The sequence below is a fragment of the Anomaloglossus baeobatrachus genome, chromosome 3 (assembly GCF_048569485.1).
Source record: "Anomaloglossus baeobatrachus isolate aAnoBae1 chromosome 3, aAnoBae1.hap1, whole genome shotgun sequence".
Classification (NCBI taxonomy): Eukaryota; Metazoa; Chordata; class Amphibia; order Anura; family Aromobatidae; genus Anomaloglossus; species Anomaloglossus baeobatrachus.
The window spans coordinates 513,273,275-513,345,363 of NC_134355.1; positions in this window are offsets into that span (position 1 = coordinate 513,273,275).

A 72,089-nucleotide genomic window follows, 5' to 3' on the forward strand; every position below is an offset into this window, starting at 1 on the left:
ATGGAACTTGTGAGACCATGTTCACACTGGCCATGAGACAAAGAGAAACCAAGGAAAAAAAATGTGAAAACATACCCTGCTGTAACTAAATAAAAGCATAGTGCATATAAACATAGGGTACTTCGTAAACACTGTTTTTGATCAAAAAAAGCATAAAGCTATCCCACCAAACGTCAAGGTGTACCCAGTTGGGATAGTACCTACACTCTCTAATATTAAAACCTTACCATGGGTCCAAAATAGGCCTCAATGTGGCTAAGGGCTGAGAGCGACCGGGTCCCAACAGGACACACACAGTCAGGGGGATTCACAGAATGAAATGTCCAGCTCGCTAAGAAGGGGGCCACTCCCTGTTTGTACTGAATACAAAAAAACTACATAAAAACAAAAAAGTGAGCCGGAGTATGAGATGGTACACATGGAACTTGTGAGACCATGTTCACACTGGCCATGAGACAAAGAGAAACCAAGGAAAAAAATGTGAAAACATACCCTGCTGTAACTAAATAAAAGCATAGTGCATATAAACATAGGGTACTTCGTAAACACTGTTTTTGATCAAAAAAAGCATAAAGCTATCCCACCAAACGTCAAGGTGTACCCAGTTGGGATAGTACCTACACTCTCTAATATTAAAACCTTACCATGGGTTCAAAATAGGCCTCAATGTGGCTAAGGGCTGAGAGCGACCGGGTCCCAACAGGACACACACAGTCAGGGGGATTCACAGAATGAAATGTCCAGCTCGCTAAGAAGGGGGCCACTCCCTGTTTGTACTGAATACAAAAAAACTACATAAAAACAAAAAAGTGAGCCGGAGTATGAGATGGTACACATGGAACTTGTGAGACCATGTTCACACTGGCTATGAGACAAAGAGAAACCAAGGAAAAAAAATGTGAAAACATACCCTGCTGTAACTAAATAAAAGCATAGTGCATATAAACATAGGGTACTTCGTAAACACTGTTTTTGATCAAAAAAAGCATAAAGCTATCCCACCAAACGTCAAGGTGTACCCAGTTGGGATAGTACCTACACTCTCTAATATTAAAACCTTACCATGGGTCCAAAATAGGCCTCAATGTGGCTAAGGGCTGAGAGCGACCGGGTCCCAACAGGACACACACAGTCAGGGGGATTCACAGAATGAAATGTCCAGCTCGCTAAGAAGGGGGCCACTCCCTGTTTGTACTGAATACAAAAAAACTACATAAAAACAAAAAAGTGAGCCGGAGTATGAGATGGTACACATGGAACTTGTGAGACCATGTTCACACTGGCCATGAGACAAAGAGAAACCAAGGAAAAAAATGTGAAAACATACCCTGCTGTAACTAAATAAAAGCATAGTGCATATAAACATAGGGTACTTCGTAAACACTGTTTTTGATCAAAAAAAGCATAAAGCTATCCCACCAAACGTCAAGGTGTACCCAGTTGGGATAGTACCTACACTCTCTAATATTAAAACCTTACCATGGGTCCAAAATAGGCCTCAATGTGGCTAAGGGCTGAGAGCGACCGGGTCCCAACAGGACACACACAGTCAGGGGGATTCACAGAATGAAATGTCCAGCTCGCTAAGAAGGGGGCCACTCCCTGTTTGTACTGAATACAAAAAAACTACATAAAAACAAAAAAGTGAGCCGGAGTATGAGATGGTAAACATGGAACTTGTGAGACCATGTTCACACTGGCCATGAGACAAAGAGAAACCAAGGAAAAAAATGTGAAAACATACCCTGCTGTAACTAAATAAAAGCATAGTGCATATAAACATAGGGTACTTCGTAAACACTGTTTTTGATCAAAAAAAGCATAAAGCTATCCCACCAAACGTCAAGGTGTACCCAGTTGGGATAGTACCTACACTCTCTAATATTAAAACCTTACCATGGGTCCAAAATAGGCCTCAATGTGGCTAAGGGCTGAGAGCGACCGGGTCCCAACAGGACACACACAGTCAGGGGGATTCACAGAATGAAATGTCCAGCTCGCTAAGAAGGGGGCCACTCCCTGTTTGTACTGAATACAAAAAAACTACATAAAAACAAAAAAGTGAGCCGGAGTATGAGATGGTACACATGGAACTTGTGAGACCATGTTCACACTGGCCATGAGACAAAGAGAAACCAAGGAAAAAAATGTGAAAACATACCCTGCTGTAACTAAATAAAAGCATAGTGCATATAAACATAGGGTACTTCGTAAACACTGTTTTTGATCAAAAAAAGCATAAAGCTATCCCACCAAACGTCAAGGTGTACCCAGTTGGGATAGTACCTACACTCTCTAATATTAAAACCTTACCATGGGTCCAAAATAGGCCTCAATGTGGCTAAGGGCTGAGAGCGACCGGGTCCCAACAGGACACACACAGTCAGGGGGATTCACAGAATGAAATGTCCAGCTCGCTAAGAAGGGGGCCACTCCCTGTTTGTACTGAATACAAAAAAACTACATAAAAACAAAAAAGTGAGCCGGAGTATGAGATGGTACACATGGAACTTGTGAGACCATGTTCACACTGGCCATGAGACAAAGAGAAACCAAGGAAAAAAAATGTGAAAACATACCCTGCTGTAACTAAATAAAAGCATAGTGCATATAAACATAGGGTACTTCGTAAACACTGTTTTTGATCAAAAAAAGCATAAAGCTATCCCACCAAACGTCAAGGTGTACCCAGTTGGGATAGTACCTACACTCTCTAATATTAAAACCTTACCATGGGTCCAAAATAGGCCTCAATGTGGCTAAGGGCTGAGAGCGACCGGGTCCCAACAGGACACACACAGTCAGGGGGATTCACAGAATGAAATGTCCAGCTCGCTAAGAAGGGGGCCACTCCCTGTTTGTACTGAATACAAAAAAACTACATAAAAACAAAAAAGTGAGCCGGAGTATGAGATGGTACACATGGAACTTGTGAGACCATGTTCACACTGGCCATGAGACAAAGAGAAACCAAGGAAAAAAATGTGAAAACATACCCTGCTGTAACTAAATAAAAGCATAGTGCATATAAACATAGGGTACTTCGTAAACACTGTTTTTGATCAAAAAAAGCATAAAGCTATCCCACCAAACGTCAAGGTGTACCCAGTTGGGATAGTACCTACACTCTCTAATATTAAAACCTTACCATGGGTTCAAAATAGGCCTCAATGTGGCTAAGGGCTGAGAGCGACCGGGTCCCAACAGGACACACACAGTCAGGGGGATTCACAGAATGAAATGTCCAGCTCGCTAAGAAGGGGGCCACTCCCTGTTTGTACTGAATACAAAAAAACTACATAAAAACAAAAAAGTGAGCCGGAGTATGAGATGGTACACATGGAACTTGTGGGACCATGTTCACACTGGCCATGAGACAAAGAGAAACCAAGGAAAAAAATGTGAAAACATACCCTGCTGTAACTAAATAAAAGCATAGTGCATATAAACATAGGGTACTTCGTAAACACTGTTTTTGATCAAAAAAAGCATAAAGCTATCCCACCAAACGTCAAGGTGTACCCAGTTGGGATAGTACCTACACTCTCTAATATTAAAACCTTACCATGGGTCCAAAATAGGCCTCAATGTGGCTAAGGGCTGAGAGCGACCGGGTCCCAACAGGACACACACAGTCAGGGGGATTCACAGAATGAAATGTCCAGCTCGCTAAGAAGGGGGCCACTCCCTGTTTGTACTGAATACAAAAAAACTACATAAAAACAAAAAAGTGAGCCGGAGTATGAGATGGTACACATGGAACTTGTGAGACCATGTTCACACTGGCCATGAGACAAAGAGAAACCAAGGAAAAAAATGTGAAAACATACCCTGCTGTAACTAAATAAAAGCATAGTGCATATAAACATAGGGTACTTCGTAAACACTGTTTTTGATCAAAAAAAGCATAAAGCTATCCCACCAAACGTCAAGGTGTACCCAGTTGGGATAGTACCTACACTCTCTAATATTAAAACCTTACCATGGGTCCAAAATAGGCCTCAATGTGGCTAAGGGCTGAGAGCGACCGGGTCCCAACAGGACACACACAGTCAGGGGGATTCACAGAATGAAATGTCCAGCTCGCTAAGAAGGGGGCCACTCCCTGTTTGTACTGAATACAAAAAAACTACATAAAAACAAAAAAGTGAGCCGGAGTATGAGATGGTACACATGGAACTTGTGAGACCATGTTCACACTGGCCATGAGACAAAGAGAAACCAAGGAAAAAAATGTGAAAACATACCCTGCTGTAACTAAATAAAAGCATAGTGCATATAAACATAGGGTACTTCGTAAACACTGTTTTTGATCAAAAAAAGCATAAAGCTATCCCACCAAACGTCAAGGTGTACCCAGTTGGGATAGTACCTACACTCTCTAATATTAAAACCTTACCATGGGTCCAAAATAGGCCTCAATGTGGCTAAGGGCTGAGAGCGACCGGGTCCCAACAGGACACACACAGTCAGGGGGATTCACAGAATGAAATGTCCAGCTCGCTAAGAAGGGGGCCACTCCCTGTTTGTACTGAATACAAAAAAACTACATAAAAACAAAAAAGTGAGCCGGAGTATGAGATGGTAAACATGGAACTTGTGAGACCATGTTCACACTGGCCATGAGACAAAGAGAAACCAAGGAAAAAAATGTGAAAACATACCCTGCTGTAACTAAATAAAAGCATAGTGCATATAAACATAGTGTACTTCGTAAACACTGTTTTTGATCAAAAAAAGCATAAAGCTATCCCACCAAACGTCAAGGTGTACCCAGTTGGGATAGTACCTACACTCTCTAATATTAAAACCTTACCATGGCTCCAAAATAGGCCTCAATGTGGCTAAGGGCTGAGAGCGACCGGGTCCCAACAGGACACACACAGTCAGGGGGATTCACAGAATGAAATGTCCAGCTCGCTAAGAAGGGGGCCACTCCCTGTTTGTACTGAATACAAAAAAACTACATAAAAACAAAAAAGTGAGCCGGAGTATGAGATGGTACACATGGAACTTGTGAGACCATGTTCACACTGGCCATGAGACAAAGAGAAACCAAGGAAAAAAATGTGAAAACATACCCTGCTGTAACTAAATAAAAGCATAGTGCATATAAACATAGGGTACTTCGTAAACACTGTTTTTGATCAAAAAAAGCATAAAGCTATCCCACCAAACGTCAAGGTGTACCCAGTTGGGATAGTACCTACACTCTCTAATATTAAAACCTTACCATGGGTCCAAAATAGGCCTCAATGTGGCTAAGGGCTGAGAGCGACCGGGTCCCAACAGGACACACACAGTCAGGGGGATTCACAGAATGAAATGTCCAGCTCGCTAAGAAGGGGGCCACTCCCTGTTTGTACTGAATACAAAAAAACTACATAAAAACAAAAAAGTGAGCCGGAGTATGAGATGGTACACATGGAACTTGTGGGACCATGTTCACACTGGCCATGAGACAAAGAGAAACCAAGGAAAAAAATGTGAAAACATACCCTGCTGTAACTAAATAAAAGCATAGTGCATATAAACATAGGGTACTTCGTAAACACTGTTTTTGATCAAAAAAAGCATAAAGCTATCCCACCAAACGTCAAGGTGTACCCAGTTGGGATAGTACCTACACTCTCTAATATTAAAACCTTACCATGGGTCCAAAATAGGCCTCAATGTGGCTAAGGGCTGAGAGCGACCGGGTCCCAACAGGACACACACAGTCAGGGGGATTCACAGAATGAAATGTCCAGCTCGCTAAGAAGGGGGCCACTCCCTGTTTGTACTGAATACAAAAAAACTACATAAAAACAAAAAAGTGAGCCGGAGTATGAGATGGTACACATGGAACTTGTGAGACCATGTTCACACTGGCCATGAGACAAAGAGAAACCAAGGAAAAAAATGTGAAAACATACCCTGCTGTAACTAAATAAAAGCATAGTGCATATAAACATAGGGTACTTCGTAAACACTGTTTTTGATCAAAAAAAGCATAAAGCTATCCCACCAAACGTCAAGGTGTACCCAGTTGGGATAGTACCTACACTCTCTAATATTAAAACCTTACCATGGGTCCAAAATAGGCCTCAATGTGGCTAAGGGCTGAGAGCGACCGGGTCCCAACAGGACACACACAGTCAGGGGGATTCACAGAATGAAATGTCCAGCTCGCTAAGAAGGGGGCCACTCCCTGTTTGTACTGAATACAAAAAAACTACATAAAAACAAAAAAGTGAGCCGGAGTATGAGATGGTACACATGGAACTTGTGAGACCATGTTCACACTGGCCATGAGACAAAGAGAAACCAAGGAAAAAAATGTGAAAACATACCCTGCTGTAACTAAATAAAAGCATAGTGCATATAAACATAGGGTACTTCGTAAACACTGTTTTTGATCAAAAAAAGCATAAAGCTATCCCACCAAACGTCAAGGTGTACCCAGTTGGGATAGTACCTACACTCTCTAATATTAAAACCTTACCATGGGTCCAAAATAGGCCTCAATGTGGCTAAGGGCTGAGAGCGACCGGGTCCCAACAGGACACACACAGTCAGGGGGATTCACAGAATGAAATGTCCAGCTCGCTAAGAAGGGGGCCACTCCCTGTTTGTACTGAATACAAAAAAACTACATAAAAACAAAAAAGTGAGCCGGAGTATGAGATGGTACACATGGAACTTGTGAGACCATGTTCACACTGGCCGTGAGACAAAGAGAAACCAAGGAAAAAAATGTGAAAACATACCCTGCTGTAACTAAATAAAAGCATAGTGCATATAAACATAGGGTACTTCGTAAACACTGTTTTTGATCAAAAAAAGCATAAAGCTATCCCACCAAACGTCAAGGTGTACCCAGTTGGGATAGTACCTACACTCTCTAATATTAAAACCTTACCATGGGTTCAAAATAGGCCTCAATGTGGCTAAGGGCTGAGAGCGACCGGGTCCCAACAGGACACACACAGTCAGGGGGATTCACAGAATGAAATGTCCAGCTCGCTAAGAAGGGGGCCACTCCCTGTTTGTACTGAATACAAAAAAACTACATAAAAACAAAAAAGTGAGCCGGAGTATGAGATGGTACACATGGAACTTGTGAGACCATGTTCACACTGGCTATGAGACAAAGAGAAACCAAGGAAAAAAAATGTGAAAACATACCCTGCTGTAACTAAATAAAAGCATAGTGCATATAAACATAGGGTACTTCGTAAACACTGTTTTTGATCAAAAAAAGCATAAAGCTATCCCACCAAACGTCAAGGTGTACCCAGTTGGGATAGTACCTACACTCTCTAATATTAAAACCTTACCATGGGTCCAAAATAGGCCTCAATGTGGCTAAGGGCTGAGAGCGACCGGGTCCCAACAGGACACACACAGTCAGGGGGATTCACAGAATGAAATGTCCAGCTCGCTAAGAAGGGGGCCACTCCCTGTTTGTACTGAATACAAAAAAACTACATAAAAACAAAAAAGTGAGCCGGAGTATGAGATGGTACACATGGAACTTGTGAGACCATGTTCACACTGGCCATGAGACAAAGAGAAACCAAGGGAAAAAAAAATGTGAAAACATACCCTGCTGTAACTAAATAAAAGCATAGTGCATATAAACATAGGGTACTTCGTAAACACTGTTTTTGATCAAAAAAAGCATAAAGCTATCCCACCAAACGTCAAGGTGTACCCAGTTGGGATAGTACCTACACTCTCTAATATTAAAACCTTACCATGGGTCCAAAATAGGCCTCAATGTGGCTAAGGGCTGAGAGCGACCGGGTCCCAACAGGACACACACAGTCAGGGGGATTCACAGAATGAAATGTCCAGCTCGCTAAGAAGGGGGCCACTCCCTGTTTGTACTGAATACAAAAAAACTACATAAAAACAAAAAAGTGAGCCGGAGTATGAGATGGTACACATGGAACTTGTGAGACCATGTTCACACTGGCCATGAGACAAAGAGAAACCAAGGAAAAAAATGTGAAAACATACCCTGCTGTAACTAAATAAAAGCATAGTGCATATAAACATAGGGTACTTCGTAAACACTGTTTTTGATCAAAAAAAGCATAAAGCTATCCCACCAAACGTCAAGGTGTACCCAGTTGGGATAGTACCTACACTCTCTAATATTAAAACCTTACCATGGGTCCAAAATAGGCCTCAATGTGGCTAAGGGCTGAGAGCGACCGGGTCCCAACAGGACACACACAGTCAGGGGGATTCACAGAATGAAATGTCCAGCTCGCTAAGAAGGGGGCCACTCCCTGTTTGTACTGAATACAAAAAAACTACATAAAAACAAAAAAGTGAGCCGGAGTATGAGATGGTACACATGGAACTTGTGAGACCATGTTCACACTGGCCATGAGACAAAGAGAAACCAAGGAAAAAAATGTGAAAACATACCCTGCTGTAACTAAATAAAAGCATAGTGCATATAAACATAGGGTACTTCGTAAACACTGTTTTTGATCAAAAAAAGCATAAAGCTATCCCACCAAACGTCAAGGTGTACCCAGTTGGGATAGTACCTACACTCTCTAATATTAAAACCTTACCATGGGTCCAAAATAGGCCTCAATGTGGCTAAGGGCTGAGAGCGACCGGGTCCCAACAGTGAAATCCATTGTGTGTGAATCCAATTAACTTGCATTTTCAAATTCATTATAAAACAAATACCATTAACATGACAGGACATAAGAAAACATGAAATACAATGTCATCATAATGAATAATGCCTGGAAAAAGCAGTGATCCTTAGCATTACTTGGGATTACTACACAGTGGGGCATATTTATGAACAAAAGTACACCTGTTTTTTGGTGCAAAATTCTCCAAAAAACAGGACATTTCCAATTATATGTATTTATAAAGTATTTGTATAAAGTCCAGATAAATCACATCAGTTGCCTTACCAATATCCAAATTTGCACTTACCTCCTCATAGAAACTCAACATGTTGGTTATACACAACCTATATTTCATGAATCAATGCTGGTTATTATATTACTAGAACGTGTCCCAATTCTAACATATCGTGTAGTCTAGAATGTGTATGTAGGTTAGCAGATTGAATAATAACATAATGAATGGACTGGATGGGTTAGGTTTAATTTAGTATTCCTATAATTGTTTATTTGTTTTATAATGACAAACAACAGAAGGAACAGGTTTAATAGCTGAGTCCAGGGGCGTAACTACCGCGGTCGCAGCGGTCGCAATTGCGACTGGGCCCGGGAGGTAAGGGGCCCGCGTCCGCCCAGCAGATCAGCAGCCAGCTCCTTTCTGTGAGAGGAGCTGCGCTGTTCTGCCGCAGACCGCGCGGCGGCTGCTATATGACCCGGTCGCTGCCGCTGACACCGGGCCCCCCTGTCTGGTGTCAGCGGTGGCGTCACCCCGCTCCCGTCACTCACCGTGCTCCCGTCACCATGCTCCCGTCACTCACCGCGCTCCCGTAACTGCGCTCCCATAACTCACCGCGCTCCCGTCACCGCGCACTGCTTTGATATTGCATAGAGTGCCCGGCGCCATTCTATGCATCATCAGTCTTCCCCTGTGCCTGCGCAGTGAAGTCACTCCTGTGCGACTGCTGTGTGTGATGAGAGCACAGGAGGATGCCGACCGGAGCCACGGGGGAACGAGGACATAAGTGAGGGCGGGCAAGTAGAGGTGAGGACAGAACTGCGGTGGAAGGAGGAGAGGTGAGTGAGTACTTGTTTTTTTTTGTTTTGTTTTTTTTATAAATCAGTGAGTACACGGGGAGGCTGGCTGCAGGACACATGGAGTCCTTGGGGGGGCCCTCGCTGCAGGACACATGGAGTCCTTGGGGGGACCCTGGGTGCAAGACACATGGAGTCCTTAGGGGGGCCTGGCTGCAGGACACTTGGAGTCCTTAGGGGGGCCCTGGCTGCAGGACACATGGAGTCCTTGGGGGGAGCCTGCAGCCCAAGGACTCCATGTGTCCTGCAGCCAGCCCTCCCCCCCAGGGCCTCCATGTGTCCTGAAGCCAGGGCCCTCCCAAGAACTCCATGTGTCCTGCAGCCAGGGCCCATGGAGTCCTTGGGGGGGGAGGCTGGCTGTATGACTCATGGAGTCCTGGGAAGGGGCTGGCTGCATGACACATAGAGACCCTGGGGGGCTTGCTGCATGACACATGGAAGTCCTGGGGGGGCTGGCTGCATGACACATGGAGGCCCTGGGGGGGCTGGCTGCATGAAACATGGAGGTCTATGGGGCTGCATAATAAACATGAAGGACACCTTATACATGGACTATATGGGTGCATTATACATGGAGGAGTATGGGGCTGCATAATACAATATGAAGGTTTATGGGGCTGCATTGTAATACATATAGGACTATGGGGGCTACATTATAATATATGGAGGACAATGGAGGCTACTTTATACATGGAGGACTATGGGGGTGCGTTATAAAATATGGAGGACTGTGGTACAGGGTATAATATGGAGTACTATGATTGAATTATAATACATGGAGGACTAGGGGAAATGCATTATAATACATGGAGGACTATGGAGGTGCGTCTAATATATGAAGGGTTATGTGGGACCCTTTATACCATATGGAAGGCTATGTGGGGGCCATTACAGTATTTGGAGAACTATATACAAGGGGGGACAAAGATACAAGCATGGGATGGGAATGTTTTGTGCTGAGGGAAAAAGGCTCTTTCCCTCAGCACCCAGCTTTCCCATGCTCTGATATGGGAAAGCTGGGTGCAGAGGGAATGATGTATAGTAGAGCATGGGAAAGCTGGGTGCCAAGGACAAGATGAATATCAGAACATGGGAAAGCTGTGTTCTGATAGAGGGATTTCAGATCATTGGAAATCTGGGTGCTGAGGGTAAGAGCCAAATGTCAGCATCATTATCCTGCACCCCGAGTGTCAGTGTCATTATCCCGTACCCTAAGTGTCGTTGTACGTGGAGGGGGGGCCCCGGTCCAAATTTTGCACCAGGGCCCATCAAACTCTAGTTACACCACTGGCTGAGTCTAATGTTTAATGTTTAATGATGTTCATGGCTTGTAATGAATTATCAGCCAGTTTCTCTCAAGAGAAACAACACTGGCTGATAATTAATTATTATTATAATTTTTATATTTTTAATTATTACCCTCCAGTGTTGTTTTATATTGACTTTTTTACATTTTAGGTGTTTTATAAGTTTTTATGTTATATGTGTTTGTATATATTAATTGATCAGGTTGAAATACGCGAATTTCTATTTTAACAAAATAACCCCTATTTTATGCCCCTATATATATATTTTTTATACATTTTTTATACATTTTGTTACACATTTTAGTATAAAATTATTCATATATCCATATGTGAATTTTAATTTTATAAGATAATCCCTATTCTATGCCCTACATTTTTACATATAAGTTATTAAGTTTTACATATAATATAACACCATTTTATATGTATTCTCTATAATACACGGATTATGGACATGCGCACGGGTTTTTTTCCCACGCCTCTGAACTCTTCTCACCCCTTCAATTGTTTCTTGTGACACTCGCTACATATCTAAGTTTGGAGCGTGCGCGGTAGGGTTTTTTCCCACGCTCTTGACCTAAGTTAAACCCTCATGGTAGGGAGATGCCTTTCTGTTTTCTTTGCACCCAATTGCACACTTATATTTTTCTTGCACTTCTGTCACGACATTTATGCATTAAATCGAGCTATTAGGCTAAGAGTCTGTTTTCTCATCGGCAGGGTTCATAGATGAGTCCTTTTAATTCCCGTGTATTTGGCTTGAGTTTATTTTGTCAGGCTCATGGTTTTTTCCTCATGAAAGAGGGCTTTTGTGTATTTTTTTCCCTCCCAAATGTTTTCCTTGGATTTTTCTTTCCAGGGCTTCTTGTATATGGTTTCACTATTGGTCATAATTTTTTAGCCGATCCTTTTTTCATTTTCTATAATAGCTCCCCTGTGGCTCTGATTTTAGCCAGGGAGTATATTCCTGCAACCTTGTCTTAGGTATCATATAATGATGTGGTGTTCGAGACTGTGTTTGGGGTGTTTAGCAGATTTTCACCTCTATGCACTTAGACTTCCCTTTTTGTGTTTGCACCAATAATCACAATTTATCAGTCTACTTTTTTCCTTCACGACCAATAACAGCTTCTCTGTGGCTCCGACTATAGCAAGGGAGTACACTTCCACAACCCTGTCCTAGGTAGCACATAATAATATGGTGTTCTAGGCTTTGTTGGGTGATTTCACAGATATTCACTCTACACATATAGTTTTTTTACATACATTTATATGACAGAGATAAAAAAAGAGTCTTCACACGCACATTGCTTTTTTTCATATTATCACAAGTTTTTATTATCTTTTATGTTTATTTGGGCTTCCATTGTTCCTAAAAAGGGAAGAAATGGTTTTAAGTGATTTATTTATGAAATTGTGTATAGTGAAGTTGCCACGTCATTGTATTTGTAAATGCGTTGATTCCCGCCGATTTTTTCTGAAAGTGGGTGGATCATGACGTCATCAGTGGGGTATATAGTGCTGTAAGGACTTTCTGGACAGCAGATTTGATGTTTTTCTTGCTATCTGGTCCTGAAGAAGGAAGGGGTGCCTTCCGAAACGCGTAGACCTGTAATTGGAATAAAGGAACATTAATCTAATGGCTTAACTTGATCGTCATTGGCGCGGCTTGGAAACCCTCAATCTATTACTCTCTGTTACTCACCGATCACCGGCACAGAGCAGCACAGCTGTCACACTGCTCTGGCAGCTTCTCCTGCTTTTGAAAATGCCGGCCGTTCATTTCAATCTCGTATTCCCTGCTTCCCCCGCCCACCAGTGCCTATGATTGGTTGCAATCAGACACTCCCCCACGCTGAGTGACAGCTGTCTCACTGCAACCAATCACATCCGCCAGAGGGTGGGTCTATATCATGCGGTACAATAAATAAATAATTAAATAAAAAAAAACCACGGTCCCCCCCAATTTTGATACCAGCCAAGATAAAGCCTCATGGCTGAAGGCTGGTATTGTCAAGATGGGGAGCGCCACATTATGTGGAGCCTACCACCTTAACAATATCAGCCAACAGCTGCCCGGAAATGCTGCATCCATTAGATGTGACAGTCCCGGGACTCTACCTGGATCATCCTGAATTGCCCTGGTGCGGTGGCAAGCGGGGAAATAAGGAGTTAAATGGCAGCTTATAGCTGCCACTAAGTCCTAGGTTAATCATGGCAGGCGTCTCCCCGAGATACCTTCCATGACTAACCTAAACTCAGGTAGTGCTTGATGATGAGTGCTGTAGTGCCGGGCTGTGTGCGGGGATGATGATGGGTGCAGTAGTGCTGGGGTGTGTGCGGGGATGATAATGGGTTGAGCCGGGGTGTGTGTGGGGATGGTGATGGGAGTGGTAGTGCCTGCGTGTGTGAGGGGATGATGATGGAAGCGGTAGTGCCTGCGTGTGTGCGGGGATGATGATGGGTGCAGTAGTGCCGGGGTGTGTGCGGGGATGATGGGTGCAGTAGTGCCGGGGTGTGTGCAGTGATGATGATAGGAGCGGTAGTGCCTGCGTGTGTGCAGGGATGATGGGAGCGGTAGTGCCTGCGTGTGTGCGGGGATGATGGGAGCGGTAGTGCCTGCTTGTGTGCGGGGATGATGGGAGCGGTAGTGCCGGTGTGTGTGCAGTGATGATGATGGGAGTGGTAGTGCCTGCGTGTGTGCGGGGATGATGGGTGAAGTAGTGCCGGGGTGTGTGTTCATTGTATACGGGCGGAGGGCGGAGTGCGGGGGGGGTGGAGCCAAGCGGGGTCATGGCGCTGAGGACGTCAGTGCTGGGGACTGCATGGCTGGTGTCAGGTGACTATTCGTGTGTGTGTGTCCGTGTGTTCAGTGTATACATGCATGCATACATGCTGTTCACTTAGCTGAGCCGTTGGTCACAGGCTCTTTAGCGCACGCGCTGTTGTCACTGTAATGACTTCATTTTGGAGCATGACAAACAACAGACAGACAGAATAAAACAATTATATATATATATATAGAATCTTTTAATATACGTAATAAGTAAGAACTGGAGGACAAGGAGTACAGTGCAAGGATATTTATTGTGGAGGAACTGGCACATAAGAATCAGCGGCAAATCAGGCCGGTATTGTATAAAAAATACAAATACACATATAAAATTAGTATAAAGCACAATTAAAGAGACTGACAGGCTTGGTCAGGAATCACAGCATAAGAATAAGCACGGGCACCCTATATACATACAGCATGATAGGATTTTGACAATTGTTACACATGGATGAGTCATAAAAACCAGCACTAATTGTTACACATGGATAAATCACTACGTAAAGTGAAAAAAGTGTGTATACTCTAAAATAACAGAGAGTCTAGTAAACATTACTTTTACAGAAGTGCTGGTAAAATAGACTTTACAATGGTAGATTAACATGAAACAAACAGGATCAATGCTATGTTAAAGAGATTTAACCCAAATAATAATGGGTGGATGCCAGTGAGCAGTTAAAGTGGATAAAAGGACACCACTACAGGGCAATAGCCCAGCCAGTTAGGTAAACATACCCATAAAGTGCAAATACAAGCCTGAAAAAGCAGCAGAGAGGACCCCCCTCGAGAGAGAGCCCCAATGTATACGTTTCACGATCGTTAGTGTAGGATCATTTCATCAGGGGGAGGTGGGGTTCCTCACCCAGCCTGTCAGTCTCTTTAATTGTGCTTTATACTAATTTTATATGTGTATTTGTATTTTTTATACAATACCGGCCTGATTTGCCGCTGATTCTTATGTGCCAGTTGCTCCACAGTACATATCCTTGCACTGTACTCCTTGTCCTCCAGTTCTTACTCTATGCTCTGAGTGTGCTTTCACAGGTGCCATGTTTTGGTTTTCCTGTGCTCTTTTTACAATTTGGTCATCTTGTGTAATCTTTTAATATATGGTTGCATGTCATGCACAGCAGTGGAGCGTTCCGAAGTGGCAGCAATGAGACCAGATCTAAATCCCATTGAACACCTGTGGAGAGATCTTAAAATTGCTGTTGAGAGAAGACGGCTTCAAATGTGAGAGACCTGGAGCAGTGTGCAAAAGAAGAGTGGCCTAAAATTCCAGATGAGAGATGTAAGAAGTTAAAAGAAACAAGTGACTGCAGTTATTTATTTTAAAGGATGTGCAATGAAATATTAAGTTTTATCTGACCCATTTTAAGGGTGTTGTGTGAAAGTATGTCATGTCCAAATTTCATTATTTTCCTTACTTTTTTTTGTTTTATTCCAATGTGTTTTTTGTGTTATTCCAATCCATACAAAGGAAGTAAGCATGTAATTACAATAGTGTTCTAGAGAAACACTACATTTTCTGAAACGATTTCCAATACTTTCAGCCATGACTTTTTATCCGAACCCCTTTCACACTATATGGAATGGCTGTTAAAACCATTTTTGAAATACATCCCTGCATACCTAAAGGATACTGGCGATTTTATAGATGTGATTGATGACTTACAATAACAGGAGACTTTCAGCTTAGCCTCTCTCGATGCTGAGAGTTTATACACGAGGATTCCTCAACACCTAGGTGTTAAAATGATTGAGAAGGCCTTAAAAAATGTAATCAAGATGCAGCCTTAATTACATTTATAGCAGAATCCTTGGAATTTATTTTACAACATAACGCATTTAAATTTGGAGAGGATTGGTTTCTACAATGCAGGGGTACCGCGATGGGTACCCCTGTAGCTTGTAGTTTCGCAAACCTATTTCTGGCCATGATGGAAGATGAACAAATTTTTGACATATCTAACCCATATATTAAATACATCAAAAATACGTTAGATATGTGGAGGATGTATTCATAGTGTGGGATGGGAAGCAGACAGTTTTTGATGACTTTGTACACTATTTAAATGAAAAAAACTGTTTTAATATGTTTTTTACATGCAATTTTGAAAGAAGAGAGTTAAGGGGGCTTTACACGGTAGCGATATCGGTAATGATATCGCTGTCGTGCGTACCCGCCCCCATCGTTTGTGCGACACGGGCATATCGCTGCCCGTCGCGCACAAAATCGCGCTCCCCCGTCACACGGCTTACCTGCCCTGCGACGCCGCTATGGCCCTATCTAAGGGGGCGGGTCGTGCGGTGTCACAGCGACGTCACACGGCAGCCGTCCAATAGAAGCAGAGGGGCGGAGATAAGCGGGACGTAACATCCCACCCACCTCCTTCCTTCCGCATTGCCTCGCTCCTGCGGTGTCAGACATAGCGATGTGTGCTGCCGCAGGAACGAGGAACAACATTGCTAATGAGAGGTGACCGATTTTTGGTTTTAGGACGACCTCTCCAAGGCAAACGATTTTTGCCACTTTTGCGATTGTTTTAGGTCGCACAAAAGTGTCACACGCTGCGATAACGTTAATAACGCCGGATGTGCGTCACTAACAACGTGACCCCGACGATAAAACATTAACGATATCGTAGCGTGTAAAGCCCCCTTTAGAGTTTCTAGATGTGAAACTGACAGTGCAAGAGGCTAAAATAACAAGAGAAATCTACAGAAAGTCGACTTCATTGAATGCACTGTTACATTTTAATAGTGCACACCCCTCCTACACAAAAAACGCACTCCCATATGGCCAATTCTTACGTTTGCGTAAAATTACCAATGATACAGATAAACTCCAACATCATATGCAAGATTTAAAAACTTGGCTGAGCGATAGGGGGTATCCTGCACTTGTGATTGAACAAGCATACAAAAAAGCATCAGCACATGCTATAGTTAAGAAAAAACGTATTGACTCCACGGACCAAAAGGGTATGCAGAGATGTACTTTCAACTTTAAATATACTCCCATGTTTCATCAGATAAAATCAAGTATTAGAAAAAATTGGCACCTCATCAAAAAAGATATTCGATGGATATGGCTTCAAACAGCCCTTTAGTCTCTTATAGAAGGAGCGTTAATGTAGGAGATTTATTAGTAAATAAAACATTTTGAGAACTAAAAAGATAGATTTATTTTTGAGGAAAAAAATAGATTGCTGGGAAATTTTAAATGTGGCAATTGTCCTTTTTGTAAATATCATCCTACAGGAGAATGTGTAAAAATCGGAGAAAATATATTCAGGGTTAATGATTTCATGTCATGTAAAAGTAAATCTGTAGTTTACTTGATTTTTTGTCCCTGTTCAAAATTCTATATTGGGAAAACTATCCGCCCATTATATGTGAGATTTCGAGAGCACTACAAATCAATAACTTCGGGTATTGGTTCTCGACGGCTAATAAAACATATAAAAGACTACCATAGTAGTAATCCAGATTGTTTAAGTTTTGCAGGAATTATGAATAGGGATGAGCGAATGTATTCACCACTATTCAGTATCCGGCGGATAATGGGGTATTGGAGGTATTCGGTATCCGACTGCTAATATGGTATTCGCTCCGATACTTTCATTTTCATTTCTGGACTTCCTGGCGCCTTTTTCCAGCCAATGAACACATCTGACGTTGCTTGCCCTCACAGTAACGCCGCAGCCATCTTTGTTGTGATATTACTGTGATTGGCTTGGCCGCTCAGCGTCATAGGGGCTATATAAGGCTGCCGCCATTTTGTGTGCACGCATTCATTCCTGAGCTGTCGGTGTAGTGAGATTGTACTGTGTGCGGTACAGCGTTTTTCCAGCCAACTAATACTAGTCCTTATAAGGGCTGAAGATATTTAGCATTAGCTGCTAGTGACTGTGTAAATCATAGAAACAGGTATAGGGACAGTGCAGTTCGTTCTATGAGATAGTGTTCCAGCTGCAGAATCCAAAATAGTCCTTATAAGGGCTGAAGATAGTGTCCACTGTGTGCTAGCAGCTGTGTAAATCATAGAACAAGGTATAGGGCTATAGGGACAGTGTTACTGCATTGCTTATTCAGGTGACAGCCGTTCCTGTTTTATAGCTGCAAAAAAAAAAAAATCCTCTTATTAGTGGTGCATATGGTCTGTTCCTGCAGTGTGTGATATAGGGACAGCTTATTCACAGACAGGGAGAGATTTAAAGCTGTCCTGACATCTGCTACTAATAATCAACAATCTCAGCACTGCTACATCCCTTGTGTCTGTTATACTAGCAATAGGTATTACAACTTGCAAAAAAAGGTCCCAAAATTGTAAAAATAACGGGTTCAGGTGTAGTGTAGTGCCTGTCAGCCACCATCTCAATTCACAGTCTGAGTATTACCCAATTTTTATTAATACTAGGTGTCAGGGGCACTACTTATGCCTCAAGGCTAGTACCTTCCTATCAGCAACCTAGCATACTTTGGGGGGCTTCATATCTTACAGAACCTAGATAGTGGCTTGCTGGAACTAACACAGTCTTAGGGGCACTTTGCACACTACGACATCGCAGGTGCGATGTCGGTGGGGTCATGTCGAAAGTGACGCACTTACGGCATCGCTCTCGACATTGTAGTGGGTAAATCCTAGAGCATATGATTAACGAGCGCAAAATCGCCGTAATCGTATCATCGGTGTAGTGTCTCGGAATTCCATAATGCCGCTGCTGCGACGGTACGATGTTGTTCCTCGCTCCTGCGGCAGCACACATCGCTGTGTGTGAAGTCGCAGGAGCGAGGAACATCTCTTACCTGCGTCACCGCGGCTCCCGTCGGCTATGCGGAAGGAAGGAAGTGGGCGGGATGTTTAAGTCCCGCACTGCTCAGCCCCTCCACTGCTATTTGCCGCCTGCTGTGTGACCTCGCAGTGACGCCGCACGACCCGCCCCCTTGATAAGGAGACGGTTCGCCGGCCAGAGCGACGTCGCAGGGCAGGTGAGTGCATGTGAAGCTGCCGTAGCGATAATGTTTCCTACGGCAGCTATCACTAGATATCGCAGCTGCGACGGGGGCGGGGACTATCGCACTAGGCATCGCAAGCATCGGCTTGCAATGTCGTTGTGTGCAAAGTGCCCCTTAGTGTTACCCCATTTTTATTAATACTTGGTGTCAGGGTCACTACTTGTGTCTCAAGGCCAGTAACTTCCTAGCAACAAACTTGCATAGTTTTGGGGACTTCATATCTTACAGAACCTAGATAGTGGCTTGCTGCAACTAACACACAGGCTTAGTGTTACCCAATTTGTATTAATACTTGGCGTCAGGGGCACTACTTGTGCCTCAAGGCAAGTACCTTCCTATCAGCCACCTAGTGTAATTTTGGGTCCTTCATATTTTACAGAACCCACCTAGTGGTGAGCTCTTACTAAAACACAGTCTGAGTGCCAAAAACCAATACTAAAATAAAAGTGTTGCCAAACCCTGTTTTCTTTTGGGGCTGAAAGACATTCACAACATCTTTGTCGACTCCTCCAAGTGGTAGTTTGTCCAATAAAGGTACCTTTTGGTTTTTACACTTACAGAAACAGCTATCGTGAGAAACTATTAACACAAGTTTAACAACCCGGCATAAGTGTTGTTCCACTGCCTGTAGAAAAGGTCACTTTAAAGTATTCACCTTGAATAATCAAACAAAAAAATGGGAAAAAGAGGGGGTAAGGGCCGTGGATGAGGTGGTAGTGACAGTGGTGGTCACCCAAGCAGTGTAATCAAGCCAAAGAAAAAGGTTCCTGCTTTATCTACCTCTGCCTTCCTATCCAAATTTTCTTGTCCACATGGGAAAGCACTCCTGCGCCCTGAACAGTGCAAACACGTAACGAGTTGGCTAGCAGAAAATGCCTCCAGTTACATGTCGAGTAGCAAATCCCAAGGGTCCACACAGACAGACTTGAGTAGCCCAGAGGCTGGCCCATCGAATCCTCAGCCTGGTCATCCTTCCTCACAACATCAGTATTCTAAGGAAACATATGACACCAAAGCAGGTTACTCTGAGGAACTGTTTACAGGACCCTTTGACCTTTCTTGCCTCTCACCGCACAACACCACCAACGCAGGTGAGGCCGTGGTGTGCAGTGATGCACAGATCTTTGAGCACCCAAGGTCAGAGAAAGCCATGTTGTTGGCTGTGACATGCTGGGCAATCAGGTGGAAGTCTTGGAGGATGATGAGACACAGTTGCCCTCAGGTCAGCCTGAAACCTCCATTACCGAAGATATTGACCTTCAGGAATTTGAAGACGACCTGTTCAATGATGAGGTGACTAATCTGGCATTGACGGGTGGCATGGATTGCGAGAGCAGCAATGCAGAGGAGCATGTGCCCATAGTCCGCAAAAAGGCTGTAAGACATAGGGTTTCGACCACTGTCATAAGTCATTCAACTGTGCACATGACACCACCACCTGTGGCATCTCAGAGTCCAAGGGTCCATGCACTACCTGTGCCATCTCAGAGTCCAAGGGTCCATGCACCACCACAGCCAACAAGCTCAGGCCACCTTTGCTCAGCATCATGAGAATGAGGATGAGGAGGATGATGAAGAAAAGGAATGCTTTGAGGTTCGTAACCAAGGGATTGACAACCCAAGCTTCAGGGATGTCCAGTATGGATGGCTTGAGGAGGAGCAGGAGAAAGAGAGAGAGACTGAGGAGGAGAGGAGGTTTAGGGAGACAGAATGTATTCTTAGCAGTGACACACAAAGGTTTCCAGTTCACAGTCTGGGACACATGGCACAGTTCATGTCACACTGCCTTTCTCATGACTGTCAGCTAGTCCACATTTTGGCAGACAACAAATACTGGTTATGTACCTTCCTTGACCCACGCTACAAAGACAAATTTGCTTCTCTACTTGTGGAGGAAAATAAGGATTGTACTACGGAAACTTTCAAAAGGGCTGTAGTGGAGCAGTTAATGAAACGATTACCCTCAGATCATGCTGGTATCAGAGGAAGTGTGTCATCTCACGCAATAGGATAACAAGAGAGGGCTACACATAGTAGGAGCAACACAGGCGGGGGACTAATGTGCCAAAACTGTTCCATTTTCCACAAACCGTCAACTGCGAATCAAATGCCGGTTGGGGGAACGATGATAAGGAGGGAACAGATAAGTAAGATGGTGAGTGGACTATGTAGGTGACCGTATTAGTGTGCTTTCAGAGTCTACTGTTCCCTTTAACTATTGGGTTTCCAAGCTCAACACTTGGCCAGACCTTGCGTTATACGCTTTGGAAGTGCCAGCTTGCCCTGCTGCGAGTGTGTTGTCTGAGCGTGTTTTCAGCTCAGCGGGGTCAATAATAACAGATAGTCACACGCGACTATACACGGAAAGTGCAGTTTGACGATGATCAAAATGAACCATAGATGGATTGCCCCAGAGTATCTCAGGCCGCCTGGTAACAAGACCCAATAATAAGCGTAGCCCCAAAATTTGGATTTCTTAAGTTCAAATAAGTTCCATTGTTTCTCATTCAAGACTATTTTGTCTTCTATCATCTAATGACACCGGATAACTAATGTAACTTGTTATGCTGCTGCCATGTAATTGTTTGGCCCAATCACCCAGGGCAATATTTTTCAAGACTTTGTACATTATGCACTGGCACAAGCACTGTCGAGGCTACACTTTCTATAACAATTGGTCAGGCAGTCTCTATTTGTGTTGTTCATTGATGCTGTGCCCCACGGTGTGTTACACATGGCCCTCTGCCAAATCAGAATTTTTAGCTCCTTGGCATGTTATGCTCTGTTGCTTATGCTACAAATTTTTTTAATAAAATGCTGTTGGGAATACCTACTGATGCAGTGCTCCATACTGTTTGAACCATTATCCCCTGGGGAAACTGAATGTATAAAACTCCTTGGCATGTTATGCCCTGTTGCTTATCCTACCACATTTTTAAAAATAAGCTGTTGGGAGCTGTTGGGAGTACCTTGTGATGCTTAGCTATATGGTGTCTGAACCACTACACCCTAGGGGAACTGAATGTATTAAACTCCTTGGTATGTTATGTCCTCTTGCTTATGCTACCATTTTTTAATAAAAAGCTGCTGGGAGTACCTACTGATGCAGTGTTCCATAGTGTCTGAACCATTATCCCTTGGGGAAACTGAATGTATTAAACTCCTTGGCATGGTATGCCCTGTTGCTTATCCTACCATTTTTTAAAAAATAAGCTGTTAGGAGTACCTTGTGATGCTTAGCTACATGGTGTCTGAACCACTACACCTGAATGTATTAAACCTCTTGGCATGTTATGCCCTGTTGCTTATCCTACCAATTTTTTTTAAAATAAGCTGTTGGGAGCTGTTGGGAGTAGAGTTGAGCGCGGTTCGCGGTTCGTGGTTCTCCAGTTCTAGGCTCGAGTGATTTTGGGGGTTGTTCGAGATCGAACTAGAACTCGAGCTTTTTGCAAAAGCTCGATAGTTCTAGATACGTTCGAGAACGGTTCTAGCAGCAAAAAGCAGGGCTTTTTACAGCTACAGTGTGCAGGAGCCATCGCTGGCAGCCTGCCAGAAGCTGGTAACCAAGATAAACATCGGGTATCCAAGCAAAGCGCTTTGGTTAGTAACCCGATGTTTATCCTAGTTACGTGCAGGAAGCCCACACTTCCCCGCTCAGCTCACTCCGCCCCCTCCTGCCCGCGGCATGTACACACGTACACACACACACTCACATACACACACACACACACACACACATGGTCCCGCTCGGCTTACCTGCGGTGATGAAGTCCCGCCATCCCGACCTCAGCGCTGTCACTGTCCTCCATGGCCGCCGCTTGTCACATCACCTCTCGCTTCCGACCCGAGACTGACTAGCGGTGACGTCACGGGCCTCTCGCGATACTTGGTGTGAAGACGCCGGTCATTGAACTCAGTGACAGGGGCTGTCAGTGTGCTGGAGATCAGCGCAGGTAATGTACCTCGCTGACAGCAGCACTTGTCATGCCCTGCAGTGACCTGGGCTGACCCATTGATTTTAGCTCAGGTCACTGCATTGCTCTCCCAGCCAATGGGGAACATCCTGCTCTTCATTGACTGGGACAGTGTGGATCGTCATGGCAACCCCTTGGATTACACCAGACCTGGATTTGTTTTTCATTCTAATAAATTGGTTAAAGAGGGAATGTTTTGGGGAGTGTTTTTTCAAATAAAAATGTGTTTGTCGTCTATTTTTTTTATTACTGACTGGGTTGGTGATGTCGGGTATCTGATAGACGCCTGACCTCACCAACCCCAGGGCTTGATGCCAGGTGACATTACACATCTGGTATTAACCCCATATGTTACCCCGTTTGCCACCGCACCAGGGCGCGGGATGAGCTTGGGCGAAGCACCAGGATTGGCGCATCTAATGGATGCGCCACTTCTGGGGCGGCTGCGGCCTATTTTTAGGCTGGGGAGAGTCCAATAACCATGGACCTCCCTAGTCTGAGAATATCAGGCCCCAGCTGTCTGCTTTACCTTGGCTGGTGATCCAATTTTGGGGGACCCCTACGTGTTTTTTTTTTTTTAATTATTTATTTAATTTAAAATAACAGCGTGGGGTGCCCTCAGTTTTGGATTACCAGCCAAGGTGAGGTTGCCAGCTGTGGTCTGCAGGCTGCAGCCGTCTGCTTTACCCTAGCTGGCTACAAAACTAGGGGGAACCCTACATCATTTTTTTTTTCATTTTTTTGGCTAAATACAAAGCTAAGCACCCCTTAGTGCCACATGAAAGGCACCAAAGGGTGCTCCACTTTTTCTCCACTTTTTCTCCACTTTTTCTCCACTTTTTCTCCATTTTTTTCTCCACTTTTTCTCCACTTTTTCTACATTTTTTTCTCCATTTTTTCTACATTTTTTCTCCATTTTTTCTCCACTTTTTCTTCACTTTTTCTCCACTTTTTCTACATTTTTTTCTACATTTTTTCTACATTTTTTCTCCACTTTTTCTCCACTTTTTCTCCACTTTTTCTCCATTTTTTCTCCATTTTTTCTCCACTTTTTCTCCACTTTTTCTCCACTTTTTCTCCACTTTTTCTACATTTTTTCTCCACTTTTTCTCCACTTTTTCTCCACTTTTTCTCCATTTTTTTCTCCACTTTTTCTCCACTTTTTCTCCACTTTTTCTACATTTTTTTCTCCATTTTTTCTTCACTTTTTCTCCATTTTTTCTCCACTTTTTCTTCACTTTTTCTCCACTTTTTCTCCATTTTTTCTCCACTTTTTCTCCACTTTTTCTTCATTTTTTCTCCACTTTTTCTCCACTTTTTCTCCACTTTTTCTCCACTTTTTCTCCATTTTTTTCTCCACTTTTTCTCCACTTTTTCTCCACTTTTTCTCCACTTTTTCTCCATTTTTTTCTCCACTTTTTCTCCACTTTTTCTCCACTTTTTCTCCATTTTTACTCCACTTTTTCTCCACTTTTTCTCCATTTTTTTCTCCACTTTTTCTCCACTTTTTCTCCACTTTTTCTCCACTTTTTTCTCCACTTTTTCTCCACTTTTTCTCCACTTTTTCTCCATCTTTTCTCCACTTTTTCTCCACTTTTTCTCCACTTTTTCTCCATTTTTACTCTACTTTTTCTCCACTTTTTCTCCACTTTTTCTCCATTTTTTTCTCCACTTTTTCTCCACTTTTTCTCCACTTTTTCTCCGTTCTTTTTCTATGGTCAGTCTACCCATTAGCTCTGCCATGCATACTGTAGCTCTACACCTACTGCAGATGTTACTTTATGATTGACATCTCTTTCGTACCAGAGCTGTCTAAGCCTACTCTGACCCCATATTTGTCATTACTATATTGTCCTTGTACTGTATTATGACATTTGTATCATGTGTTTCATTTCTTGCTGTGTTGCAATTTTTTTGCTGCATCCCAATTGTACCTCTACATTGTTCGAGTTTATGTTATTGTTCTCTCACTCTTATGTGATACTGATTATTGTCATTTTTCATAAATACAAGCAGATAAGTCCAATCTGACGAAGGCTCAGGCCGAAACGTCATTTGTAACTTGTTTTGGACAAAAACATATATGCTTATGAAAACATTTTTTTCTTAATACGGACCAATAAAGAGTGATTTTGCATTACTATCCGTTGTGACTTACTGACTTAGTCTGGGAGATTTAGAGTGCCGAGGTTACTCACTAATTTTATCTATTATTACCTCTGAGCACCTATATACCAGTGAGCAGAGCTTCCTCTACAGTAGTTCTCCTGATTAGGCATGCCCTTACCTCATGAGCAGGGCATTGCAGCTTTGGTAGCAACCATTACGACATGGACTCTGCTGCTGTGGACCCGGGGAGAGTGAGTGCAGATTCATTGCACCCACACTCCTCACATGAAGGGTCCGCACTCCTAGAAAATGGGGGATACGTTCCCTGAGTGTCTCCCCCCCATATTCTAGACGGTCCAGAGTCGTCGTGGGACCCCTTTATTTTTTTTCTTACAATAAATTGGTGAAAGAGGAAATGTTTTGGGGACTGTTTTTTCAAATAAATTTCTTTTGTCGATTTTTTTTTTTTTTTGTTAGTACTGACAGTTTATGATGTTGGGTATCTAATAGACGCCATGACATCACAAACTGCTGGGCTTGATCTCAGGTGACTTTACAGCTAGTATCAACCCGATTTATTACCCCGTTTGCCACTGCACCAGGGCACAGGATGAGCTGGGGTGAAGCGCCAGGATTGGCGCATCTAGTGGATGCGCCACGTCTGGGGTGCCTGCGGCCTGCTATTTTTAGGCTGTGAAGGCCCAATAACTATGGACCTTCCCACCCTGAGAATACCAGACCACAGCTGTCCGCTTTACCTTGGCTGGTGATCCAATTTGGGGGGGACCCTACTTTTATTGTGTAATTATTAATATTTATAAAATAATTATAAAAAAGAGCCTGAGGGGACCTCCACATTGGATCCCCAACCACGGTAAAGCTGCCAACTGTGGTTTTCAGGCTACAGCCGTCTGCTTTACCCTAGCTGGCTATCAAAAATGGGGGGACCCAACGTCATTTTTTTTTTAACTATTTTTTAAATAGAAAAAATTAATGGGCTTCCCTGTATTTTGATTGCCAACCAAGGTAACGACAGGCAGATGGGGGTGGCAACCCATAGCTGTCTGCTTTATCTGCTGAGAATCAAAAATACCGCGGAGCGCTACGTCATTTTTTTAAAGATTTATTTTTACAGCACTGTGATGTCCAGCAATCAAAATACAGGGAAGCCCATTTTTTTTTTAGTTATTTAAATAAATAATTAAAAAAAATATATATGGGCTCCCACTGCATTTTTTGTATTGCTAGCTAAGGGTAATCCAAGCAGCTACTGGCTGCTAACCCCCACTGCTTGGTGTTACCTTCACTGGCAATGGAAAATCCAGGGAAGCATTTTTTATTTTTTTTGCCAAAAAACTACAAAAAAAGAACGTGAGCTTCGCCATATTTTTGTATGCTAGCCAGGTACAGCAGGCAGGTGCTGGAAGAGTTGGATACAGCGCCAGAAGATGGCGCTTCTATAAAAGTGCCATTTTCTGAGGTGGCTGCAGACTGCAATTCGCAGCAGTGGGGCCCAGAAAGCTCAGGCCAACCTGTGCTGCGGATTCCAATCCCCAGCTGCCTAGTTGTACCTGGCTGGACACAAAAATGGGGCGAAGCCTACGTCATTTGTTTTCTAATTATTTCATGAAATTCATGAAATAATAAAAAAAGGGCTTCCCTTTATTTTTGGTTCCCAGCCGGGTACAAATAGGCAACTGGGGGTTGGGGGAAGCCGTACCTGCCTGCTGTACCTGGCTAGCATACAAAAATATGGCGAAGCCCACATAATTTTTTCAGGGGGCAAAAAACTTCTGCATACAGTCCTGGATGGAGTATGCTGAGCCTTGTAGTTCTGCAGCTGCTGTCTGTCTGTATGGAGAAGAGCAGACGGCAGCTGCAGAACTACAAGGCTCAGCATACTCCATCCAGGACTGTATGCAGAAGTTTTTTGCCCACCAAAAAAATGACGTGGGCTTCGCCATATTTTTGTATGCTAGCCAGGTACAGCAGGCAGCCACGGGCTGCCTCCAACCCCCAGTTGCCTATTTGTACCCGGCTGGGAACCAAAAATATAGGGAAGCCCATTTTTTTTTAATTATTTCACTTATTTCATGAAATAATTAAAAAACAAATGACGTGGGCTTCGCCCCATTTTTGTGTCCAGCCGGGTACAACTAGGCAGCTGGGGATTGGAATCCGCAGCACAGGTTAGCCCGAGGTTTCTGGGCGCCTCTGCTGCGGATTTCAGTCCGCAGCCGTCCCAGAAAATGGCGCTCTCATAGAAGCGCCATCATCTGGCGCTGTATCCAACTCTTCCAACAGCCCTGGAGCCGGGTGGCTTGTTGGGTAATCATGAGTTAATACTGGCTTTGTTTTACTAGCCAGTATTAAGCCAGAGATTCTTAATGTCAGGCACGTTTGACCCGGCCATTAAGAATCTCCAATTAAGGGTTAAAAAAAAGACACCACACAGAGAAAAAATATTTTAATAGAAATAAATACACAGACACATTAGAGACTCCATCTTTATTACCCCCTGTCAGCCCTCCACGATCCTGCTCTTCTGTCTTCTTTCTTTCTAGTGTAGTAGTAGTGACGATTGTAGTGAGGATGAGGTTCACCAGCTCATCACTTGGGGCTGGGGAACCTCATCCTCAGTACAATCCTCACTAGTGTAGTAGTAGTGACGATTGTAGTGAGGATGAGGTTCACCAGCCCATCACTTGGGGCTGGGGAACCTCATCCTCAGTACAATCCTCACTACAATCGGAAGCAGCGTGCAGCCTTCACTCCGTGAGTGATCAGTGCTGGCTGTCAGCGGTAACAGCGGTAACGCTGACAGACGCGTTACCATAGCAACGGTGCTCTCGGAGCTGCGGTTAGCGGTGACGTCACCGCTAACTGCGTTGCTATGGCAATGGTGATCTCCGTTAATGACCGGCTGTGTCAGCCGGTCCCTAACGGAACGGGGAGTCGACCGTGTGCTAGAGCATGTCGCCGGTACACGGCGATACACATATGTGCACCGTGTACCGGAGAGATGCACTCGCAGGTCCTACATGACGCGTCATAGTCATGTGACCAGTCTGTAGCCAATGAGATAATAGCCACGTGACTGGTCACATGGCTATTTTGACGTCACGACAGGTCCTGCATCTCTGCTGGCAGTGCCGGTCACGGGAGGATTCAGCGATCATCGGATGGAATAGCGGCAGGAGACAGAGTGCAGAAGGGATCGCGAGGACCGGTAAGTGTTATGGCAATGTTTATTAACTGTTTGTGTACATTTATCATGCATTTTTATGTGTTTGTGATTGCCTCCCATTATAGCCTATTGGTTCGAGTTCGGTTCGTCGAACGTTCGACAAACCGAACTCGAACGGGACCCCCGTTCGGCGAGCCGACCTCGAGCCGAACCGCGACCGGTTCGCTCATCTCTAGTTGGGAGTACCTTGTGATACTTAGCTACATGATGTCTGAACCACTACACCCTAGGAGAACTGAATGTATTAAACTCCTTGGCATGTTATGCCTTGCTGCTTATGCTACCATTTTTTAATAAAAAGCTGTTGGGAGTACCTACTGATGCAGTGCTCCATAGTGTCTGAACCATTATCCCCTGGGGAAACTGAATGTATTAAACGCCTTGCCATGTTATGCCCTGTTGCTTATGCTACCAATTTTTTAAAAATAAGCTGTTGGGAGCTGTTGGTAGTACCTTGTGATGCTTAGCTACATGGTGTCTGAACCACTACACCCTAGGGGAACTGAATGTATTAAAACTTTTGGCATGTTATGCCCTGTTGCTTATCATACCCTTTTTTTAAAAAAATAAGCTGTTGGGAGCTGTTGGGAGTAACTTCTGATGCTGTGCTACATGGTCTTTGAACCATTCCCCCCTGGGGAAACGGAATTTTTTTAAATCCTCGGTGTTAGCTAGTGGAATAAAGCCTGAGTTCCAGAGTGAAACAGCTGCCACTTCCACGGTTCTGCATGCTTCACATACTGCGGTCTAGGAAGCAGGCGATGATGCCTCCTGCTCCCAACCTGCTTTTGGTCAGATGCAATCATCATCAATGACATCAGCTTCGATGTCCCAGTGTGGCGTTCATTTGTCTATAAAACATACATTTCTGAATCATTTGAATAGAATTTGAATAGAGGGCCACTGGAGCTGGTGGTGTTGGTGGAGGAGGAGGAGGAGGAGGACGAGGAAGAGGAAGAGGGCAAGGCCAACATCCAAATGGCCACATTGGCAATAGCATTGTAAAGTGTTATGGAGTACGTATTCCAACTTTCACACTAATGATATAGGGGAAGCAGAAAACTACAAATGACTGCCATCCCTCCCCAATGTATGTTACAGGGCCCACCTGAGAGCCCTAAAGGGTGCTTTACACGCTGCGAAATCGCTAACGATATATCGTCGGGGTCACGTCGTTAGTGACGCACATCCGACGCCATTAGCGACATCGCAGCATGTGACACCAAGGTGCAACGATCAACGAGCGCAAAAACGTGAAAAATCGTTGTTCGTTGAAACGTCACTCCTTTCCTTAATATCATTGCTGCTGCAGGTACGATGTTGTTTGTCGTTCCTGTGGCACCACACATCGCTACGTGTGACACCGCAGGAACGACGAACATCTCCTACCTGCGTCCACCGGAAAAGAAGGAAGGAAGGAAGTGGGTGGGATCTTCCGCCCGCTCATCTCCGCCCCTCCGCTTCTATTGTACGGCTGCCGTGTGACGTCGTTGTGACACCGCACAAACTGCCCCCTTAGAAAGGAGGCGGTTCACCGGCCAGAGCGACGTCGCAGGGAAGGCAAGTCCGTGTGACGGGTGTAATCGATGTTGTGCGCCACGGGTAACGATTTGCCCGTGTCGCACAACCTACGGGGGTGGGTATGCTCGCTAGCGATATCGGTACCGATATCGCAGCGTGTAAAGTACCCTTAAGAAGTCTGAGATTTGAGAACAACCAGTGGCCCTTAGAGGGCCACTGGAGCCGGTGGTCCTGGTGGAGGAGGAGGAGGGCAAGGTCTACATCCCAATGGGCGCATTGCAGATGACCTTTTAAAGTGCTGTCAAATATGTCCCAAAAGAGGAAGTGTGAGACAGACACCAATATAATGTATAAGTTCCAGCCCTTTCTAATTGAAAAAGGAAAAATGTAAAAAACGAAACGTGTAAACATATGCTAAAGTGTTTTTTGGGAGGTTGGGGCTTGATTTTACGTTTTATTACAGTTATTAGGCACTAGAAACTGTTTCTTAGCAATTTCCCCTCTTTTACTTTGGTTTGAGAGCTGTTCTGGCGACTACGTAAATGCTGCGTGCTGCTCTGAGCACGTTATTCAAAGACACCAGAAATGCAGTGAGGCACCTTCTACAGGCTGTACCCATACTGTTTCATCCTTTTCCCATCCATTTCAGCCTTTTTCTCAGTCACCACAGGTCACCAATAGGTCCGACGTAAATTTATTCTGGTTTCCCATAGACTTATATTGGGGTGGAATATTCGCGATTCGCGAATAATCGAGTAGCGGCGAGGTATTCGCCGGATATCCGTCGAAGTGACTAATAGGGTATTCGATCATCCCTATTTTTCTGTCCTCCTCTTAATTCACTATATCCTGACAGTTATCATGTGGTACTCACAAATAATTACTAGAGGGCCATTAGACAGCCCTAACTTCTAATTTTTAGAGAGCCAGGAGGTTGCCCTCACTCATAATTTTTAGAGAGCCATCAGACGTTCCTCACTCAATTTTTAGAGGACTATCAGGCTGCTCTCACTCACAGTTTTTAAAGGGATATCAAGCTGCCGTCACACACCTTTTTAGAGGGTCATGAGTTGCAGTCGGGTAGCCAGAGGGAAAAGGCAGGCAACTGTTCACCAGAGCACCCATACGTGGAAAGATCCAAAGCCAAAGGTTCGGTGTTCCCCAGTCTGGTGCTTTTTAAAGAAAATGTGGATGGTAAGAGATGGTAAAGAATGGTAATTTGCAACCTGTGCCATACCAAGATTAGCAGGGGCCTGACCAGCCCAGCATGCTCAGGCACATGTCATGAAAGCACCTGACTAGGTGGGCCAAACATCTGGGTCCACAATCAGAGTCTTTGGATTATACCAATACTTCTTGTCATGTGCAACGTGCTTGCCAATCCCCTGTCCAGGATGCAGGAGCGGATAACCCCCCACCCTGTACCTGTTGTTGCACAATCGCAAGCAACATCACCAACGTTCTCCAATTCTTTTTCCCTTTTTTTAAACACATCCAATTAGGGAAATTATTATTCCAAGATCTTTGATTTTAATGAACTGTGTGGGACAACGGCTTTAAGAATTGCGGTTACTCTCATATTTTCATTGGTTGGGATAATTTGCCTTATTTTTATTCACAGGCAGAGGTAGTTATTGTATATTTTATCCGGGCTTCCCATCTACTGTATATACATATTATTATTATTATTATTATTATTATTATTATTATTTTATGAGATGTTTTTCTCAACATTAATAATACCAGCAATGGCCATTTGTGTGGTGTTCAGGAAAGATAAGGCTATGTTCGCACGTTGCGTCGGTGTACCTGCAGTTTATTCTGCACGTTTTCCTTCCCTTGGTTTTTGACCAAATGGCTTTTGACAATTTTTTAGCGCTAAAAACGCATGCGTTTTTACCGCGTTTTTAGTGCGTTTTTAGCGCTTTTTACCTGCGTTTTCACCTGCGTTTCTGCAGATGCGTTTTTGAGATCAAGACACTGAGAAATAAAGTTGAAATAGTCAAAAAGATTGAAAAAAGAGAAAAAAATTATAAAATTAACTTTTAATAAAATTAAATGGGAAATTATCAATTTAAATGTAATAATAGTGGTTATGCACATTTTTACAGAAAAATAGCTAAAGTTTATTATTTTTTTACATTTAAATTTTCGGTTATTGTGTGTGTGTAAAGGAACATTAGAACCCATTAATTTTTGTCCAGAAAAGCATGCGTTTTTGGAGCCAAAAACGCAGTTGAAAAGCAGGTAAAAAGCATGAAAAACGCAGGAATTGTGATTTTGGTTGCGTTTTGCCATTTCTCATTGACTCCAATGTTAAGGAAACGCTGCAGAAATGGCAAAAACAACTGACATGCTGCTTCTTTTTCAGCATGGTTTTTGACCACAAATATGCAAATTAAACGCTGCTGAACAAAAAGCAAAGTGCAGACAGGATTTCTGCTTTTCCCATAGACTTTGCTGGAAATCAAAAACGCATGCGTTTTAGCGCAAAAACGCTGCAGCCAAAAACGCTGCAGAAACGCGGAAAAAAACGCAACGTGCGAACATAGCCTCATTATTACTATCTCATTTAGGTAAACCACCCTATTAGTGCTATGCTTGGTATGTTGGAGACATGCTTACCACCTGGTCCTTAGGCTGTTAATTAATTTTAAGTGCTTTTAATGTGTTTTGAATGTGTAATGCGGTCTATAATTTGTGCATTAATAAAGCCAGATGAAACTGTATATATGTAATTGATTCCATAATTTTCCCCCCTGTTTGTCTTGAAAAGTAACCGTTACTGGCTAGCACATTATGTTTTCATGATTTTTTTTTAGTGTTTCTTAAAGCCAGAAAGTTGACATTTGAAATTACTTTAGTTTTGTGCCATGTTTGTGATCTGCTTTTTTTAAACAAAAGTAAACAACTGAATGAACATCCTCAGAGCCAGGTGATTCCATAATTTTTGCCAGGGGTTGTAGGACAGAGCAGGACCAAGACCTGACTGTTTTGCATTCATCCATGGAAAACAATATAGACCAGATGCACAGCCCAAAAAGGGGGAGTCACACCTGGTCTATAAATATTTCCACAGATGGGTGAAAATAGTCAGACCTGGGTCTTGCTCTGCCTCTTGTATGTTGAGGGCTGCAAAAACATATCAAGGTGACCTACAAAATGTAGGGTCCATCCTGATTGGATACACTTTGTCGTGGTGTAATGGCTTTAACGCTCTTTTGATTAAAATAGTGTCTTCCAAGTAACTTGTGTTATTTTCACATAAATGAATTTACTTACTCACTGCCAGGTATTTGCTCATCTGTTTTTATCCTACATTTTGTCTGTTAAATGGACCTACACATATGTGTACCTACAAGTAGTCTTCAACCCCCTGCAGATTTAGCAGGTTTGATAAGATGCAAATAAGTTAGAGCCTGCAAACTTCAAACAAGAGCAGGATTTATTAACAGATGCATAAATCTTACAAACCAACAAGTTATGTTGCTCAGTTAAATTTTAATAAATTTTCAACATAAAAGTGTGGGTCAATTATTATTCAACCCCTAGGTTTTATATTTTGTGGAATAACCCTTGTTTGCAATTACAGCTAATAATCGTCTTTTATAAGACCTGATCAGGCCGGCACAGGTCTCTGGAGTTATCTTGGCCCACTCCTCCATGCAGATCTTCTCCAAGTTATCTAGGTTCTTTGGGTGTCTCATGTGGACTTTAATCTTGAGCTCCTTCCACAAGTTTTCAATTGGGTTAAGGTCAGGAGACTGACTAGGCCACTGCAACACCTTGATTTTTTCCCTCTTGAACCAGGCCTTGGTTTTCTTGGCTGTGTGCTTTGGGTCGTTGTCTTGTTGGAAGATGAAATGACGACCCATCTTAAGATCCTTGATGGAGGAGCGGAGGTTCTTGGCCAAAATCTCCAGGTAGGCCGTGCTATCCATCTTCCCATGGATGCGGACCAGATGGTCAGGCCCCTTGGCTGAGAAACAGCCCCACAGCATGATGCTGCCACCACCATGCTTGACTGTAGGGATGGTATTCTTGGGGTCGTATGCAGTGCCATCCAGTCTCCAAATGTCACGTGTGTGGTTGGCACCAAAGATCTCGATCTTGGTCTCATCAGACCAGAGAACCTTGAACCAGTCTGTCTCAGAGTCCTCCAAGTGATCATGAGCAAACTGTAGACGAGCCTTGACATGACGCTTTGAAAGTAAAGGTACCTTAAGGGCTCGTCTGGAACGGAGACCATTGCGGTGGAGTACGTTACTTATGGTATTGACTGAAACCAATGTCCCCACTGCCATGAGATCTTCCCAGAGCTCCTTCCTTGTTGTCCTTGGGTTAGCCTTGACTCTTTGGACAAGCCTGACCTCGGCACGGGTGGAAACTTTCAAAGGCTGTCCAGGCCGTGGAAGGCTAACAGTAGTTCCATAAGCCTTCCACTTCCGGATGATGCTCCCAACAGTGGAGACAGGTAGGCCCAACTCCTTGGAAAGGGTTTTGTACCCCTTGCCAGCCTTGTGACCCTCCACGATCTTGTCTCTGATGGCCTTTCAATGCTCCTTTGTCTTTCCCATGTTAACCAAGTATGAGTGCTGTTCACAAGTTTGGGGAGGGTCTTAATTAGTCAGAAAAGGCTGGAAAAAGAGATAATTAATCCAATCATGTGAAACTCATTGTTCTTTGTGCCTGAAATACTTCTTAATACTTTAGGGGAACCAAACAGAATTCTGGTGGTTTGAGGGGTTGAATAATAAATGACCCTCTGAATAAACTTTTCACAATTTTAAAAAAGAAAAAAAAAGAAAGAAATAACATTCTTTTTTGCTGCAGTGCATTTCACACTTCCAGGCTGATCTACAGTCCAAATGTCACAATGCCAAGTTAATTCCGAATGTGTAAACTTGCTAAATCTGCAGGCACTGTACACATAGCACTTATATCAACATGTGTTCTGGTTTCTGTGGTTTTGCTTTAAGGCCCCGTCACACTAAGCAACATCGCTAGCAACATCGCTGCTAACGAACAACTTTTGTGACGTTGCTACTTGCTAGCGATGTTGCTGTGTGTGACATCCAGCAACAACCTGGCCCCTGCTGTGAGGTCGTTGGTTGTTGCTGAATGTCATGGGCCATTTTTTAGTTGTTGCTGTCCCGCTGTGAAGCACAGATCGCTGTGTGTGACAGCGAGACAGCAACAACTAAATGTGCAGGCAGCAGGAGCCGGCTTCTGCGGAGGCTGGTAACCAATGTCAACATCGGGTAACCAAGAAGCCCTGTCCTTGGTTACCCAATATTTACCTTTGTTACCAGCCTCCGCCGCTCTCACAGTCAGTGCCGGCTCCTGCTCTGTGCACATTTAGCTGCAGCACACATCGGGTAATTAACCCGATGTGTGCTGTAACTAGGAGAGCAAGGAGCCAGCGCTAAGCATTGTGGGCTGCTCCCTGCTCTGTGCACATTTAGCTGCAGCACACATCGGGTAATTAACCCGATGTGTGCTGTAACTAGGAGAGCAGGGAGCCAGCGCTCAGTGTGCGCTGCTCCCTGCTCTCTGCACGTGCGGTGGTAACCAAAGTAAATATCGGGTTGGTTACCCGAAACTTACCTTAGTTACCAAGCGCAGCATCTTCCACGCGGCGCTGGGGGCTTGTCACTGGTTGCTGGTGAGCTCACCAGCAACTTGTGTAGCGACGCTCCAGCGATCCCTGCCAGGTCAGGTTGCTGGTGCGATCGCTGGAGCGTCGCAGTGTGACATCTCACCAGCAACCTCCTAGCAACTTACCAGCGATCCCTATCGTTGTTGGGATCGCTGGTAAGTTGCTTAGTGTGACTGGACCTTTAGTGTTTTTGTCCTTTGTATATACAGGGTTCAGGGGTGTGATTTCCCATTTTATGTTATGCATCTGATCTATAAAGTTTTCCGGGTACAAAACAGTCAGGTCTGGGTCCTATTCTGCCCTGTCTATTTTGAGGTCTGCAGACATAAAGTGAGGCGAACTACAAGAGTTAGGGTCTATCTTGATTGGGTACATCTTGTCATGGTTGGATGGCTTTGACCCCTTAACATTCGTTGATATTCCTTTTAATGGCAGTCGTCGAGATACTTATTCCTCAGCGCCGCTTTTTAATGGCGTTGAGGAATAAGTAAATACCGCTGCCCCGAGCGTTGAAATCCTCCAGGTTCTCAGTTGAAAATGCAATCTCTTTATTTTACACATATGTTAGGAAAACAACACAAAACAGCGACTTAACTGTGACGTTTTGACCTTTTGCAGTCTTATTTGTACAGACTCTCTGTTAAGTGTGTGTGTAGGGTATCGAGAGTGCCGCTAAAGGATGCACCACCTCTATGAGTGAAAAAAGCTTAAATGAGGTATAGCCACCTATGCTTGCCAGAGCGCAGGGGCGCTTTAGCACAGATACAGAATCAGTTACTATTCATCCACCAACGGGACCTCACCTTAGATGGCTGTTCCTCATTTTAAGCTTTTTTCGCTCATTGAGGCGGTGCATCCTCTAGCAGCACTCTCGATACCCTACACACACACTTAACAGAGCGTCTGTACGAATAAGACCGCAAAAGGCAAAGCATCACAGTTAAGTCGCTGTTTTGTGTTGCTGCCCTTAGTATTTATGTGTGTAAAATAAAGAGATTGCATTTTCAACTGAGAATGTGCAGCGTTATACAATAAATACTGCTGTCAATCACGACAGTGGTATCTAACTGGTTACACAGGGGTTAAAAGCCCCCCTTACTCGGGATCACCTCCTCGCGATTGTAATTGCAGGTGCCGATCATTGCCATGTTATTTATAGTGGGGTCATCTGATGACCCCACGATAGGTAGCCTGTAAGATCAATACCATACTATGAAGAAAAAGACATGGATCGCACATCCCAAAAATACAATGATCTAAAGCCGCTAGGCAAAAAATTAAATAGAACATGAGGTTCTTTTGTTACCATTCTGATCAGATTGTATTAAGCCCACTGCCACGTCACGGCAAACCTCTTGAGTGGGTCCCTAACCTGACCTTTTTGTGTGGCACCGTGCACTGACCACCGCCGCAGCGACAAAGCGCCAGCAGGGCGGGCGACCTGGTGCCTCACAGCACCCATGCTGCAAGGCAAAGCCCCCAAGGCTCCAGGCCGCGCCGCCCCACCGACCCCACGATAGGTAGCCTGTAAGATCAAGCTATAAGCTGGGTCTTACCAGCAGCCAGTGAGTCACTGACCCTGATCTCATGTGCTGCTGAGAAAAAATCCACAACAGGATAAGTGAAGTTTTTTAAAAAAAAGTTATATAAAATGTGTAAAAATAAAAAATAAGCACAAAACACCGCACACAAATAACGAAAAACACGTTTCGCCATGAAAAACTCAGCTTTTGTGTTCAAATAATAAGAAACAAAGACATGTATATGTGACGCCCTGTTCTATCAGGTCGTCACAGGGTATTGTGCAATCTGCTCTTCTGTACAATATCCACCTCCTCCTTGGTTACGGGTCCCTGACCTTTGTTGTTGCCAAGAACAAGCTAATCAAAACCCTAGGAAAACTCTGCACCACACCCACCAGACACACCAGTGGCTAACCTGAAGGGAATAGGGTCGCCCACTTGGGGGGTTGCTTATGTGGAGGTCAGGAGTGTCAGGAAACAGTGAGTTGAGTGGTGACTCTCGAAAGGAGAGGTCAGGAGCTGGGCTCCTTGAGACTACTAGGTGGCAGACGTTGGTCTGGGCCTGGTAGGAGCTGGATCCCGGTTGCAGGGGATCATGACAAGGGGCATGGACTGTCGAGGAGCACAGCCGGCGGCCTTGTGCCATCACCGGGCAGGGGCCAGGGCACGACGGGGTACAGGGACCCTAGGTCAGGAAGGAGCTTCAGGCGTCCTGACTATTTACCCAACGAGGACAGAGCCTTCAAGATCCGTTCTGCACCCGCTCCCAAATCGGGGTACTAGCGCAACGAGGGGAATAGGACTTTCCCACTACACAGTCCAGAAAATCCCAAGCGTGAACCCTGAGAGCAAGCTCATCCAGTTAGCCATACTGGTGAGTGGGACCCGATTAGTTTCAGGCTAAAGGGACAAAACAGAAGACTAGGTGCCAAGGCAAAGGTCACAGACTAACAGGCAACACCAATGGGCACGGGATTCAGGCGTGCTCCCTCCAAGCGGCAGCGGTGTCCAGAACTTTGGTTTACCTCAGTTGTCGGTGTCAGCGTTATTGGACTCAGTGAGTACACAAGTGACCCTTACCATCCCAACGGCACCACCCCGTCACCATCACCGAGTCCCGGGGCATTCCCCCTTCCCGTGGAGGGGTTAAACACCTGGCTGCCCACACCATCGCCACCGGGTACTCCCAACTGCAGCGGTGGTACTCCACCTTACCACACACCACGGGTGGTGTTACGAACTTTCCACATCATCCCCTGTAAATACTCCCCCATTATTCCGAGTGGCCGCGCGACCCCGACCCCTTGAGCCACCGTGGATCCGGCTGCTGACTCGGGGGCGGCACATATACATAATTAGTATTGCTGCATCTGGAACGACCCAAAATATAAAAATGTCAAGTCACTTATTCCATATGGTGAGTATCGTAAAATAAATAAATAAAAAATACATAAAAAATGGCATTTCTTTATTATACTGACACACACACAAAAAAAAAAAATACAAAACAATGAAAAAGTCAGTGTGCAAAAAAATTGTAGAAATGAAAATTCAAAACTGTCCCACAAAAAACAAGCCCTGATATGGCTCATTCAGAGAAAAAAATCCAGCTCTCAGAATATGGCTATGCAAAATCAAATACATTTTTGGAAAATATCAATTTTAGCGTGAAAAAGAAGCAAAGCATAAAATAGTAATATAAATATGGTATCGTTGTAATTGTACTGACCTGAAGAATAAATTGGTCTGATCACTTTTATGATACAGTCAACTGTGCAAAAAAAAAATGAAAAAAACAATAAGTAAATTCCTGTTTTTTGTTCATTCTTCACCTGAAAAATATGAATAAAAAGAGATTGAAAATTGTTATGTTCCCCAACATGGTACCAAAAAAAATCTCCTACTCATCACGCAAAAAATAAGCCCTTACACAGCCCTCTTCATTCAAAACTAAAATAGTTACAGCTCTCAGAATATGGCAACAGAACAACTACAGTATTTATTATTAAAAAATGTTTTTACTGTGTAGTAGAAGCAGAAGATAAAAAAAGATATAAATCTGACATCACTGTTATCGCACCAACCTGCAGAATAAATCCATCTTATCACTAAAACCGCATGATGAACTGTGCAAAAATAAAAATAAGAACCTATACTGATGCCTGTTTCTTCATTCTGCATCCCAAAAATCATCAGAATAAGGGCTCGTGCGCACGTTGCTTTTCTTTTTGCGTTTCCGCAGCATTTTAAGCTGCAGCGTCATATTGTCAAAATACATGCGTTGTGCTTCCCCAGCAAAGTCTTTGAGAATCATGCAAAATCCGTGCGCACGTTGCTTTTTTGAAAGCAGCGTTTTGAAAGTCAAAAATTTGACAAAATCTCTGCGTTTAAGGGCTCATGCGCACGTTGCTTATTTTTTTGCTTTTTTACAGCGTTTTGAGTAGCAGCGTCACATTGTCAAAGGGCATGCGTTCTAGTTCCCTAGCAAAGTCTATGAGAATCATGCAAAATCCGTACGCACGATGCTTTTTGAAACGCAGCGTTTTGATTGTCAAAACTTGACAAAATCTCTGCTTTAGAAAAGCAGCATGTCACTTCTTTTGAGCGTTTTGGCAGCGTTCTACACCCATTGAAATCAATGAGTTGTAAAAAAACGCTACCAAAATGCTAAGCAGTGCGTTGCACTGCATTTTTGTTGCGATCCGCATTTTTTTTAACATAATAAACGCAGGTCTTTTGGTCTCTCTCTGTCTGTCATTCTCTCTCTCTCTCTGTCGGTCTGTCTCTCTGTCTCTGTCCATGTCAGTCTCTCTCTGTCCATGTCAGTCTCTCCCTCCTACCCCCTCTCTCATACTCACCGATCCCCGATCACCGGCACGGCGCTGCATGGCGTTCACACTGTGGTGGCTTCTCCTCTTTTGAAAATGCCGGCCGCTCATTATTCCATCTCGTATTCCCTGCTTCCCCCGCCCACCGGCACCTATGATTGGTTGCAGTCAGACACGCCCCCACGCTGAGTGACAGCTGTCTCACTGCAACCAATCACAGCCGCCGGTGGGTATATATCGTGCAGTAAAATAAAAAAATAACTAATTAAAAAAACACAACGTTGGGTCCCCCCTAATTTTGATACCAGCCATGGTAAAGCCACACGGCTGAAGGCTGGTATTCTCAGGATGGGGAGCTCCACATTATGGGAGCCCCCCCAGCCTAAAAGTATCAGCCAGCAGCCACCCAGAACTGCCGCATTCATTAGATGTGACAGTCCCGGGACTCTACCCTGCTCATCTTGAATTGCTCTGGTGCGGTGGCAATCGGGGTAATAAGGAGTTAATGGCAGCAGCCTATAGCTGCCACTAAGTCCTAGGTTAATCATGGCAGGCGTCTCCCCAAGATACCTTCCATGATTAACCTGTAAGTTAAAGAAAATAAACACACACATCCAAAAAATCCTTTACTTGGAATAAAAGACAAAAAAACACCCTCTTTCACCACTTTATTAATCCCAAAATACCCCTCCAGGTCCGACGTAATCCACATGAGGTCCCACGACGCTCTCAGCTCTGCTACATGAAGCTGACAGGAGCGGTCACAGACCACGACCGCTCTCTGTCAGCTCAACGCAGCAACTGAAGTGAGCTGTGCGATCAGCGATGATGTCACTCAGGTTACCCGAGGCCACCGCTCTCAGGTGGAGGACTCCAGCTATGGCCACGGGTCACCTGCATAATGGCACCGCTGATCACGCTGCTCACTTCAGTCACTCAGGGGATTTGTGGTCAAAGGTGAGTCCTTCACGGTTGACCGCTAATCAGGACGTAACACACAGACAGAGCCGCAAGATGACAATGAAGTTGGGTGAAGTTCATCCGAGTTCATTCTCATCGCCCGGCTCTGTCTGTGTCTGCTGTCAGCGGGCATGTAGCAGAGCTGAATTGCCGGGGGACCACACTGACAAAAATGCATCCAAAACGCATGTAAAATGCATGCAAAATGCATCCAAAATACATGCATTTTGGATGCATTCTTATTGTCAACATGCAGTGTCAAGTCTGCCAGCGGGTGCACTTTTTTCTGCACTGGTCAGGACGCAGTGTGCGCACGAGCCCTAAGGCTCAGCTGACATTTATCCTGCCCTCTCTGCTGAACACTTACTTCAGGTTTGCTGAGTAAATCCCAAAAATCGCGATTCAGACAAGTCCCCTATTATAATCGCGCACTCTAATTAGGCAGATGGAAATACTTTGAACTAAGTCTGGTTTCCAGTAATGTCCCATTGTTTTAGGTGTCTTTTTAGCACACAAATGTGGACAACCATAGTTCTGTTCACACCTAAAAAGATGAAGACCAATAGAACAGATGCCAAACGAAGTCCAAAGTGTCTCCATCTGCCTTATTAGATTGAGTGGTTCTCTTGCGGGTTTTGTCTAAATCACATTTTTGGGGGATCTACATAGAAACACCGACATAGGTGCTCAGCACAGAACACAAGAATGTCATCCCAGTCTTATACTGAAAGCGATCAAAAAAGTTCTGTACCGCAAAATGTTACCAATAAAATGTGGCGCCCCTGAGGCTTCCGTCGCCACAGGAACATTGCACCCCATCCAGCGGTGTGATGTCCCATCCTGGGTAAGGAAAGGAGTAAACGCCGGTCCATAGGCAAATCTGCACTACACCCATTGTTAGCTACACACAGGGACCGGGGATAGTGGCAGCTACCCTCCCATGCTGCATGCTGGGAGGGGCCGTAAGACCCATCCCTTCTCCCATAGGGTGGGAGCTTAGCAACTGGGTGGGTGGGAGGAGCCAGCCGAGTGTAGAGTAGACAAGGAAGGTCAAGAGTAGTCAGTTAGAGAGAGGAAGAGTCTGAAGTGAGTAGTGAGAGTCTGCGGGAGGCAGAGGAGAGAGCTGAGAGAAGTGCTCTAGTCAGTCAGGAGCAAGAAAGAGAAAGTGATGCTTCCTGGTGAAGACCCTGGGGCCCAGTAGGTCCAGGTGACACCAAGTAGAGAACAGAAGGGATTCCAGGGCCACAGATAGCTTTCAGGCTCGTGGCCTGTTCCACAGAAACATCGGTGGAGGGATCAAGCTGCATACAGGGGACGGACTCCTAGAAACTGGAGGAAGAGAAGTCATTTCCAAAAGTAAAAACCGAGGCCCAGGGAAGTTGCAAACTCCCCGGGCCACAGCCCACAGTAGAACCTCTGGAAAGGGGGTAAAACTACCGACATGCAAGCCCCTGGCCCGGAGGCTGTAGTGTAGGCCAAGCCAAGTTCAGCCAACAAGGGTGAGGCTCAGAAGTCAGCTGAAGAAAGGAACACAGTAGAGGGGTGCACCGGCTTTTATTCCAGGATCTACCTGGGATCGGCGGAGGTCCCTGACAGTGGGTCCCAGCAGTCAAAAGGCACCTGCGCGCCACAACCAGGAATTGTGAGTAAAGATCTTGAAACTGCACCCACTGGTGTCGCCTCCCTTACTACGTACCATAGACACTTATAAGCACCAACTGTTGCCCCGGGGCACCGCTCCACCTGTGGGGAGCAGTAACACCATTGCTGCCGTTCCATCACCCCGGAGGCCTCATACAGCAGCGGCGGCTTAATAGCCGCAAACCACAGGTGGCGTCACGAATACAAACTTTAATCACCCCCAAGTCACCAGCCATATTAATTGACTCCCGCCAGGGTCACGGAGTCGGGCCCCGCCACCACTGACGACCTCCCGACTAGTCCGGCCCGGCACTGGGTGTCCCATAGCCCTGGGGTGGGCGAGTCAAAAACCCCTAACTTATACTGCACAAACCAAGCCCCCATTCTAGTCCGTCATCTGTCACTGCAAATATCGGGGGTCCCATATTACTGGTAGAACAAAGACTCTGGAAAAGCGATATGGCTCCCACCCGCCCAAATAAAATAAAGTGATGTCTGCGCAACCAAATATAAATGCCCCTCTCCTTCTGAGCCTTCCTGTTTCTAAACCACAGTAAGTGCCATTATTGTAGTGATGAGAGTGCACTTAACAATTTACGGGGTGCAGGTCTCCAGAAGCAGAAGCTGGGCACAATATATGGAAGACAATGTATGGACATTAAATTAGCATATTTATAATTCTCCAGAAAAAGAGCATGGTGTGGATGCAACAAAAGCGTAATTACAGACATAGATAAATTATTTATTAATTTCTACAATGAAAAATAAAAACAATAATCAGCGCTACCTTGGTATACTATTTGAGCAGCAGGCTTTATGCAAATTACCCTAATTTGCCCAATAATAAACAAGAGAAAGTCTATGCTTAAAATAGTATTTAAATTATGACAAAAGAAATTACTTAACAAAAATTACTCATTGAACCCTTTACTAGAATAACTTCAGCACCCAGTTTAAAATATTGCAGACTTATGCAGTTTACAGAAAAATAAATTATATTCATGGATCCAGGTGAATATGAATGTTAGAGCCTACAAATGTCTTTGTGTTATGTAGTCTCTCTTTTTCATAATTTGAATATTATATGAAGACTTTCATTTCTCAATTTCTACAATGGGGTCACTTTTGGGTTTTTTTCTGCTGTTCTGGCACCTTAGGGGCTCCACAAATGTTGCCCACAAACTATTTTAGCAAAAGTTGTACTCCAAAAACAAAATAATGTTCCTTTCTGCTCAGCCCTGCCATGTTTTATGAAGCAATTTTATCACGTGTTTCGAATGGCGCTCTGCAAAGACTCTATAGTAAGTAGTCTGATGTTGAGCGAGCACTTGTTCAGTATCTTTGGAATTTCTCGCAATAATCAGGTTTGTCTGACAACAGGGTAGGTCTCAAATGGCATCTCAGACCTTGTGGAATACGGTTCTGTTTATAATGTTCTGCTGTGGTTGCACTGTGGAGGTCATACGATAACAGGCTCTGTTTTTCTTCCTCAAAATCACGACTCCTCAGTTCGTTGCTGGGTATCTTTAGAAAGTCACTGGAGGTGGTCACCCATGATAGAATGTTGGTAGCAGAGTTGTCATCAAAATGGAAAGTTGTGGATGTCATATAGAAGCCAGTGCAAAACCCCCCAAAAAATTAGTCCCAGTAAAGAGAATGGTTCTGCACTCGGAAGGATTCGAGATGCACGTAAAAATGGGGTAGCCCAAAAATAACAACTTAATAATTTCCTGCACTCTCTAAAAGTTCATGCAATAGTGGAATTTATTTGTGCTAAATACAAAAAAATATTTTTTTGATAGTGATAGGTGACTTGTCACTAGGGACGTTTCGACGCATCCGGTTCTCTTTCAAAAAGTCGCTGTGGTTCCAGGATCAAAGAGGTGGTGGTGTGATGACACCTTTCTTCCAAAAGAATCGGGTGAATTATAATAAAACTGTGGTCTGAGTTTGATCTGAATATCAGCATAGTTTAATCAGATTTTCTCAGATGAGACAATGTGAGAAGAAGATAGAGATCAAAATTTCTCCATCTTCTCCATTCTATATGTTTGTCGAAATCAGACTGCACTTAGATATCATCCGAGTGCAGTCCAATAATTTTCTCACACCCATACAATTGAATTGGTGAGTGACATCCGCTTTCAGAGTGGATGTAATATGTACATGGGGTGCAGGGCTTATTGTTTATTCAGAAACATTAAAGTGTGTAAAGTACTGTACAGCCAAAAAAACTGCATGCAATGCTGCACTAAAAGAAGTTAGATTTTTGACAACAAATGTAAGCAACATTTTTCAACACCTCTTCATATCCTCTGGTTAGTACATGCCTCAGTGAAACTTACAACAGCAATTCTTTTGATTATTACTCGAGGGACACTGAAGCACACGCAAGTGCATGCATTTATTATGTATATATATATATACATATATATATATATATATGTATATATATATATACACCGTATATATATATATATATATATATATATATATATATACACACTATATAAACTGTATATTCGATATAACCATGGGGGAGGCTTGCGTATGCTTTTATGATATCATAACTGAAGAGCAATTTTCAGCTTGTGCAATTTACATTGACACATAAACAGAATTTGCCATTATAATTAGTAATGGGAACTAAAATTGATTCAGCAAGATGAAAGAAACTAAGCTATATATAGATCAAAAACAGCTGACTCTCTCTAGTAATCTCACATTTTCTTTTCTGACTTTTTCAGTTGTACTAAATTCAGCTTCAATGATTATATGATGGGCAGATGAAAGCAGTTCTTTAATGCATTGTAGATAATAACCCAGTGTGAGGCTGGCACTCTACTATTTCAATGTACAGAATAAAGTATATCATTACTCCTAATAGACATACATTGCATAAAATTACTAAATTAATAACAATCTTTTTTAATGCCAGCACTCTGTGATGTGCATCATTAACATACAAAAATGAATTTGCAATTTATATAAATCTTTGGGTTGCCCTACTTTATACTTATATTTTTTTTGCAACAAAAAGAATTGACTGACATAAAGCCATAATTTAAATCACATCTAGTTTATTGAAAAATAAAACTAGTAAAAAGTAGAATTTTACATTTTAAAGGGTTTGTCCACTACTGGGACAACCCCTTCTCATTCCCCATGTTTGGACTCATTAAAATAATACAGCTTATACTCACTTCCTGTGCCGGTATTGTTCAAGCGGTGCAAGTGCTAGCGTTCCTAGGCCTCACGTTAGGTTGTTACGTCACGTGAGCCCCACATCCCAATCACCACCAGCTTCCCTCTCCCCGCCTTCAGACATATAAGTAATCACCTCAAAGTGAGAGCTGCATCTGGCTGCTCACTTACTGTTAATAACCAATACGTCTGAGGGCAGGGAGAGGGAAGCCGGTGGTAATTAGGTGTGGCTCTTGCATGGTGTAACAATATCATGTGAGCCCCAAAAATGCAATCACCAGCACTGCTACTGTGGTGCCCCTGAGGCTTCAGTCGCCACAGTGTATTGCATTTGACTTAAGGTGCAATGCTCATACAAGTAAGAAGAGGTTAATCACTGGTGTTTTTCACTTATACAACATCCAGGCAGTGAATCAGCATGCCACTGCCATCAGGGCCGCTGGTTGTGCCAGGTAAAGCGCCAGAAAATAGCGCTTGTATGAATTCGGCATTTTCTGGGGCCGCTAGGGGCTGCAATTCGCAGTGGGGGAGGCCCAGACAGCTTGGGCGACCCTGCACTAAGGATTCCAGCCCCCCGCTGCCTGGTTTTACCTCGCTGGCTGTCAAAATATTTCGGGAGCCCACGCCATTTTTTAAAAAATATTTATTTATATAATTTAAAAAAAATATTGGGCTTCTCTGAATTTTGATTGCCAGCCAATGTAAAGCCAGATAATGAACAAGAGAACAGGAGTAAAGTGCAAATATACGTAATTTTTATTAAATACACAACAAGAAAATATGTAATTAAAATGGTACACTACCAAAAAATCTTGGGGATACATACATATTAGACCCAAGAAAATGTCATAGTAGCCTATCCAATTGATCAAGAGTGTTATATGTAAACATCTATATTAAATAGCGGCTAACAGATTGGGAGGGTCTAATATGGATAGTGTGGATAATTCAAAAAGGGGCTGCTTAAGAGTTATAGTACACAGATCAAATCAAACCATGATTCCCCACCATGTATTGGTAGGAAATCATGGTGATCATGCTGGAAGCACCGTGGGGAGATAAATATTGGTACTAGACCGGTAGGAATAGCACCAAATAACCATACAACACAAGTGTGCAGGGTAAGGGGATTCTCTTACCTAAAGTGCTGAAGTGCAGTATAAGTACAAAAAAGAGGTACGATGTGACCAGCAAGGAATGAAGCAGTCCCAATAAAAAATAGAGTGGTATCCCTATAGATGGCCAAAGGTCTCCATCCATGGATAACTCTAAAGCAGCCCCTTTTTGAATTATCCACACTATCCATATTAGACCCTCCCAATCTGTTAGCCGCTATTTAATATAGATGTTTACATATAACACTCTTGATATAATATGTATGTATCCCCAAGATTTTTTGGTAGTGTACCATTTTAATTACATATTTTTTTGTTGTGTATTTAAAAAAAAATTACGTATATTTGCACTTTACTCCTGTTCTCTTGTTCATTATCCTCATTATGAGTAGTGCTGGCACCCTCCCTGCCTCACTTCGGTAGGCTTGGTGCTTACATTTAATGGCTCTTTTTGTGAGTTATGTGCTGTCAATGTAAAGCCAGGCAGCAGGGGATGGCAGCCCGTAGCCATCTGCTTTATCTGGGCTGAGAATCAAAAATACTGTGGAGCGCTATGTCATTTTTTTAATGATTTATTTATTTTTACAGTAGTGTGATGTCAGGCAATCACAGACACCAGCACAGAGAATGGGCGTCTGTGATTGCCTGTTGGAGTAACCTGCAACCAGCCCATACATAAAACTTATATAGGAGGGGACAGCCATGTAGTCTTGCTCAACTGGTCACACTGATTAACTCGGAGCAGATCATACACTCTGGGCTTGAACAAAGGAAGATGCCAGAATGTATGGTCTCTGTCCAGGTATGACGTTATTTCCCTCTTGTGATAGGGGATTGTGCAAAATGCTGCCCAATGTTTCCAGACTGCTGACATTTTTTTTTATAAAGTCCACATGGACATGGAGTTTTTTATACTATAAGTGGGAGTCTGGGGGCACCACTCCATTGATTTTATAACTATAGTGGATGGGTGGTAACTTAGCCATGCCCACCAAGCAAGCCAGTGATGCCCACTAATCTGGAAGCAGACTACACATTACACTGTATGTTCCACCCTGTGAATGTGGCGCCCCTGAATACATCAGGGTTCCACAGGGAACTGCATCCTTACCCAGGGTGCAGGGCCTACCCCCCATGGTTCCAGGTACCCAAGAAACCAATGTCACTCCCATCTGCACCAAAACCCAATCACCTCACAGCAGTCGCTGCAAGACACACCAGGGGGTTGGACAAACTGGAAAATGGGCCAGCCACTGGGGAACTGAGCAGACTGTGAGAGGGAGACAGAGAGTGAGGAGTTGAGAAGTAGGCTCCAAAGAGAGAGGAGTTGGGAGAGTGAGCTCCTGGGGAGCTAGGGACATTGGTTGGGTCGAAAATAGGGATTTAGGTCCAGAGGAGTCGGGGACCAGTAGCAGGTACATTGGACTAGGGTGTGACGGACGTATTCTTGGAGGACTGTCGGCGCCAGAAGGCCCAAAAGAACTGACTGATACCGAGCACGATGGGGTACAGGACCCCAGGTCAGGAGCCGATTCAACGTCCTGGAAATTCACCTGAAAGGGAGAGGATCTTCAAGGACTTCCCTACAAGCTCAGAGGTTGAGGGCATCAGGACAACAAGGGGGACAGGGGTGTATCCAGACACAGTAACCCACTAAAGTCCCACGTTCCAGCCCACAAGAGCATGGCTACACTACACATAGTGAGTAGGGCCCCCAACAGCTTCAAGCAATGGGGACCACCAACGGACCATAACTTGTGCACAGAGACGGGCTCTGGATCACTAAGTGACATCGGTGGGACCGGATACTTGGACGGGCTCCTGGCAGCAGCAGCTGTACACAGAGACTTTGGTTTACCTACAGTGTTTGTGTCTCCTTTCTAAACCTCATCCAGCACCACGACTACCCACAATGAGTACCCCAGTCCCCTGCACCTGTCCTCCCAAATAACCACCAGCCTCCTGAGCCCGGGACCTTCCCTACCTGTGGAGGGACTGACATCTTGCTGCTTAACACCATCTGCCCTGGTACTCCTTAAGCAGCGGCGGTACTCCCATTACCGCAACCCGCAGGTGGCGTCACGAACTTATCCCCTGTAAATATCCCCTTTTTACGGATCAAAGTGTCCGCCAAGCAGGGTCCGGACCCCCTCGAGCCATGATCCCAGATCCGAGCATCCCGACTAACACCGGGGCGGTACATGAAGGCATCACACCCAAGCTGCCTGCTTTCTTTGTGCCACATAGCCTGTGGAACAAAGTAGTTAGTTATAAACATGAGATCATCAAATAGTGGACATGGACGTGAATGTGAACATGGTGCAGCTAGAGGTGCTGGTGTAGTGGCTGCAAGGAGAGGAAATGCTGAGCCTGTGCCTGTTATGCCACCAACTGAAACACCTTTCCGAGGTGTACGCCGGAGACAGGGCGGTCTATCACAGTTCGTACGCCCAAGTACTGCTGGACAGAGGGTGAGAACATTCTTCTGCATTTTTTTCCACCCAGTCCACTGCAGAAAGCACAGATTTTGCACCTGTGAACCATAAGCCTCTGTCTTCCTCACCACCTTGCAAATCAGCCAAGCTGTCTAAGGCTGAGCTACAAGGCATGCAGCAGACTCTAATACTTTTTGATGACTCTGCTGCTTGGGGTTCCATTTCCCGTCCACCTGGCCCTGTCCTGGAAGTGGAAGAAACTGAGTGCCCTGATGTCCAATCATTTTTTCTGTTGGAGGATGAGTCCATGGGAAGGCCAATGCACATGGTCAGCAGAGGACCACATCTTGGCTCAAATGATAATGAAACACAGTTGACAACTGCTGTGGATGTTCACAATGTGCATACCAGCAAGGAGTGCAGGAGTGAGGAGTGTCTGGACGATGATGAGGACTTAGACTCCACATGGATTGAAGGAAATCATAGTGACTTGCCCAGTTCGGATGATGAGGTAACAGTCATGCTGCCCCAGCAATACAGCCACAGAAGGAGGAGGGTGGAAAAGGACAGTGGCCGAGCCCAAACCAGTACGTCGGCTACTACTGCCCACCGCGTTGATGAACTAAGCACACCTAAACTTGCTCCAAAGACGTCCCTGGGGTGGCATTTCTTCAACCAATGTCCTAACAACAGGATATGGGTGATTTGCCACCTGTGCCATCAGAGCTTGACACGAGGACAAAATGTTCTGAACCTGAGCACCACCTGCATGACGAGGCATCAGCAAGCAAAGCACTTGATTCAGTGGAATGCATACTTGACAAGCCAAAATATATCAGAGCCTTGTTCTGCTCCCGTTTCGGCTGGGTTCTCATTCTCCTCCTCACAAACAACAACATTACCACTGACCTCCCCGCAAACAGAGGACGTGACTGCACGACCACAAACACCATTGTCACCAACCATGTACACAGTCTTACATGGAAGCATTCAGCTCTCCATCCAACAAACCCTCGACAAAAAGAGGAAGTACCCCCTACCCACCCAGGAGCCATGGTCCTGACTGACAGAATTACAAAATTGATCACCTTACAAATGCTGCCGTTCCAGCTTGTGGAAACAGACTGTTTAAAAATCTGATGGTGGTGGCTGTACCACAGTATGTTGTTCTGAGCCGCTACTATTTTTCCAGGCAAGCCATCCCTGCCTTCTACACACATGTTGTGGACCGCATCAAGTGGGCACTGGGCAACGCTATCAGTGGAAAAGTTCACATTGCCACCAATACGTGGACCAGTGAGCACGGGCAGGAACATTACATCTCACTAACTGTCCACTGGGTAAATCTAGTGGCTGCTGGCCCACAGGCGGAAGAAAGCGTAGCACATGCTCTATCACCACCTAGGATTGCTGGACATTTTTTGGTCCAAGTTATCTCCTCCTCTTACTCTGCTTCATCATGCAGTCACAGTGACACCTGCACCAGTAACGTCAGCACAGCCAAAGAGAAACGACAGCAGGCTGTTCTTAAACTCATCTGCCTGGGGGACAAATCCCACACTGCGCAGGAGCTGTGGAAGTGAATCAAACAGCAGACAGATGAGTGGTTGTTGCCAGTTAACCTGAAGCCCAGACAGGTGGTGTGTGATAACGGGCGAAATCTAATAGCAGGTCTGGGTCTAGCCGGTTTGACACACATCCCTTGCTTGGTGCATGTCCTTAATTTGGTATTGCCGACGTTCCTAAAAAAATTACCCAGTTATGTCCAACCTGCTGGTGAAAGTGCGGGCAGTGTGTGTGCTTCCTTTCATCATTCTCACCCTGCAGCTGCCCGCCTGTTTGCACTGCAGTGTCACATCAAACTTCCTGCTTACCATCTGATATGCCATGTACCAACAAGGTGGACACCACCTTGCATATACTGGAGAGACTGTGCAAGCAGCAGCAGGCAATAGTTGAGTTTTGAATGCAGCACGCATGGCAGAATCATTCTGCAGAACAATTCCACTTCACTACCAATGAGTGGGCCTCCATGCAGGACTTGTGTATTGTGTTGTGCTGCTTTTAAATCAGCACCAACATGGTCAGCGCAGATGACACCACAATCAGTGTCACTATACCAATTTTATGCCTGCTGTAAGCAGGGCTGTATTTTGCCTTCATGCTGCCCTAGGCACTTTAAGTGGTCGCGCAACTTATTGACAACGCAAAACTGAGTTTTCGCACACGACATCTTTTTAAGGCAGATCTACTCTGTAAAACACTTTATAAAGTATCAATGAGAAATGAAGGGCACTAACCCCCCCCCTCAATGGGGATCACCACAGGCACATTAAAACATAGCATGAGTATAAAATATTCCCACCACACCATCCCCACTTATATACTGTGACTGTCACACTGCCCCTAATATACTACACACTGCCCTCCCTTATAAATTATATCCACCACACCTTCCTCGATTATGAAATATGATCTGCACATTGTCCTCACATCATGCTGCCCCCTCCTCACAATGTCCCATGCATGCTGCCCCCTCCTCACAATGTCCCATGCATGCTGCCCCCTCCTCACAATGTCCCATGCATGCTGCCCCATCCTCACAGTGTCCCATGCATGCTGCCCCCTCCTCACAATGTCCCATGCATGCTGCCCCCTCCTCACAGTGTCCCATGCATGCTGCCCCCTCCTCACAATGTCCCATGCATGCTGCCCCCTCCTCACAGTGTCCCATGCATGCTGCCCCCTCCTCACAGTGTCCCATGCATGCTTCCCCCTCCTCACAATGTCCCATGCATGCTGCCCCCTCCTCACAGTGTCCCATGCATGTTGCCCCCTCCTCACAATGTCCCATGCATGCTGCCCCCTCCTCACAGTGTCCCATGCATGCTGCCCCCTCCTCACAGTGTCCCATGCATGCTGCCCCCTCCTCACAATGTCCCATGCATGCTGCCCCCTCCTCACAGTGTCCCATGCATGCTGTCCCCTCCTCACAGTGTCCCATGCATGCTGCCCCCTCCTCACAGTGTCCCATGCATGCTGCCCCCTCCTCACAGTGTCCCATGCATGCTGCCCCCTCCTCACAGTGTCCCATGCATGCTGCCCCCTCCTCACAGTGTCCCATGCATGCTGCCCCCTCCTCACAGTGTCCCATGCATGCTTCCCCCTCCTCACAATGTCCCATGTATGCTGCCCCCTCCTCACAATGTCCCATACATGCTGCCCCCTCCTCAGTGTCCCATGCATGCTGCCCCCTCCTCCCAATGTCCCATGCATGCTGCCCCCTCCTCACAATGTCCCATGCATGCTGCCCCCTCCTCACAATGTCCCCTGCATGCTTCCCCCTCCTCACAATGTCCCATGCATGCTGCTCCCTCCTCACAGTGTCCCATTCATGCTGCCCCCTCCTCACAATGTCCCATGCATGCTGCTCCCTCCTCACAATGTCCCATGCATGCTGCCCCCTCCTCACAATGTCCCATGCATGCTTCCCCCTCCTCACAATGTCCCATGCATGCTGCTCCCTCCTCACAGTGTCCCATGCATGCTGCCCCCTCCTCACAATGTCCCATGCATGCTGCCCCCTCCTCACAATGTCCCATGCATGCTCCCCCTCCTCACAGTGTTCCATGCATGCTGCCCCCTCCTCACAGTGTCCCGTGCATGCTGCCCCTCTCCATGAGCTCCTAATGCTGCCTTCCTCTTTTCCATAATGACACCTCCATGCTGCCCCATTCATCATACTTGACCACCACACTAGCGCTTATGCTGAGACACACACACACACACACACACACACACACACTACCCCACTCTTGATATTGACTCCCCTACATTGCTCCACTCCATAATGAGCTCCCAATGCTGCCCCCCTCTTATTCTGAGTCCTTACACTCCCCCCCATCGATATTGTCATTGCACTATCCCTCAACCCTTGTCCTCTGTCTCTAGCATTGGCCCCTCTCTCCCATCCCCCCAGCAGCAGCCTCTCTCCCCCCGCCTCCAGCAGCAGCCTCTCCCCCAGCATCAGCCTCTCTCCCCCCAGCCTCCCCCAGCATCAGCCTCTCTCCCCCCAGCCTCCCTCAGCATCAGCCTCCCTGCTCCCAGCTTACCCCAGCATCAGCCTCTCTCCTCCCAGCCTCCCCCAGCATGAGCCTCCTCCAGCATCAGCCTCTCTCCTCCCAGCCTCCCCCAGCATAAGCCTCCTCCAGCATCAGCCTCTCTCCTCCCAGCCTCCCCCAGCATCAGCCTCCCTGCTCCCAGCTTCCCCCAGCATCAGCCTTCCTCCTCCCAGCCTCCCCCAGCATCAGCCTCCCTCCTCCCAGCCTCCCCCAGCATCAGCCTCCCTCCTCCCAGCCTCCCAGCCCCCCTCCTCCAAGCCTCCCCCAGCATCAGCCTCCCAGCCTCCCTGAGCATCAGCCTCCCTCCTCCAAGCCTCCCCCTCCCCCTCCCAGCCTCCCCCAGAATCAGCCTCTCTCCTCCCAGCCTCCCCCAGTATCAGCCTCCCTCTTCCCAGCCTCCCCCAGCATCATCCACCCTCTTCCCAGCCTCCCTCTTCCCAGCCTCCCCCAGCATCAGCCACCCTCCTCCCAGCCTCCCCCAGCATCAGCCACCCTCCTCCCAGCCTCCCCCAGCATCAACCACCCTCCTCCCAGCCTCCCCCAGCATCAGCCTCCCAGCCTCCCCCAGCATCAGCCTCCCGCCTCCCAGCCTCCCCCAGCATCAGCCTCCCGCCTCCCCCAGCATCAGCCTCTCTCCTCCCAGCCTCCCCCAGCATCAGCCTCTCTCCTCTCAGCCTCCCACAGCATCAGCCTCCCTCCTCCCAGCTTCCCCCAGCATCAGCCTCCCTTCTCCCAGCCTCCCCCAGCATCAGCCTCCCTCAGCATCAGCTTCCCTCCTCATCAGCCTCCCTCCTCCAAGCCTCCCTTCCCCCTCCCAGCCTCCCCCAGCATCAGCCTCCCTCCTCCCAGCCTCCCTCAGCATCAGCCTCCCTCCTCCAAGCCTCACCTTCCCCCTCCCAGCCTCCCCCAGCATCAGCCTCTCTCCTCCCAGCCTCCCCCAGCATCAGCCTCCCCCAGCCTCAGCCTCCCTCCTCCCAGCCTCCCCCAGCCTCATCCTCCCTCCTCCCAGCCTCCCCCAGCCTCAGCCTCCCTCCTCCCAGCCTCCCCCAGCCTCAGCCTCCCTTCTCCCAGCCTCCCCCAGCCTCAGCCTCCCTCCTCCCAGCCTCCCCCAGCATCAGCCTCCCTCAGCATCAGCCTCCCTCAGCATTAGCCTCCATCCTCCAAGCCTCACCCTCCCAGCTTCCCCTAGCATCAGCCTCCCTCCTCCCAGCCTCCCTCAGCATTAGCCTCCCTCCTCCAAGCCTCACCTTCACCCTCCCAGCCTCCCCCAGCATCAGCCTCTCTCCTCCCAGCCTCCCCCAGCATCAGCCTCCCCCAGCCTCAGCCTCCCTCCTCCCAGCCTCCCCCAGCCTCAGCCTCCCTCCTCCCAGCCTCCCCTAGCATCAGCCTCCCCCTCCCAGCCTCCCCCAGAATCAGCCTCTCTCCTCCCAGCCTCCCCCAGAATCTGCCTCTCTCCTCCCAGCCTCAGCCTCTCAGCCTCTCTCTCTCCCCCCAGCCTCCCTCTCCCCCCAGCCTCCCCTAGCATCAGCCTCTCTCCTCTCAGCCTCTTTCTCCCCCCAGCCTCCCCCCCAACCTCAGCCTCTCTCTCCCCCCAGCCTCCCCCCCAGCTTCAGCCTCTCTCTCCCCCCAGCCTCAGCCTCTCTCTCCCCCCAGCCTCTCTCTCCCCCCAGCCTCCCCCCGCCTTAGCCTCTCTCTCCCCCCAGCCTCCCCCCCAGCCTCAGCCTCTCTCCCCCCAGCCTCAGCGTCTCTCTCCCCCCAGCCTCCCTCTCCCCCAGCCTCAGCCTCTCTCCCCCCAGCCTTAGCCTCTCTTCTCAGCCTCCCCCCAGCCTCAGCCTCTCTCTCTTCCCAGCCTCCCCCCAGCCTAAGCCTCTCTCTCTTCCCAGCCTCAGCCTCTCTCTCTCTTCCCAGCCTCCCCCCAGCCTCAGCCTCTTTCTCTTCCCAGCCTCTCTCTCTTCCCAGCCTCCCCCCAGCCTCAGCCTCTCTCTTCCCAGCCTCTATCTCTTCCCAGCCTCCCCCAGCCTCAGCCTCTCTCTTCCCAGCCTCCCCCCAGCCTCAGCCTCTCTCTCTTCCCAGCCTCTCTCTCTCTTCCCAGCCTCCCCCCAGCCTCAGCCTCTCTCTTCCCAGCCTCCCCCCAGCCTCAGCCTCTCTCTTCCCAGCCTCCCCCCAGCCTCAGCCTCTCTCTTCCCAGCCTCTATCTCTTCCCAGCCTCCCCCAGCCTCAGCCTCTCTCTTCCCAGCCTCCCCCCAGCCTCAGCCTCTCTCTCTTCCCAGCCTCTCTCTCTCTTCCCAGCCTCCCCCCAGCCTCAGCCTCTCTCTTCCCAGCCTCCCCCCAGCCTCAGCCTCTCTCTTCCCAGCCTCCCCCCAGCCTCAGCCTCTCTCTTCCCAGCCTCCCCCCAGCCTCAGCCTCTCTCTTCCCAGCCTCCCCCCAGCCTCAACCTCTCTCTTCCCAGCCTCCCCCCAGCCTCTCTCTTCCCAGCCTCCCCCCAGCCTCAGCCTCTCTCTTCCCAGCCTCCCCCCAGCCTCAGCCTCCCTCTTCCCAGCCTCAGCCTCCCTCTTCCCAACCTCCCCCCAGCCTCAGCCTCTCTCTTCCCAGCCTCCCCCCAGCCTCAGCTTCTCTCTTCCCAGCCTCCACCCAGCCTCAGCCTCTCTCTCTTCCCAGCCTCCCCCCCAGCCTCTCTCTCTTCCCAGCCTCCCCCAGCCTCTCTCTCTTCCCAGCCTCCCCCCAGCCTCACTCTCTTCCCAGCCTCCCTCTCTTCCCAGCCTCCCCCAGCCTCAGCCTCTCTCCCCCCAGCCTCCCCTTGCATGATTATAGTGGACAAAAAGACGCATCGCAACGATCATCAACTAACCTGTAAGGTGCCCATACATTCTAGGCTCTGCCTTACCTGCTCCGGTGCCCGCCGCCCTGCTCTGGCTGGCTCCAGGAGGAACATATAACATTAACACCAACATCAGGCCCGGAAGGTGGTACAGTTTTGGAGGAAAAGGATGATTATGATGAGGAGAACGAAGACGAATCATATTCCAAGCAGGTCACGGGCATCACTCGAGCGTGGCTGGGGAGATACAGAGGACATTGAGATTACACCTCCCACCGAGGACAGCTTGTTGACTCTGGTCAGCCTTGCCCACATGAGCCAATTCATGCTGCGCCTGAAGAATGATTGCCGAGTTGCCAGGATTGCAAACAATGATGATTACTGGCTTGCCACCATGCTAAATACCCACTACAAGGACAACATAGCATCATTAATTCCATCCATGGAATGGGAAAGAAAGATGCAGGAATACAAGGTTGCATTGGTGCAGGCACTAACTACAGCATTTCAACTTGACACTGAGGAGTCAGTGGAAGAACGAAGAAGAGAAGCAAGGCACCAAAGCAGCTTGGGAACCCGCTCCATGTCTCCAGGCAGGGCTTGCCTGACCAAATTTTGGCAAAAGTTCATTAACACACCAAAATATCGGACACCAACATGTTGCCACAAATATCGGACAACAATAGCGCCAATCAGCAGGGGACAATGTTTTCAGAACATGGTGCAAAACTACATGTCCTTGCATCTTGAGGTGCAATCTAATGGGTCTGCCCCTTTTAACTTCTGGGTATCGAAATTGGACACTTGGCCTGAGCTAGACATTTATGCCTTGGAGGTGCTGGCCTGCCCTCCGGCAAGCGTTATATCTGAACATGTGTTCAGCACGGCAGGGTGGTCATAACAGACAAGCGCACGCGTCTGTCCACAGCCAACATGGGAACTCTGACTTTCCTTAAAATTAACCAGGCGTGGATCGCACAGGACGTTTTGCTACCTTTGACTAACTAGAGAACTAAAACAGCCACACACAGCCTTTGTTAGACTTAATTTAATATTACAGTTATTTTGGCGTGTCCCCATATTTGAACCAGACCCCCCACCCCCCCAAAAAACCTGTTCTATATGTCCACCTACCATACAGTGTATACAGTATATATATATATATATATATATATATATTAAATATATATATATATATATATATATATATATATATATATATAAACATACAATATATAGTAATGTAAGAATAAATAAATATTTTAAAGAAATGATGTAGTGCTCCGCGGTATTTTTGATTCTCGGCGCAGATAAAGCGGACGGCTACTGGCTGCCACCCCCATCTGCCTGGCTTTACCTTGTCTGGTAATTAAAATACAGGAGAGCCCATTTAAAAAAAATAATAAAAAAAGATGTGTGGGCTCATGCCGTATTTTGATCGCCAGTCAGGTAAAAACCAGGCAGCTGGAGGCTGGAATTCTCAGCTTAGCCATGGACTCAGGTGAATTCTGACGTCACTGCGAACACGGCCGAAAAAAGCTGAAGACTGCTGAGTGACGAGCGGTGTAGTGAATACCGATGGAAGTTAATGATCGGACCTGGAAGCAGCAGCGGCCATGAGACAGCGGGTCTGCAGGACAACTCGAAGGACCGGTAAGTATAATGATAATGTTTATTATTAGCTATATTCTTTACTTTACAGCCCCCCCACCCCATCACATAACTGTAAAGTCAAAGTTCAGGGTTCACACGCAAGTTCGCATTATCTCCGGCTCCAAACTCAGACTTTACAAAAAGCTCGAGCGACTCTCTCAATCCCGAGCATTGGGGGGTTCGCCATCACTAGTAACAATAATTGATCAAATAGTGGATAACTGTCAGCTCAAATACACAAAGGAGCTAATACACATGCAGTATAAGTGAAAAATAACAAGAAAACAACTTATACGGCAGTCTTACCAGAGTAAGAAGATCCAGGAGCCCACCACACCTGATGCATGTTTTATATTGAAATGAGTATTATATTTCATTTTTATTTTATTAGATTACAGTGCTGGCCAAAAGTATGGGCATCCCTGCAATTCTGTCAGATAATACTCATTTTCTTCTTGAAAATTATTGCAATCACAAATTCTTTGGTATTATTATCTTCATTTAATTTGTTTTCAATAAAAAAAAATAATTTCACACCAAACATAAAAAAGGGGGTGGACAAAAGTATTGGCACTGTTTGAAAAATCATGTAATGCTTCTCTAATTTGTGTAATTAACAGCACCTGTAACTTACCTGTGGCACCTAACAGGTGTTGGCAATAACTAAATCACACTTGTAGCCAGTTGACATGGATTAAAGTTGACTCAACCTCTGTCCTGTGTCCTTGTGTGTACCACAATGAGCATGGAGAAAAGAAAGAAGACCAAAGAACTGTCTGAGGACTTGAGAATCCAAATTGTGAGGAAGCATGAGCAATCTCAAGGCTACAAGTCCATCTCCAAAGACCTGAAAGTTCCTGTGTCTACGGTGCGCAATGTCATCAAGAAGTTTAAAGCCCATGGCACTGTGCCTAACCTCCCTAGATGTGGAAGGAAAAGAAAAATTGACGAGAGATTTCAACGCAAGATTGTGCGCATGGTGGATAAAGAACCTCGACTAACATCTAAACAAGTTCAAGCTGCCCTGCAGTCCGATGGTACGACAGTGTCAACCCGTACTATCCGTCGGCGTCTGAATGAAAAGGGACTCTATGGTAGGATACCCAGGAAGACCCCACTTCTTACCCCGAGACATAAAAATGCCAGGCTGGAGTTTGCCAAAACTTACCTGTGAAAGCTTAAAACGTTTTGGAAGAATGTTCTCTGGTCAGATGAGACAAAAGTAGAGCTTTTTGAGAAAACCCATCAACATAGAGTTTACAGGGAAAAAAAAGAGGCATTCAAAGAAAAGAACAAGGTCCCTACAGTCAAACATGGCAAAGGTTCACTGATGTTTTGGGGTTGCTTTGCTGGCTCTGGCACTGGACTGCTTGACCGTGTGCATGGCATTATGAAGTCTGAAGACTACCAACAAATTTTGCAGCATTATGTAGGGCCCAGTGTGAGAAAGCTGGGTCTCCCTCAGAGGTCATAGGTCTTCCAGCAGGACAATGACCGAAAACACACTTCAAAAAGCACTAGAAAATGGTTTGATAGAAAGCACTGGAGACTACTAAAGTGGCCAGCAATGAGTCCAGACCTGAATCCCATAGAACACCTGTGGAGAGATCTCAAAATGGCAGTTTGGAGAAGGCACCCTTCAAATCTCAGGGACCTGGAGCAGTTTGCCAAGAAAAATGGTCTAAAATTCCAGGAGAGGATTGTAAGAAACTAATTTATGGTTACCGGAAGCGGTTGTTCGCAGTTATTTTGGCTAAAGGTTGTGCAACCAAGTATTAGGCTAAGGGTGCCAATACTTTTGTCTGGCCCATTTTTGGAGTTTTGTGTGAAATGATCAATGATTTGATTTTTGTTTCATTCTCTTTTGTGTTTTTTCATTGCAAGCAAACTAAATGAAGATAATAATACCAAAGAATTTGTGATTGCAATCATTTTCAAGAAGAAACTGAGTATTATCTGACAGAATTGCAGGGGTGCCAATACTTTTGGCCAGCACTGTATATGTATTTTGTTATATGTTGTAATAATAAAGATATTTTTACCATCATTTGTTAGCTCTTTTGTAGGTTTTTTTTCAGCAGCAGCAATGAGCAAATAAAATCTGCAATCACTGAAAAACAAATTATCTATAATTCACTTCGAAGTGTATTCAGCAAAACGGCTGCTGCCATTTTTCTGAACAATAATGGGCCATCTAAAAGGTAAAAGACAAAAAATCATTATACTCACCTCACCACTTACCTCTCCAGGCCCTCCACTACTCATTACCACTGAAATGAAATGGGTGTCATGGCACTTTGCAAAGTTCATACATGAGTGAGAGAGGTCACAGCTCACATTGTAACATTATGAAATCATTGACCTCCCACACGCCTGCACAAACCTCTCCTGAGTACCATGAAACCTGGAAATCCGGCACAGTGCATAAGGACAGATAAAACCAATGGAAATAGTGAGAGACCAGAAGATGCGGCAAGGACCAGATGGGTGGTGATGAGTAAAAAAGGGGACGGAGAGTGGATGATGAGTATAATGATTTTTACAATATTTAACATATTACATTTATTCTGCTACAAGTTCTAGAGAAGGGGTAAGAAACCTTTTTTCTGCCAAGGGCCATTTGGAAATCATTTGGGAGCTGCACAAAATTATCAACTTGAAAATTATCTGCTATATTTAGTCAAAAAATTAAATAATTCACCCCTACTGTGGTGGCTGGAGCTGCATCTCTCTGTGAGATCACATAGGAGACTTTGGGACTGTTGTATATACATTAAATTTGAGACACTGAAACTGTTGTAAATACATCACATACGAGATGCTGAGACTGCTGTAAATATATCACAGAAGACATAGGGACTGCAGTATACACATCACAGGAGATACTGGGGCAAATACATCACAGGATGAGCTGGTGCATATACATCACAGGAGGGGCTAGGGCATATAGATCGACATATACATCACAGAAGACCCTGGGGAATAAACATCACAAGAAAGGATGGGGCATATACACCACAGGGAATGCTGAAGCATATGTGTCACTAGGTAAACGGGATAAATATACAGTACACCACAGGAGGGATGGGGGATATATATCAAAGGAGGGGTGGGGCATCTACATCACAGGAGGGGCTGGGGCATATTCATCACAGTAGGGACTGATGCATATATAACAAAGGAGATATTGGGGTATATACATTACTGAGTATGCAGGGGCATATAAATCCCTGGGTAGGTAGAGTGCATATACATCATGGGGGAGCTGGGGCATATACATCACAGGAGACACTGAAGCATATAAATCACTGGTGTTGTGAATGTCATTCGAGTGGATGATGGTGTGGAGATCCCTCTGGTGGCCAAGAATGGTAATGAAGCTGAATCTGAATCTGTGACTCAAACAGGTGATGGAATTAATTAGGAATCCAGGAAGTCCTATTGCAGATCAGCCTAGTGTATTTAGGTGAGCATTTTCTGCCTGACGGCTACTGGTGATCAAATGTTTCCTGGTGCTTCTGAAGATGACTGGGAGTTTTCCCTTCAGTTTCTCCCAATTATTCTGTACCTGAATCTACTCCATATAAGTTTACTAGTTTCTGTGCTTAATTGCTGGAATTGCACTTAAGGGTGTTTCTGCTTTTTCCATTTTGGTACGGTTTTGGTTTCTTGTTTGTGATAAAACTAGAAAAAGAAGCGCTGATAGGGTTTTACCAGATAAACAGAGGAGTAATGTAAAACAGTATACACTCACCTAATGTGGTTGTGAGAGTCACAGCTACAACAGATAGCATGAGATAATGGCGGCTGACGCAGCCTCACGTGGATCAGTCTTCAAAGAAGGAGAGGAGAAGAGGTTAACGCCGTGCATTCGCCAGAAATCATATAGAATTGTTGATTAAATAATAAATCTTTTATTCGATAGGTCTACACGTTTCGAGGTATGAAACCTCTTCCTCAGTACCAGAATATCAACAATGCATTATTTATTCAACAACTCTATATGATTTCTGGCGAATGCGCAGCATTAACCCCCTTCTCCTCTCCTGCTTTGAAGATTGGTTTCTTGTTTGTGAGGATCTGTCTCTCTGATTTTGTGAGCAAGGCAGTTCCTCCAGCAAGAAAGGGGGCTTGCTCCCTGTTCATGTTTGGATTATTTGAACTTTGGAATATTATTTGTTCTGTGATTTTATTTCTTCCCATTATATCTGCAGTTCTGTTTAAAGTGTCTGGCACAAGAGTACCTGATATAGTGGGGGAGAGACAGTGTGGTCTCAGATCTTTTATCTATCAGGAGTTTTGTATTTTTTGCATGTTTTTTTTCTGGCCACACTCACTTATCTTTCCTGTCCTGTTGTATCTAGTAAGTCAGGCCTCACCTTTGCTAATCTATATTTTCTGTATGTGTATTGTGTTTTCTTACATCACCGTCGGTTACATGTTGGGGGGCTTGCTATTTCTTTGAGGACTGCTTTGAGGCAAGTTAGGATTCCTCATTTGTATCTTTGAGGTGGAGCAAGTTTCTTCGGCAGTGACAAGGTGTCTAGGTGTGTTAGGAACATCCCACTGCTACTTCTAGTGTTATCCGATAGATAGGGGACTGTGGTTTTGTTTTTTCCTGAATAATGGGATTTATTGTGATCGTCCACAGTTACCAGTTCATAACACACTGGGTAGGCTGGAAGGCATAGACATTGCTGGGGATATATACATCACTGGGAGGCATATACATGGCTATGGGGCACAGACATCACTAGGGTATATACGTCGCTGGTGGTATATACATCACTGGGGGGCACATGTATCACTGGAGGGCAGAGACCTTACTTGGGGGGCATAAACATCACTGGGGGACACATATAGCACTGGGGGGCACAGACTTCACTGGAGGGGCAGATACACCACTGGTTGGTATATACATCACCGGGGGGGCAGAAACCTCTCCTGGTGGCACATATTGCACTGAGGTGTATATACATCACTGGAAGGTACAGACTTCACTTGGGGAGGCACATACAGCACTGGGGGTATAAACATCACTGGAGGGCACATACAGTACTGGGAAGCATGTACAGTACTTGGGACAGGGGGGCTGATACTCCTCTTCTAAGTTCAGTGGGAAAGAAGTGCATCACATACTAACCCCACCCACAAAGTACATTCTCAGCACGTTGGCACTGGCCAGTTTGAGGACTTAATCCTTCAGTGTATATGTGCACATAATGTTCAGTAGTGAATGCTGCGTGTGCATGCTCGCAGTGAACTTGGGGCTTTAATGGGCCAGCCACCAGCAAGACAGAACAGTCACCCAAGCACTGCGGCCCATGGGCTGGAGGTTCCCCATTTTTGGGCTAGAGAGACCCAGGGATATCAAAGTAGCAGAGAATAACTTTTCCATAAATCAATCTTCCCCTGGAAAAACCGCACAAACAGCCAAATTCGAATTTTGTCTGAAATGCTCAACTCTAGTCAGTAGTATTCTGAGGCGATAACTTGGTTGAAAGTGTGGGGCTCTTGAAACACTATTTCTATGTATGTCTCTATGTACTAGTACTCACTGAAAAGAACTTCATCAGATAGTTTAACTCGACCGCAGCAGGCACATATTAAGATTCCACAAGAAGGTTTATTATCTAGCTGAATTCTTGTAGTTATACACAGATACAGTAGGTAAAAAGATAATCCAGAATGCAAGCTTTGTATAGATGATGCTAGCAAGATGGATGATATACACTTTCTGTAGAAGAAGGGAGGGGTTATTTAGATCAGGGCTGAACTACAGGGAAAGCGACAAGTCCAACTTCTAAAGGCAACTGATTACATAGTGTACATAAATAACACAATGACAAAACAATACTGTATGACCGCCAAGTTATAGGACATGACCCTCCCCAAGATTTTCACGTTAATCCAATCTTGACGCGATGTCCTACAATAATGTCCATCGCCATTCTTACATTCTGAAACACAAGAACTTGCAACAATAAAACTGCAAGTAGTTATTACGTCCACATTTGTGGTTAGTGGCATATAGTCCAGAACAATAGGATAATCCAAGTTCAAACTGGAAACACATCTTCACATTGAGGAAGCCCCAACATGTAAACTCTTCACCAACCCAAAAATCCAAATGGTGAAAGTTTCATGTACTAACACAGCTGGTAGTCTGTGGAAGTATGCTGGCTGCCATAAGCAGTGTATAGTACTAACATCCTTCATGTGATGCATTCTTTTAAGAAATACTTTGCAATATGAATCAGACAAGCAACAGTTCACACAATAGATGAATAGTTTGAGAAGTGCCAAAAATGATGAGACTTTAGCATCATTCCTGGTCCCATAGATATACAGCATATAGAGTCAGCTCATTTGATCTTTCCATCGGACTCCAGTTCCACAAGCTCCCATGGACTTCTAGCTTTGATTGAGCAAGTATCCTCATACAGTAAACTTGGAGAAAACAGCTACACGACACCAAGGCTAGATGCAGCTTCCTCAATGTGATTCCACTGCTCATGATTCACTTTGATCATTTCCACTGTAACAGCAGCACAATGTTCAAGTTCTGGAACAGAGTGTGCAGGTTTCGTTATGTAGAACTTACCTAGGACAAAACCTCAAAGGCATTTTGTTGTTGGCATCTGAGATTCTCAGATAGGTTACTGTAGGTGTGGCCTCTACAGATATATCACAGAAAATGTGGACTTCTCTTCTGATAGCTGTTGAAAGGATCCTTAGCCATAAAAATATGAGACTTGGAGATGTTCTACAACCTTCAGAGACTTCTTCCATATCTCCCCCTTTCTTGTCTCTCAGATAGCAGCAGAGTGTCCCAATCTATGATATCAGAGGTAATCTGTCTCAGCAGTATTTAGGCTGGGTTCACACATAGCGACAGCGACAACGACGTCGCTGTTACGTCACCATTTTCTGTGACGTAACAGCGACCTAGTAAGTCGCTGTTATGATCGCTGCTTAGCTGTCAAACACAGCGATGCAGCAGCGATCATAACGTCGCTACATGTGCAGAGAGCAGGGAGCCGCGCACACTGCTTAGTGCTGGCTCCCTGCTCTCTTAGCTACAGTACTCATCGGGTTAATTACACGATGTGTACTTCAGCTACATGTGCAGGGAGCAGCGCACACTGCTTAGCGCTGGCTTCCTGCTCTCCTAGCTACAGTACACATTGGGTTAATTAACCCGATGTGTACTGCAGCTACATGTGCAGAGAGCAGGAGCCGGCACTGGCAGCGTGAGAGCGGCGGAGGCTGGTAACGAAGGTAAATATCGGGTAACCACCTTAGTTACCTGATGTTTACCCTGGTTACAGCTTACTGCAGCTGCCAGATGCCAGCTCCTGCTCCCTGCTCGCTTCATTTCGTCGCTCTCTCGCTGTCACACACAGCGATCTGTGCGTCACAGCGGGAGAGCGACGACCAAAAAAACAAACCAGGGCTGTGTGTAACGAGTAGCGATTTCACAGCAGGGGCCAGATCGCTGCTCAGTGTCACACACAGCGAGATCGCTAATGAGGTCACTGTTGCGTCACCAAAACCGTGACGTAGCAGTGATTTTGGTAGTGATCTCGCTGTGTGTGAAGCACCCCTTAGTCTTGAATGGTGATAGGTACTATAAACCCAGGACTGTCATAGATGCTGTTCACAACAGATAAGACTCCACATTTGGTGAAAGTTTTATTGCAGGATTACACTTGGAACATGAATGTGCCGATTTAATGTTCCACAGCAGTCCAAGGCCGTGTTGCCTGGGAGGGAGGAACATCACAACCCAGACAGAGGTTCTTAAATAGGTTGTCCATCCCCACATTAAAATTTTATTATAAGCTAATCTGTGCTGTTTTGTAATTCCCCCATCAATTGTGTTTTGTCTTCCTACCTTGCGTTCCTCCTGAATGTCACTTCATTTCCTGCACTCACTTTGCTTACCTGCTGGCTCCAACAAACGTGACAGCTCCCTGCATATTTTGTCTAACCTCACAGTCAGAGCTGGCCTGCTCAGCCACAGGGTCCAGCCCCACCCTCTGCCCGCCCATTACACACTCATTGGCTATCAGTAATCTGCCCCAGCACTACTAACTACCCGCCCACTGCACAGACATTGGCTGCAGTAATCTGCCCCAGCACTGCCCTCTGCCTGCCACTGCACACTCATTGGCTGTCAGTAATCTGCCTCAGCGCTAACCTCTATCATCACTCCAGCATTGACAACAGTAACACAGCTTTTTTAATTGTAGAAGTGCAGCACCTGTGATCACTGTGATACCCCACATCCACATTGGTGATGAAGCTTCACATGCCCCCACATTGCCACTCATAATTCATGCCTTGGCTACTGCAGAACCTTATAATTCACCTCAGGTGCTGCAAAATCTTGTAATAGACACATGAGCTGTTGCAGAATCACAGTCTATAGTGATGTGTGTGTGCAAGAGTGTAAATTTGTGTGCATGTGTATATCTACTTCTATAGGGTGCTTTACACTCTGCGACATCGCTAACGATATATCGTTGGGGTCACGTTGTTAGTGACGCACATCCGGGGCCATTAACGACATCGCAGCGTGTGACAGCTATTAGCGACGATCAATGATCGCAAAAATCGTTGATCATTGACACGTCTCTCCTTTTCATAATATCGTTGGTGGTGCATGCCGCTGGTTGTTCGTCGTTCCTGCGGCATCACACATCGCTATGTGTGACACCGCAGGAACGACGAACATCTCCTTACCTGTGTCCACCGGCAATGAGGACGGAAGGAGGTGGACGAGATATTCCATCCGCTCATCTCCTCCCCTCCGCTTCTATTGGATGGCTACCGTGTGACGTCGCTGTGAAAACGCATAAATCGCTCCCACAGAAAGGAGGCGGTTCGCCGGCAACAGCGACGTCGCAGGGAAGGTAAGTGACGGGTGTAAGCGATGTTGTGCGCCACGGGCAGCAAATTGCCCGCGATCGCACAACCGACAGATGCGGGTACGCTCGCTAGCGATATCGATACCGATATCACAGCGTGTAAAGGGGCCTTAAACCTCATAATAACCTCAAAATATACTTCAGTTGCTGTAGAATCTTATAATTCACACCTCAGCTGCTGTAATACCTCATGATTCAAACCTCAGCTGCTGCAGAACCTTGTAATACACAATTCAACTGCTGCAGAACCTCATTATAGACATCTCAACTTCTATAAAACCTCATAATAAACACATGAGCTGCTGCAAAACCTCATAACCCATCTTATGCCTCCTTCACATGTACGTGTGAAAACAAACATGTGTGCCATGGTCCGTTTTTACCATCTGTGTGCCATCTGTGTGTACGTTTGTGTCGGCAGTGTAACATGTCCCGGAAAAAATTCATTAAAAAAATTACTGATTTTTAGGTGTTAAAGATGTGGAAAGATAATAGATAGATAGATAGATAGATAAGACAAAAAAGTCTGACATCACTCCATGTGAACAGGTGCGTGTCTGTTCATGATAAATTAATAGAAAAAAGAGTTATAGCTGCACACTAATATGCCAAAGCTTTCAACTACGAAAAAAATCTAAAAATTTGAGATGTTTTGCATATCAAAATAGCCATTTGTATACTTGTCCAGTAGCCACGTCACGGCAATCTCATTATACTGAGCCCTACACTTCCTTTCTGCCTCTGACTGGTTTTTAAAAAACCTGCATGTTTGGGTGAAGACCCACTACTAAAGAATAAAAGCACCTGTGGCTAATGGGCAGGGCAAGGGGGGGTTGGGTGCATAGTCAGTCAAATGAACATTACTCTATATGAAATACAGAAAAGACAAAATAAAGTCTGACAGCACTCCATGTGAACAGGTGCATATTTGTTCATGATATTTATGATATATAATAGAAAAAAAGCATTACAGCCATACACTGATATGCCAAAGATCTCAACTACCAAAAAACATCTAAAAATTTGAGATGTTTTGCATATCAAAATGGCAATTTGCATACCTGCCCAGTAGCCACGTCATGGCAATCTCATTATACTGGGTCCTACTCTTCCTTTCTACCTCTGTCTGGGTTTTTTTTTTAAAAAACTACATGTTTGGGCAAACATAGACACTATGAAAGAATAAAAGCACCTGTGGCTAATGGGGTTGTTCTTTTGTTCTTGAACCACACAGGCTCTGCAAATATGGCAATCTATTCCAAATAGAGCCAAATTTGTGTTCCAAAATTCAAATACTTCTCCTTCCCTTCTGAGGCCTGCCGTTTGTCCAAACAGAACTTTTTGACAACATGTGGGATATCAATATGCTCCAAAGAAAGTGGGTAACAAATTGTGAAATCCACTTTTTGGTGTTAACTCTTGTAAAATTGCTAAAACAATATCTTTGTGAAAACATTGAAAATTTTCAATATGACCTAATGTTATCAAATTTTGTAAAGTATCTTTGGGTCCAAAATGCTCACTATACCTCTGAATAAAATCATAGATGGGTATAGTTTCCAAAATGCAGTTACTTGTGGGGGGTTCTGCTGTTTAGGTACCTTAGGGGCCCTGAAAATGCTTTGTGGGGCTTGCAATCTCGCAATCTATTTCACCCAAATTTGCTTTCCAAAATTTGTGTTCAGGGGACTCAGACACGCCCCCTGTTGTGTTTGACACCTCACTTGTCAATGTACAATCTCTATAGATTGCCTGATGTGGGCGGGGACAGCTCCCTGGGCTCAGCTACAGTACAGACCAAAAGTTTGGACACACCTTCTTATCTCTAGAACAACTATTAAGAGGAGACTTGTGCAGCAGACCTTCATGGTAAAATACCTGCTAGGAAACCACTGCTAAGGACAGGCAACAAGCAGAAGAGACTTGTTTGGGCTAAAGAACACAAGTAATGGACATTAGACCAGTGGAAATCTGTGCTTTGGTCTGATGAGTCCAAATTTGAGATCTTTGGATTCAACCACCGTGTCTTTGTAGAAAAGGTGAACGGATGGACTCTACATGCCTAGTTCCCACCGAGAAGCATCAAGGAGGAGGTGTGACGGTGTGGGGGTGCTTTGCTTTTGACACTGTTGGGGATTTATTCAAAATTGAAGGCATACTAAACCAGCATGCCTACCACAGCATCTTGCAGTGGCATGCTATTCCATCCGGTTAGCGTTTAGTTGGACCATAATTTATTTTTCAACAGGACAATGACCCCCAAACACACCTCCAGGCTGTGTAAGGGCTATTTGACTAAGAAGGAGAGTGATGGGGTGCTATGCCAGATGACCTAGCCTCCACAGTCACCAAACCTGAACCCAATCGAGGTGGTTTGGGGTGAGCTGGACTGCAGAGTGAAGGTAAAAGGGCTAACAAGTGCTAAGCATCTCTGGGAACTCCTTCAAGACTGTTGGAAGACTATTTCCGATGTCTACTTCTTGAAGCTCATCAAGAGAATGCTAAGAGTGTGCAAAGCAGTAATCAAAGCAAAAGGTGGCTACTTTGAAGAACCTAGAATATAAGACATATTTTCAGTTGTGTCACACTTTTTTAAGTATTTCATTCCACATGTTTTAATTCATAGTTTTGATGCCTTCAATGTGAATCTACAATTTTTAGAGTCATGAAATTAAAGAAAACTCTTTGAATGAGGTGTGTCCAAACTTTTGGTCTGTACTGTATGTGACTAAAGCTGAAAATTTAGATTATATCAGAATGGCTGCAGCTAGTAAACTAAGTGATACGCCGTTGGATTCAGAATCTCCTTATCTACATCATGCTGCTCACAGATGAGGTTGCAAAAACCTGACAGATCCCCTTTACGGTCAAAATTGGCTCTGTCATTAAGGGGTTAAAAAGGCCTTCAACTGAGTGAGGCACCTGAGCTTATTCTTGAATTTTCTGGAAAGTGGTATAGGGGGAAAGATAACTAGATAGATAGATAGATAGATAGATAGATAGATAGATAGATAGATAGATAGATAGATAGATAGATAGCACATTATACTCACCTATGTAGGTGTCTTTATTTTTCCTGGGGTTTCAGCTTTATATTCTACCATTCAATTCAGTGGTCTGTTCCTGCTAGTATGAGGGGCTGCTGATAAGTCTTTGGCTTTACCCAGAAAGAAGCAAAATAGGATGATGAAACTTTACATTTATTCCACATACTCTTCACTGATGTAAACACACTTCTTACATTGGTATTTAAAGTTCTGAAAGCCTAGCAAAAAGAAAGGATTTCGGTTGTGCCTCAAACTAGGCATCCGTAGCACCCATGGCATCAGAAATGATGTGAAATTTTGTACCCTTTGGAAAGAGATGATAGTCAGAGGAAGCTAGATCTGGTGAATAAGGTGGTTGGTCAACCAGCTGAAAGCCCAGCTCTGCCAGTCTTGCCTTAGTAAGCAACCAAGGCAAAACTGGCAGAGCAGTGCTGTGTGATCGTAAGCGTTGTCTTACAAGAACAAGATTCATTTGGACAGCTTTCCGTGCCTTTTGGCCTTCAGAGCTGCCATTAATTGGTCCAAAAATTCGATGTGATACCTTACATTGATGGTGGAACCCTTTTGAAGAAAGTCCAATAGCAGCACGCCCTCCTTATCCCAGAACACTGTTGCCATCACCTTAGTAACTGATTTTTGCTCCCTGAACTTCTTTGAATGAGGAGAACCACTGTGCCTCTACTCTTTTGACTGCTCTTTGCTTTCAGGGTCATACTGATAAATCCAGGTCTCATCCTTCGTAACCAGTCGATCCAGGAAGTTCTTATCAGTCTGGAAACACTGACAAATGGATCGGGAAGTTTTCACTCGCATTCTTCTCTGATCTGTTGTCAAACATTTGGGGACCGACTTTGCAGATAGCGTCCTCATGTCCAAATGTTCATGGTTAATGACACAAACACGGGAAATCCCCATGATGTATGCTATTGCTTAAACTAAAATTCGTCGATTCTCCAGTATGAGGCTGTGCACAGCATTGACGATCTCCGGAACAACAATCACTCTCGGTCATCCAGGACGTTCCTCATCATTGGTGCTGAAATGGCCCGTTTAAAATTTGGCAACCCAGTTCTTCGTTGTGGAATATAAAGGGCAATGATCCCCCAATGTCTGCAACATATCATCATGGATATCCTTTTTGGACTTTCCTTACAGAAACAAGAATTTTATCTCTCCTCTGCTCTCAGTTGCTGTGAATATTGCATTAGACTCCACCATTCTGTTTTTCCGCGTGCGTAGAATACTGTTGCCATAAGCAACAAACACAAAATTTTGAAAACATATATTAGACACGCAAGGCTTTCATGTGATGTAATATTCATTATCATAGAAACAAAAAAAGATCACAAAGCCAAAGACTTATCAGCAGCCCCTCATAGCTTATTGGTCTGGTTAGTCCAGTCAACTCAGTCTTTCACCTGCTGCTTGCACTGTGTGCTGCGCGAGAGGCAGGAGGCGGGTCTGGCATAGACTGGGTGTGGCTTCAGGGGGCAGGTACAGCAGACATTGGGCATGGCTTCAGTTACCAGACAGAAAATTTTGTAGTTGTGGTGTGAGAAGCTCTCCAAAATCAGAAGCTGGAGAGAACTGGTCACCTCACTAAGTGCGGTACCTAGGCAACAGTTCAGAATGCTGACAGGGAGGATATTACAAACTATTAGCATTCTGCAGGGTAGGTACACATACAAATTATATAAAGAGCCTGGACAACCCCTTTAAGCTAGGTGCATGGTCCTTAGATGGAAATGCTTTCATTAACTTCTGGCTGTTGGAGATGATTAGAGATGAGCGAACCGGTCGCGGTTCGGCTCAAGGTCGGTTCGCCGAACGGAGGTCCTGTTCGAGTTCGGTTCGTCGAACGTTCGACGAACCGAACTCGAACTGCATAGGAAACAATGGCAGGCAATCACAAACACATAAAAACACCTAGAAAACACCCTCAAAGGTGTCCAAAAGGTGACAAACAACTCACAACACAACACAAACACATGGGAAAGTGACAAGGACATATACTCATGCGAAAACAAAAGAGCTGGACAAGGAAAAAGAGGAGGAGACACAGATATATGAGTATATGCAAGGAAACATCGATGCCATTACTGTGCAACTTGAGCCCTGCTCATTTTAGGCTTCCAATCTGGATAAATTGCCTGAGCTTGCCACGTACACCTTGGGGATCTTGTTGTGTCCTGCAGCCAGCGTTCTCTCGGAACCTGTATTCAGTGCTGCTGGGGGTCTGCTGGCAGATAAGCACACGTGTCTGTCCACTGACAATGTGGACATGGCTCTCAGAGGACTTATCTTCCCCTGGGTCAGCCAGGGGAGGCGAAAGGCACGCGTATTTTTGAGAGTGCTTCATGCAAAGCATCTTTTTCTTTTTCAAAAGGGGGGTCAACTAATGCCAG